Below are 72,089 nucleotides of genomic sequence, written 5' to 3'. Positions count from 1 at the left end.
GTTGATTTATTTAAAAAAAATTACATCGTTAGATAAAAAATTGAACGGCGAATTTAAAACTATATCAATATTGAAGATTGGTTAACATTTGACTGAGATATGAGCGTTTATAATGTTGGAACGTTTACATCGATAACTCGAAACAAATTACACCATTAGATAGGAAATTGAATGGCGAACAGGTTAGGTTTGGTTCGGTTTGGTTGGCTGACCTTTTTTTTTTTTTTTTTTTAGCCACCGTTACATACAAAATTACATCGTTAGATAGAAAATTGAACGGCGAATCTAAAACTATATCAATATTGAAGATTGGTTCACATTTGACTGAGATATGAGCGTTTATAATGTTGGAACGTTTACATCGATAACTCGAAACAAATTACACCATTAGATAGGAAATTGAATGGCGAACAGGTTAGGTTTGGTTCGGTTTGGTTGGCTGACCTTTTTTTTTTTTTTTTTTTAGCCACCGTTACATACAAAATTACATCGTTAGATAGAAAATTGAACGGCGAATTTAAAACTATATCAATATTGAAGATTGGTTAACATTTGACTGAGATATGAGCGTTTATAATGTTGGAACGTTTACATCGATAACTCGAAACAAATTACACCATTAGATAGGAAATTGAATGGCGAACAGGTTAGGTTTGGTTCGGTTTGGTTGGCTGACCTTTTTTTTTTTTTTTTTTTAGCCACCGTTACATACAAAATTACATCGTTAGATAGAAAATTGAACGGCGAATTTAAAACTATATCAATATTGAAGATTGGTTAACATTTGACTGAGATATGAGCGTTTATAATGTTGGAACGTTTACATCGATAACTCGAAACAAATTACACCATTAGATAGGAAATTGAATGGCGAACAGGTTAGGTTTGGTTCGGTTTGGTTGGCTGACCTTTTTTTTTTTTTTTTTTTAGCCACCGTTACATACAAAATTACATCGTTAGATAGAAAATTGAACGGCGAATCTAAAACTATATCAATATTGCAGATTGGTTAACATTTGACTGAGATATGAGCGTTTATAATGTTGGAACGTTTACATCGATAACTCGAAACAAATTACACCATTAGATAGGAAATTGAATGGCGAACAGGTTAGGTTTGGTTCGGTTTGGTTGGCTGACCTTTTTTTTTTTTTTTTTTTAGCCACCGTTACATACAAAATTACATCGTTAGATAGAAAATTGAACGGCGAATCTAAAACTATATCAATATTGAAGATTGGTTCACATTTGACTGACATATGAGCATTTATAATGTTGGAACGTTTACATCGATTTCTCAAAAACTAGTTGATTTATTTAAAAAAAATTACATCGTTACATAGAAAATTAAACGGCGAATTTAAAACTATATCAATATTGAAGATTGGTTAACATTTGACTGAGATATGGGCGTTTATAATGTTGGAACGTTTACATCGATTACTCAAAAACTAGTCGATTTATTTAAAAAAAATTACATCCTTAGATAGAAAATTGAACGGCGAATCTAAAACTATATCAATATTGAAGATTGGTTCACATTTGACTGACATATGAGCATTTATAATGTTGGAACGTTTACATCGATTTCTCAAAAACTAGTTGATTTATTTAAAAAAAATTACATCGTTAGATAAAAAATTGAACGGCGAATTTAAAACTATATCAATATTGAAGATTGGTTAACATTTGACTGAGATATGAGCGTTTATAATGTTGGAACGTTTACATCGATAACTCGAAACAAATTACACCATTAGATAGGAAATTGAATGGCGAACAGGTTAGGTTTGGTTCGGTTTGGTTGGCTGACCTTTTTTTTTTTTTTTTTTTAGCCACCGTTACATACAAAATTACATCGTTAGATAGAAAATTGAACGGCGAATCTAAAACTATATCAATATTGAAGATTGGTTCACATTTGACTGAGATATGAGCGTTTATAATGTTGGAACGTTTACATCGATAACTCGAAACAAATTACACCATTAGATAGGAAATTGAATGGCGAACAGGTTAGGTTTGGTTCGGTTTGGTTGGCTGACCTTTTTTTTTTTTTTTTTTTAGCCACCGTTACATACAAAATTACATCGTTAGATAGAAAATTGAACGGCGAATTTAAAACTATATCAATATTGAAGATTGGTTAACATTTGACTGAGATATGAGCGTTTATAATGTTGGAACGTTTACATCGATAACTCGAAACAAATTACACCATTAGATAGGAAATTGAATGGCGAACAGGTTAGGTTTGGTTCGGTTTGGTTGGCTGACCTTTTTTTTTTTTTTTTTTTAGCCACCGTTACATACAAAATTACATCGTTAGATAGAAAATTGAACGGCGAATTTAAAACTATATCAATATTGAAGATTGGTTAACATTTGACTGAGATATGAGCGTTTATAATGTTGGAACGTTTACATCGATAACTCGAAACAAATTACACCATTAGATAGGAAATTGAATGGCGAACAGGTTAGGGTTGGTTCGGTTTGGTTGGCTGACCTTTTTTTTTTTTTTTTTTTAGCCACCGTTACATACAAAATTACATCGTTAGATAGAAAATTGAACGGCGAATCTAAAACTATATCAATATTGCAGATTGGTTAACATTTGACTGAGATATGAGCGTTTATAATGTTGGAACGTTTACATCGATAACTCGAAACAAATTACACCATTAGATAGGAAATTGAATGGCGAACAGGTTAGGTTTGGTTCGGTTTGGTTGGCTGACCTTTTTTTTTTTTTTTTTTTAGCCACCGTTACATACAAAATTACATCGTTAGATAGAAAATTGAACGGCGAATCTAAAACTATATCAATATTGAAGATTGGTTCACATTTGACTGACATATGAGCATTTATAATGTTGGAACGTTTACATCGATTTCTCAAAAACTAGTTGATTTATTTAAAAAAAATTACATCGTTACATAGAAAATTAAACGGCGAATTTAAAACTATATCAATATTGAAGATTGGTTAACATTTGACTGAGATATGGGCGTTTATAATGTTGGAACGTTTACATCGATTACTCAAAAACTAGTCGATTTATTTAAAAAAAATTACATCCTTAGATAGAAAATTGAACGGCGAATCTAAAACTATATCAATATTGAAGATTGGTTCACATTTGACTGACATATGAGCATTTATAATGTTGGAACGTTTACATCGATTTCTCAAAAACTAGTTGATTTATTTAAAAAAAATTACATCGTTAGATAAAAAATTGAACGGCGAATTTAAAACTATATCAATATTGAAGATTGGTTAACATTTGACTGAGATATGAGCGTTTATAATGTTGGAACGTTTACATCGATAACTCGAAACAAATTACACCATTAGATAGGAAATTGAATGGCGAACAGGTTAGGTTTGGTTCGGTTTGGTTGGCTGACCTTTTTTTTTTTTTTTTTTTAGCCACCGTTACATACAAAATTACATCGTTAGATAGAAAATTGAACGGCGAATCTAAAACTATATCAATATTGAAGATTGGTTCACATTTGACTGAGATATGAGCGTTTATAATGTTGGAACGTTTACATCGATAACTCGAAACAAATTACACCATTAGATAGGAAATTGAATGGCGAACAGGTTAGGTTTGGTTCGGTTTGGTTGGCTGACCTTTTTTTTTTTTTTTTTTTTAGCCACCGTTACATACAAAATTACATCGTTAGATAGAAAATTGAACGGCGAATTTAAAACTATATCAATATTGAAGATTGGTTAACATTTGACTGAGATATGAGCGTTTATAATGTTGGAACGTTTACATCGATAACTCGAAACAAATTACACCATTAGATAGGAAATTGAATGGCGAACAGGTTAGGTTTGGTTCAGTTTGGTTGGCTGACCTTTTTTTTTTTTTTTTTTTAGCCACCGTTACATACAAAATTACATCGTTAGATAGAAAATTGAACGGCGAATCTAAAACTATATCAATATTGAAGATTGGTTAACATTTGACCGAGATATGAGCGTTTATAATGTTGGAACGTTTACATCGATTACTCAAAAACTAGTCGATTTATTTAAAAAAAATTACATCGTTAGATAGAAAATTGAACGGCGAATCTAAAACTATATCAATATTGCAGATTGGTTAACATTTGACTGAGATATGAGCGTTTATAATGTTGGAACGTTTACATCGATAACTCGAAACAAATTACACCATTAGATAGGAAATTGAATGGCGAACAGGTTAGGTTTGGTTCGGTTTGGTTGGCTGACCTTTTTTTTTTTTTTTTTTTAGCCACCGTTACATACAAAATTACATCGTTAGATAGAAAATTGAACGGCGAATCTAAAACTATATCAATATTGAAGATTGGTTCACATTTGACTGACATATGAGCATTTATAATGTTGGAACGTTTACATCGATTTCTCAAAAACTAGTTGATTTATTTAAAAAAAATTACATCGTTACATAGAAAATTAAACGGCGAATTTAAAACTATATCAATATTGAAGATTGGTTAACATTTGACTGAGATATGAGCGTTTATAATGTTGGAACGTTTACATCGATTACTCAAAAACTAGTCGATTTATTTCAAAAAAATTACACCGTTAGATAGAAAATTGAACGGCGAATCTAAAACTATATCAATATTGAAGATTGGTTAACATTTGACTGAGATATGAGCGTTTATAGTGCTGGAACGTTTACATCGATTTCTCAAAAACTAGTCGATTTATTTTAAAAAAATTACACCGTTAGATAGAAAATTGAACGGCGAATCTAAAACTATATCAATATTGAAGATTGGTTAACATTTGACTGAGATATGAGCGTTTATAATGTTGGAACGTTTACATCGATAACTCGAAACAAATTACACCATTAGATAGGAAATTGAATGGCGAACAGGTTAGGTTTGGTTCGGTTTGGTTGGCTGACCTTTTTTTTTTTTTTTTTTTAGCCACCGTTACATACAAAATTACATCGTTAGATAGAAAATTGAACGGCGAATTTAAAACTATATCAATATTGAAGATTGGTTAACATTTGACTGAGATATGAGCGTTTATAATGTTGGAACGTTTACATCGATTACTCAAAAACTAGTCGATTTATTTAAAAAAAATTACATCGTTAGATAGAAAATTGAACGGCGAATTTAAAACTATATCAATATTGAAGATTGGTTAACATTTGACTGAGATATGAGCGTTTATAATGTTGGAACGTTTACATCGATAACTCGAAACAAATTACACCATTAGATAGGAAATTGAATGGCGAACAGGTTAGGTTTGGTTCGGTTTGGTTGGCTGACCTTTTTTTTTTTTTTTTTTTAGCCACCGTTACATACAAAATTACATCGTTAGATAGAAAATTGAACGGCGAATCTAAAACTATATCAATATTGAAGATTGGTTAACATTTGACCGAGATATGAGCGTTTATAATGTTGGAACGTTTACATCGATTACTCAAAAACTAGTCGATTTATTTAAAAAAAATTACATCGTTAGATAGAAAATTGAACGGCGAATCTAAAACTATATCAATATTGAAGATTGGTTAACATTTGACTGAGATATGAGCGTTTATAATGTTGGAACGTTTACATCGATTACTCAAAAACTAGTCGATTTATTTCAAAAAAATTACATCCTTAGATAGAAAATTGAACGGCGAATTTAAAACTATATCAATATTGAAGATTGGTTCACATTTGACTGAGATATGAGCGTTTATAATGTTGGAACGTTTACATCGATAACTCGAAACAAATTACACCATTAGATAGGAAATTGAATGGCGAACAGGTTAGGTTTGGTTCGGTTTGGTTGGCTGACCTTTTTTTTTTTTTTTTTTTAGCCACCGTTACATACAAAATTACATCGTTAGATAGAAAATTGAACGGCGAATCTAAAACTATATCAATATTGAAGATTGGTTCACATTTGACTGACATATGAGCATTTATAATGTTGGAACGTTTACATCGATTTCTCAAAAACTAGTTGATTTATTTAAAAAAAATTACATCGTTAGATAAAAAATTGAACGGCGAATTTAAAACTATATCAATATTGAAGATTGGTTAACATTTGACTGAGATATGAGCGTTTATAATGTTGGAACGTTTACATCGATTACTCAAAAACTAGTCAATTTATTTAAAAAAAATTACATCGTTACATACAAAATTACACCGTTAGATAGAAAATTGAACGGCGAATCTAAAACTATATCAATATTGAAGATTGGTTCACATTTGACTGACATATGAGCATTTATAATGTTGGAACGTTTACATCGATTTCTCAAAAACTAGTTGATTTATTTAAAAAAAATTACATCGTTAGATAAAAAATTGAACGGCGAATTTAAAACTATATCAATATTGAAGATTGGTTAACATTTGACTGAGATATGAGCGTTTATAATGTTGGAACGTTTACATCGATTACTCAAAAACTAGTCGATTTATTTAAAAAAAATTACATCGTTAGATAGAAAATTGAACGGCGAATTTAAAACTATATCAATATTGAAGATTGGTTAACATTTGACTGAGATATGAGCGTTTATAGTGCTGGAACGTTTACATCGATAACTCTTTAACTAGAAGCTCGATTTGAAAAATAATGACACCATTAGATAGAGAATTGAAAGGCGATTCTAAAAATGTATGAATTTCGAAGATTGGTTAACATTTGACTGAGATATGAGCGTTTATAATGTTGGAACGTTTACATCGATAACTCGAAACAAATTACACCATTAGATAGGAAATTGAATGGCGAACAGGTTAGGTTTGGTTCGGTTTGGTTGGCTGACCTTTTTTTTTTTTTTTTTTTAGCCACCGTTACATACAAAATTACATCGTTAGATAGAAAATTGAACGGCGAATCTAAAACTATATCAATATTGAAGATTGGTTCACATTTGACTGAGATATGAGCGTTTATAATGTTGGAACGTTTACATCGATAACTCGAAACAAATTACACCATTAGATAGGAAATTGAATGGCGAACAGGTTAGGTTTGGTTCGGTTTGGTTGGCTGACCTTTTTTTTTTTTTTTTTTTAGCCACCGTTACATACAAAATTACATCGTTAGATAGAAAATTGAACGGCGAATTTAAAACTATATCAATATTGAAGATTGGTTAACATTTGACTGAGATATGAGCGTTTATAATGTTGGAACGTTTACATCGATAACTCGAAACAAATTACACCATTAGATAGGAAATTGAATGGCGAACAGGTTAGGTTTGGTTCGGTTTGGTTGGCTGACCTTTTTTTTTTTTTTTTTTTAGCCACCGTTACATACAAAATTACATCGTTAGATAGAAAATTGAACGGCGAATCTAAAACTATATCAATATTGAAGATTGGTTCACATTTGACTGAGATATGAGCGTTTATAATGTTGGAACGTTTACATCGATAACTCGAAACAAATTACACCATTAGATAGGAAATTGAATGGCGAACAGGTTAGGTTTGGTTCGGTTTGGTTGGCTGACCTTTTTTTTTTTTTTTTTTTAGCCACCGTTACATACAAAATTACATCGTTAGATAGAAAATTGAACGGCGAATTTAAAACTATATCAATATTGAAGATTGGTTAACATTTGACTGAGATATGAGCGTTTATAATGTTGGAACGTTTACATCGATAACTCGAAACAAATTACACCATTAGATAGGAAATTGAATGGCGAACAGGTTAGGTTTGGTTCGGTTTGGTTGGCTGACCTTTTTTTTTTTTTTTTTTTAGCCACCGTTACATACAAAATTACATCGTTAGATAGAAAATTGAACGGCGAATCTAAAACTATATCAATATTGAAGATTGGTTAACATTTGACCGAGATATGAGCGTTTATAATGTTGGAACGTTTACATCGATTACTCAAAAACTAGTCGATTTATTTAAAAAAAATTACATCGTTAGATAGAAAATTAAACGGCGAATCTAAAACTATATCAATATTGAAGATTGGTTAACATTTGACTGAGATATGAGCGTTTATAATGGTGGAACGTTTACATCGATTACTCAAAAACTAGTCGATTTATTTAAAAAAAATTACATCGTTAGATAGAAAATTGAACGGCGAATTTAAAACTATATCAATATTGAAGATTGGTTAACATTTGACTGAGATATGAGCGTTTATAATGTTGGAACGTTTACATCGATAACTCGAAACAAATTACACCATTAGATAGGAAATTGAATGGCGAACAGGTTAGGTTTGGTTCGGTTTGGTTGGCTGACCTTTTTTTTTTTTTTTTTTTAGCCACCGTTACATACAAAATTACATCGTTAGATAGAAAATTGAACGGCGAATCTAAAACTATATCAATATTGAAGATTGGTTCACATTTGACTGAGATATGAGCGTTTATAATGTTGGAACGTTTACATCGATAACTCGAAACAAATTACACCATTAGATAGGAAATTGAATGGCGAACAGGTTAGGTTTGGTTCGGTTTGGTTGGCTGACCTTTTTTTTTTTTTTTTTTTAGCCACCGTTACATACAAAATTACATCGTTAGATAGAAAATTGAACGGCGAATTTAAAACTATATCAATATTGAAGATTGGTTAACATTTGACTGAGATATGAGCGTTTATAATGTTGGAACGTTTACATCGATAACTCGAAACAAATTACACCATTAGATAGGAAATTGAATGGCGAACAGGTTAGGTTTGGTTCAGTTTGGTTGGCTGACCTTTTTTTTTTTTTTTTTTTAGCCACCGTTACATACAAAATTACATCGTTAGATAGAAAATTGAACGGCGAATCTAAAACTATATCAATATTGAAGATTGGTTAACATTTGACCGAGATATGAGCGTTTATAATGTTGGAACGTTTACATCGATTACTCAAAAACTAGTCGATTTATTTAAAAAAAATTACATCGTTAGATAGAAAATTGAACGGCGAATCTAAAACTATATCAATATTGCAGATTGGTTAACATTTGACTGAGATATGAGCGTTTATAATGTTGGAACGTTTACATCGATAACTCGAAACAAATTACACCATTAGATAGGAAATTGAATGGCGAACAGGTTAGGTTTGGTTCGGTTTGGTTGGCTGACCTTTTTTTTTTTTTTTTTTTAGCCACCGTTACATACAAAATTACATCGTTAGATAGAAAATTGAACGGCGAATCTAAAACTATATCAATATTGAAGATTGGTTCACATTTGACTGACATATGAGCATTTATAATGTTGGAACGTTTACATCGATTTCTCAAAAACTAGTTGATTTATTTAAAAAAAATTACATCGTTACATAGAAAATTAAACGGCGAATCTAAAACTATATCAATATTGAAGATTGGTTAACATTTGACTGAGATATGAGCGTTTATAATGTTGGAACGTTTACATCGATAACTCAAAAACTAGTCGATTTATTTCAAAAAAATTACACCGTTAGATAGAAAATTGAACGGCGAATCTAAAACTATATCAATATTGAAGATTGGTTAACATTTGACTGAGATATGAGCGTTTATAGTGCTGGAACGTTTACATCGATTTCTCAAAAACTAGTCGATTTATTTTAAAAAAATTACACCGTTAGATAGAAAATTGAACGGCGAATCTAAAACTATATCAATATTGAAGATTGGTTAACATTTGACTGAGATATGAGCGTTTATAATGTTGGAACGTTTACATCGATAACTCGAAACAAATTACACCATTAGATAGGAAATTGAATGGCGAACAGGTTAGGTTTGGTTCGGTTTGGTTGGCTGACCTTTTTTTTTTTTTTTTTTTAGCCACCGTTACATACAAAATTACATCGTTAGATAGAAAATTGAACGGCGAATTTAAAACTATATCAATATTGAAGATTGGTTAACATTTGACTGAGATATGAGCGTTTATAATGTTGGAACGTTTACATCGATTACTCAAAAACTAGTCGATTTATTTAAAAAAAATTACATCGTTAGATAGAAAATTGAACGGCGAATTTAAAACTATATCAATATTGAAGATTGGTTAACATTTGACTGAGATATGAGCGTTTATAATGTTGGAACGTTTACATCGATAACTCGAAACAAATTACACCATTAGATAGGAAATTGAATGGCGAACAGGTTAGGTTTGGTTCGGTTTGGTTGGCTGACCTTTTTTTTTTTTTTTTTTTAGCCACCGTTACATACAAAATTACATCGTTAGATAGAAAATTGAACGGCGAATCTAAAACTATATCAATATTGAAGATTGGTTAACATTTGACCGAGATATGAGCGTTTATAATGTTGGAACGTTTACATCGATTACTCAAAAACTAGTCGATTTATTTAAAAAAAATTACATCGTTAGATAGAAAATTGAACGGCGAATCTAAAACTATATCAATATTGAAGATTGGTTAACATTTGACTGAGATATGAGCGTTTATAATGTTGGAACGTTTACATCGATTACTCAAAAACTAGTCGATTTATTTCAAAAAAATTACATCCTTAGATAGAAAATTGAACGGCGAATTTAAAACTATATCAATATTGAAGATTGGTTCACATTTGACTGAGATATGAGCGTTTATAATGTTGGAACGTTTACATCGATAACTCGAAACAAATTACACCATTAGATAGGAAATTGAATGGCGAACAGGTTAGGTTTGGTTCGGTTTGGTTGGCTGACCTTTTTTTTTTTTTTTTTTTAGCCACCGTTACATACAAAATTACATCGTTAGATAGAAAATTGAACGGCGAATCTAAAACTATATCAATATTGAAGATTGGTTCACATTTGACTGACATATGAGCATTTATAATGTTGGAACGTTTACATCGATTTCTCAAAAACTAGTTGATTTATTTAAAAAAAATTACATCGTTAGATAAAAAATTGAACGGCGAATTTAAAACTATATCAATATTGAAGATTGGTTAACATTTGACTGAGATATGAGCGTTTATAATGTTGGAACGTTTACATCGATTACTCAAAAACTAGTCAATTTATTTAAAAAAAATTACATCGTTACATACAAAATTACACCGTTAGATAGAAAATTGAACGGCGAATCTAAAACTATATCAATATTGAAGATTGGTTCACATTTGACTGACATATGAGCATTTATAATGTTGGAACGTTTACATCGATTTCTCAAAAACTAGTTGATTTATTTAAAAAAAATTACATCGTTAGATAAAAAATTGAACGGCGAATTTAAAACTATATCAATATTGAAGATTGGTTAACATTTGACTGAGATATGAGCGTTTATAATGTTGGAACGTTTACATCGATTACTCAAAAACTAGTCGATTTATTTAAAAAAAATTACATCGTTAGATAGAAAATTGAACGGCGAATTTAAAACTATATCAATATTGAAGATTGGTTAACATTTGACTGAGATATGAGCGTTTATAGTGCTGGAACGTTTACATCGATAACTCTTTAACTAGAAGCTCGATTTGAAAAATAATGACACCATTAGATAGAGAATTGAAAGGCGATTCTAAAAATGTATGAATTTCGAAGATTGGTTAACATTTGACTGAGATATGAGCGTTTATAATGTTGGAACGTTTACATCGATAACTCGAAACAAATTACACCATTAGATAGGAAATTGAATGGCGAACAGGTTAGGTTTGGTTCGGTTTGGTTGGCTGACCTTTTTTTTTTTTTTTTTTTAGCCACCGTTACATACAAAATTACATCGTTAGATAGAAAATTGAACGGCGAATCTAAAACTATATCAATATTGAAGATTGGTTCACATTTGACTGAGATATGAGCGTTTATAATGTTGGAACGTTTACATCGATAACTCGAAACAAATTACACCATTAGATAGGAAATTGAATGGCGAACAGGTTAGGTTTGGTTCGGTTTGGTTGGCTGACCTTTTTTTTTTTTTTTTTTTAGCCACCGTTACATACAAAATTACATCGTTAGATAGAAAATTGAACGGCGAATTTAAAACTATATCAATATTGAAGATTGGTTAACATTTGACTGAGATATGAGCGTTTATAATGTTGGAACGTTTACATCGATAACTCGAAACAAATTACACCATTAGATAGGAAATTGAATGGCGAACAGGTTAGGTTTGGTTCGGTTTGGTTGGCTGACCTTTTTTTTTTTTTTTTTTTAGCCACCGTTACATACAAAATTACATCGTTAGATAGAAAATTGAACGGCGAATCTAAAACTATATCAATATTGAAGATTGGTTCACATTTGACTGAGATATGAGCGTTTATAATGTTGGAACGTTTACATCGATAACTCGAAACAAATTACACCATTAGATAGGAAATTGAATGGCGAACAGGTTAGGTTTGGTTCGGTTTGGTTGGCTGACCTTTTTTTTTTTTTTTTTTTAGCCACCGTTACATACAAAATTACATCGTTAGATAGAAAATTGAACGGCGAATTTAAAACTATATCAATATTGAAGATTGGTTAACATTTGACTGAGATATGAGCGTTTATAATGTTGGAACGTTTACATCGATAACTCGAAACAAATTACACCATTAGATAGGAAATTGAATGGCGAACAGGTTAGGTTTGGTTCGGTTTGGTTGGCTGACCTTTTTTTTTTTTTTTTTTTAGCCACCGTTACATACAAAATTACATCGTTAGATAGAAAATTGAACGGCGAATCTAAAACTATATCAATATTGAAGATTGGTTAACATTTGACCGAGATATGAGCGTTTATAATGTTGGAACGTTTACATCGATTACTCAAAAACTAGTCGATTTATTTAAAAAAAATTACATCGTTAGATAGAAAATTAAACGGCGAATCTAAAACTATATCAATATTGAAGATTGGTTAACATTTGACTGAGATATGAGCGTTTATAATGGTGGAACGTTTACATCGATTACTCAAAAACTAGTCGATTTATTTAAAAAAAATTACATCGTTAGATAGAAAATTGAACGGCGAATTTAAAACTATATCAATATTGAAGATTGGTTAACATTTGACTGAGATATGAGCGTTTATAATGTTGGAACGTTTACATCGATAACTCGAAACAAATTACACCATTAGATAGGAAATTGAATGGCGAACAGGTTAGGTTTGGTTCGGTTTGGTTGGCTGACCTTTTTTTTTTTTTTTTTTTAGCCACCGTTACATACAAAATTACATCGTTAGATAGAAAATTGAACGGCGAATCTAAAACTATATCAATATTGAAGATTGGTTAACATTTGACTGAGATATGAGCGTTTATAATGTTGGAACGTTTACATCGATAACTCGAAACAAATTACACCATTAGATAGGAAATTGAATGGCGAACAGGTTAGGTTTGGTTCGGTTTGGTTGGCTGACCTTTTTTTTTTTTTTTTTTTAGCCACCGTTACATACAAAATTACATCGTTAGATAGAAAATTGAACGGCGAATCTAAAACTATATCAATATTGAAGATTGGTTCACATTTGACTGAGATATGAGCGTTTATAATGTTGGAACGTTTACATCGATAACTCGAAACAAATTACACCATTAGATAGGAAATTGAATGGCGAACAGGTTAGGTTTGGTTCGGTTTGGTTGGCTGACCTTTTTTTTTTTTTTTTTTTAGCCACCGTTACATACAAAATTACATCGTTAGATAGAAAATTGAACGGCGAATTTAAAACTATATCAATATTGAAGATTGGTTAACATTTGACTGAGATATGAGCGTTTATAATGTTGGAACGTTTACATCGATAACTCGAAACAAATTACACCATTAGATAGGAAATTGAATGGCGAACAGGTTAGGTTTGGTTCGGTTTGGTTGGCTGACCTTTTTTTTTTTTTTTTTTTAGCCACCGTTACATACAAAATTACATCGTTAGATAGAAAATTGAACGGCGAATCTAAAACTATATCAATATTGAAGATTGGTTAACATTTGACCGAGATATGAGCGTTTATAATGTTGGAACGTTTACATCGATTACTCAAAAACTAGTCGATTTATTTAAAAAAAATTACATCGTTAGATAGAAAATTAAACGGCGAATCTAAAACTATATCAATATTGAAGATTGGTTAACATTTGACTGAGATATGAGCGTTTATAATGGTGGAACGTTTACATCGATTACTCAAAAACTAGTCGATTTATTTAAAAAAAATTACATCGTTAGATAGAAAATTGAACGGCGAATTTAAAACTATATCAATATTGAAGATTGGTTAACATTTGACTGAGATATGAGCGTTTATAATGTTGGAACGTTTACATCGATAACTCGAAACAAATTACACCATTAGATAGGAAATTGAATGGCGAACAGGTTAGGTTTGGTTCGGTTTGGTTGGCTGACCTTTTTTTTTTTTTTTTTTTAGCCACCGTTACATACAAAATTACATCGTTAGATAGAAAATTGAACGGCGAATCTAAAACTATATCAATATTGAAGATTGGTTAACATTTGACCGAGATATGAGCGTTTATAATGTTGGAACGTTTACATCGATTACTCAAAAACTAGTCGATTTATTTAAAAAAAATTACATCGTTAGATAGAAAATTAAACGGCGAATCTAAAACTATATCAATATTGAAGATTGGTTAACATTTGACTGAGATATGAGCGTTTATAATGGTGGAACGTTTACATCGATTACTCAAAAACTAGTCGATTTATTTAAAAAAAATTACATCGTTAGATAGAAAATTAAACGGCGAATCTAAAACTATATCAATATTGAAGATTGGTTAACATTTGACTGAGATATGAGCGTTTATAATGGTGGAACGTTTACATCGATTACTCAAAAACTAGTCGATTTATTTAAAAAAAATTACATCGTTAGATAGAAAATTGAACGGCGAATCTAAAACTATATCAATATTGAAGATTGGTTCACATTTGACTGAGATATGAGCGTTTATAATGTTGGAACGTTTACATCGATAACTCGAAACAAATTACACCATTAGATAGGAAATTGAATGGCGAACAGGTTAGGTTTGGTTCGGTTTGGTTGGCTGACCTTTTTTTTTTTTTTTTTTTAGCCACCGTTACATACAAAATTACATCGTTAGATAGAAAATTGAACGGCGAATTTAAAACTATATCAATATTGAAGATTGGTTAACATTTGACTGAGATATGAGCGTTTATAATGTTGGAACGTTTACATCGATAACTCGAAACAAATTACACCATTAGATAGGAAATTGAATGGCGAACAGGTTAGGTTTGGTTCGGTTTGGTTGGCTGACCTTTTTTTTTTTTTTTTTTTAGCCACCGTTACATACAAAATTACATCGTTAGATAGAAAATTGAACGGCGAATCTAAAACTATATCAATATTGAAGATTGGTTAACATTTGACCGAGATATGAGCGTTTATAATGTTGGAACGTTTACATCGATTACTCAAAAACTAGTCGATTTATTTAAAAAAAATTACATCGTTAGATAGAAAATTAAACGGCGAATCTAAAACTATATCAATATTGAAGATTGGTTAACATTTGACTGAGATATGAGCGTTTATAATGGTGGAACGTTTACATCGATTACTCAAAAACTAGTCGATTTATTTAAAAAAAATTACATCGTTAGATAGAAAATTGAACGGCGAATTTAAAACTATATCAATATTGAAGATTGGTTAACATTTGACTGAGATATGAGCGTTTATAATGTTGGAACGTTTACATCGATAACTCGAAACAAATTACACCATTAGATAGGAAATTGAATGGCGAACAGGTTAGGTTTGGTTCGGTTTGGTTGGCTGACCTTTTTTTTTTTTTTTTTTTAGCCACCGTTACATACAAAATTACATCGTTAGATAGAAAATTGAACGGCGAATCTAAAACTATATCAATATTGAAGATTGGTTAACATTTGACCGAGATATGAGCGTTTATAATGTTGGAACGTTTACATCGATTACTCAAAAACTAGTCGATTTATTTAAAAAAAATTACATCGTTAGATAGAAAATTAAACGGCGAATCTAAAACTATATCAATATTGAAGATTGGTTAACATTTGACTGAGATATGAGCGTTTATAATGGTGGAACGTTTACATCGATTACTCAAAAACTAGTCGATTTATTTAAAAAAAATTACATCGTTAGATAGAAAATTGAACGGCGAATTTAAAACTATATCAATATTGAAGATTGGTTAACATTTGACTGAGATATGAGCGTTTATAGTGCTGGAACGTTTACATCGATAACTCTTTAACTAGAAGCTCGATTTGAAAAATAATGACACCATTAGATAGAGAATTGAAAGGCGATTCTAAAAATGTATGAATTTCGAAGATTGGTTAACATTTGACTGAGATATGAGCGTTTATAATGTTGGAACGTTTACATCGATAACTCGAAACAAATTACACCATTAGATAGGAAATTGAATGGCGAACAGGTTAGGTTTGGTTCGGTTTGGTTGGCTGACCTTTTTTTTTTTTTTTTTTTAGCCACCGTTACATACAAAATTACATCGTTAGATAGAAAATTGAACGGCGAATCTAAAACTATATCAATATTGAAGATTGGTTCACATTTGACTGAGATATGAGCGTTTATAATGTTGGAACGTTTACATCGATAACTCGAAACAAATTACACCATTAGATAGGAAATTGAATGGCGAACAGGTTAGGTTTGGTTCGGTTTGGTTGGCTGACCTTTTTTTTTTTTTTTTTTTAGCCACCGTTACATACAAAATTACATCGTTAGATAGAAAATTGAACGGCGAATTTAAAACTATATCAATATTGAAGATTGGTTAACATTTGACTGAGATATGAGCGTTTATAATGTTGGAACGTTTACATCGATAACTCGAAACAAATTACACCATTAGATAGGAAATTGAATGGCGAACAGGTTAGGTTTGGTTCGGTTTGGTTGGCTGACCTTTTTTTTTTTTTTTTTTTAGCCACCGTTACATACAAAATTACATCGTTAGATAGAAAATTGAACGGCGAATTTAAAACTATATCAATATTGAAGATTGGTTAACATTTGACTGAGATATGAGCGTTTATAATGTTGGAACGTTTACATCGATAACTCGAAACAAATTACACCATTAGATAGGAAATTGAATGGCGAACAGGTTAGGTTTGGTTCGGTTTGGTTGGCTGACCTTTTTTTTTTTTTTTTTTTAGCCACCGTTACATACAAAATTACATCGTTAGATAGAAAATTGAACGGCGAATCTAAAACTATATCAATATTGCAGATTGGTTAACATTTGACTGAGATATGAGCGTTTATAATGTTGGAACGTTTACATCGATAACTCGAAACAAATTACACCATTAGATAGGAAATTGAATGGCGAACAGGTTAGGTTTGGTTCGGTTTGGTTGGCTGACCTTTTTTTTTTTTTTTTTTTAGCCACCGTTACATACAAAATTACATCGTTAGATAGAAAATTGAACGGCGAATTTAAAACTATATCAATATTGAAGATTGGTTCACATTTGACTGAGATATGAGCGTTTATAATGTTGGAACGTTTACATCGATAACTCGAAACAAATTACACCATTAGATAGGAAATTGAATGGCGAACAGGTTAGGTTTGGTTCGGTTTGGTTGGCTGACCTTTTTTTTTTTTTTTTTTTAGCCACCGTTACATACAAAATTACATCGTTAGATAGAAAATTGAACGGCGAATTTAAAACTATATCAATATTGAAGATTGGTTAACATTTGACTGAGATATGAGCGTTTATAATGTTGGAACGTTTACATCGATAACTCGAAACAAATTACACCATTAGATAGGAAATTGAATGGCGAACAGGTTAGGTTTGGTTCGGTTTGGTTGGCTGACCTTTTTTTTTTTTTTTTTTTAGCCACCGTTACATACAAAATTACATCGTTAGATAGAAAATTGAACGGCGAATCTAAAACTATATCAATATTGAAGATTGGTTAACATTTGACCGAGATATGAGCGTTTATAATGTTGGAACGTTTACATCGATTACTCAAAAACTAGTCGATTTATTTAAAAAAAATTACATCGTTAGATAGAAAATTAAACGGCGAATCTAAAACTATATCAATATTGAAGATTGGTTAACATTTGACTGAGATATGAGCGTTTATAATGGTGGAACGTTTACATCGATTACTCAAAAACTAGTCGATTTATTTAAAAAAAATTACATCGTTAGATAGAAAATTGAACGGCGAATTTAAAACTATATCAATATTGAAGATTGGTTAACATTTGACTGAGATATGAGCGTTTATAATGTTGGAACGTTTACATCGATAACTCGAAACAAATTACACCATTAGATAGGAAATTGAATGGCGAACAGGTTAGGTTTGGTTCGGTTTGGTTGGCTGACCTTTTTTTTTTTTTTTTTTTAGCCACCGTTACATACAAAATTACATCGTTAGATAGAAAATTGAACGGCGAATCTAAAACTATATCAATATTGAAGATTGGTTAACATTTGACTGAGATATGAGCGTTTATAATGTTGGAACGTTTACATCGATAACTCGAAACAAATTACACCATTAGATAGGAAATTGAATGGCGAACAGGTTAGGTTTGGTTCGGTTTGGTTGGCTGACCTTTTTTTTTTTTTTTTTTTAGCCACCGTTACATACAAAATTACATCGTTAGATAGAAAATTGAACGGCGAATCTAAAACTATATCAATATTGAAGATTGGTTCACATTTGACTGAGATATGAGCGTTTATAATGTTGGAACGTTTACATCGATAACTCGAAACAAATTACACCATTAGATAGGAAATTGAATGGCGAACAGGTTAGGTTTGGTTCGGTTTGGTTGGCTGACCTTTTTTTTTTTTTTTTTTTAGCCACCGTTACATACAAAATTACATCGTTAGATAGAAAATTGAACGGCGAATTTAAAACTATATCAATATTGAAGATTGGTTAACATTTGACTGAGATATGAGCGTTTATAATGTTGGAACGTTTACATCGATAACTCGAAACAAATTACACCATTAGATAGGAAATTGAATGGCGAACAGGTTAGGTTTGGTTCGGTTTGGTTGGCTGACCTTTTTTTTTTTTTTTTTTTAGCCACCGTTACATACAAAATTACATCGTTAGATAGAAAATTGAACGGCGAATCTAAAACTATATCAATATTGAAGATTGGTTAACATTTGACCGAGATATGAGCGTTTATAATGTTGGAACGTTTACATCGATTACTCAAAAACTAGTCGATTTATTTAAAAAAAATTACATCGTTAGATAGAAAATTAAACGGCGAATCTAAAACTATATCAATATTGAAGATTGGTTAACATTTGACTGAGATATGAGCGTTTATAATGGTGGAACGTTTACATCGATTACTCAAAAACTAGTCGATTTATTTAAAAAAAATTACATCGTTAGATAGAAAATTGAACGGCGAATTTAAAACTATATCAATATTGAAGATTGGTTAACATTTGACTGAGATATGAGCGTTTATAATGTTGGAACGTTTACATCGATAACTCGAAACAAATTACACCATTAGATAGGAAATTGAATGGCGAACAGGTTAGGTTTGGTTCGGTTTGGTTGGCTGACCTTTTTTTTTTTTTTTTTTTAGCCACCGTTACATACAAAATTACATCGTTAGATAGAAAATTGAACGGCGAATCTAAAACTATATCAATATTGAAGATTGGTTAACATTTGACCGAGATATGAGCGTTTATAATGTTGGAACGTTTACATCGATTACTCAAAAACTAGTCGATTTATTTAAAAAAAATTACATCGTTAGATAGAAAATTAAACGGCGAATCTAAAACTATATCAATATTGAAGATTGGTTAACATTTGACTGAGATATGAGCGTTTATAATGGTGGAACGTTTACATCGATTACTCAAAAACTAGTCGATTTATTTAAAAAAAATTACATCGTTAGATAGAAAATTAAACGGCGAATCTAAAACTATATCAATATTGAAGATTGGTTAACATTTGACTGAGATATGAGCGTTTATAATGGTGGAACGTTTACATCGATTACTCAAAAACTAGTCGATTTATTTAAAAAAAATTACATCGTTAGATAGAAAATTGAACGGCGAATTTAAAACTATATCAATATTGAAGATTGGTTAACATTTGACTGAGATATGAGCGTTTATAATGTTGGAACGTTTACATCGATAACTCGAAACAAATTACACCATTAGATAGGAAATTGAATGGCGAACAGGTTAGGTTTGGTTCGGTTTGGTTGGCTGACCTTTTTTTTTTTTTTTTTTTAGCCACCGTTACATACAAAATTACATCGTTAGATAGAAAATTGAACGGCGAATCTAAAACTATATCAATATTGAAGATTGGTTAACATTTGACCGAGATATGAGCGTTTATAATGTTGGAACGTTTACATCGATTACTCAAAAACTAGTCGATTTATTTAAAAAAAATTACATCGTTAGATAGAAAATTAAACGGCGAATCTAAAACTATATCAATATTGAAGATTGGTTAACATTTGACTGAGATATGAGCGTTTATAATGGTGGAACGTTTACATCGATTACTCAAAAACTAGTCGATTTATTTAAAAAAAATTACATCGTTAGATAGAAAATTGAACGGCGAATTTAAAACTATATCAATATTGAAGATTGGTTAACATTTGACTGAGATATGAGCGTTTATAGTGCTGGAACGTTTACATCGATAACTCTTTAACTAGAAGCTCGATTTGAAAAATAATGACACCATTAGATAGAGAATTGAAAGGCGATTCTAAAAATGTATGAATTTCGAAGATTGGTTAACATTTGACTGAGATATGAGCGTTTATAATGTTGGAACGTTTACATCGATAACTCGAAACAAATTACACCATTAGATAGGAAATTGAATGGCGAACAGGTTAGGTTTGGTTCGGTTTGGTTGGCTGACCTTTTTTTTTTTTTTTTTTTAGCCACCGTTACATACAAAATTACATCGTTAGATAGAAAATTGAACGGCGAATCTAAAACTATATCAATATTGAAGATTGGTTAACATTTGACTGAGATATGAGCGTTTATAATGTTGGAACGTTTACATCGATAACTCGAAACAAATTACACCATTAGATAGGAAATTGAATGGCGAACAGGTTAGGTTTGGTTCGGTTTGGTTGGCTGACCTTTTTTTTTTTTTTTTTTTAGCCACCGTTACATACAAAATTACATCGTTAGATAGAAAATTGAACGGCGAATTTAAAACTATATCAATATTGAAGATTGGTTAACATTTGACTGAGATATGAGCGTTTATAATGTTGGAACGTTTACATCGATAACTCGAAACAAATTACACCATTAGATAGGAAATTGAATGGCGAACAGGTTAGGTTTGGTTCGGTTTGGTTGGCTGACCTTTTTTTTTTTTTTTTTTTAGCCACCGTTACATACAAAATTACATCGTTAGATAGAAAATTGAACGGCGAATTTAAAACTATATCAATATTGAAGATTGGTTAACATTTGACTGAGATATGAGCGTTTATAATGTTGGAACGTTTACATCGATAACTCGAAACAAATTACACCATTAGATAGGAAATTGAATGGCGAACAGGTTAGGTTTGGTTCGGTTTGGTTGGCTGACCTTTTTTTTTTTTTTTTTTTAGCCACCGTTACATACAAAATTACATCGTTAGATAGAAAATTGAACGGCGAATCTAAAACTATATCAATATTGCAGATTGGTTAACATTTGACTGAGATATGAGCGTTTATAATGTTGGAACGTTTACATCGATAACTCGAAACAAATTACACCATTAGATAGGAAATTGAATGGCGAACAGGTTAGGTTTGGTTCGGTTTGGTTGGCTGACCTTTTTTTTTTTTTTTTTTTAGCCACCGTTACATACAAAATTACATCGTTAGATAGAAAATTGAACGGCGAATCTAAAACTATATCAATATTGAAGATTGGTTAACATTTGACTGAGATATGAGCGTTTATAATGTTGGAACGTTTACATCGATAACTCGAAACAAATTACACCATTAGATAGGAAATTGAATGGCGAACAGGTTAGGTTTGGTTCGGTTTGGTTGGCTGACCTTTTTTTTTTTTTTTTTTTAGCCACCGTTACATACAAAATTACATCGTTAGATAGAAAATTGAACGGCGAATCTAAAACTATATCAATATTGAAGATTGGTTCACATTTGACTGAGATATGAGCGTTTATAATGTTGGAACGTTTACATCGATAACTCGAAACAAATTACACCATTAGATAGGAAATTGAATGGCGAACAGGTTAGGTTTGGTTCGGTTTGGTTGGCTGACCTTTTTTTTTTTTTTTTTTTAGCCACCGTTACATACAAAATTACATCGTTAGATAGAAAATTGAACGGCGAATTTAAAACTATATCAATATTGAAGATTGGTTAACATTTGACTGAGATATGAGCGTTTATAATGTTGGAACGTTTACATCGATAACTCGAAACAAATTACACCATTAGATAGGAAATTGAATGGCGAACAGGTTAGGTTTGGTTCGGTTTGGTTGGCTGACCTTTTTTTTTTTTTTTTTTTAGCCACCGTTACATACAAAATTACATCGTTAGATAGAAAATTGAACGGCGAATTTAAAACTATATCAATATTGAAGATTGGTTAACATTTGACTGAGATATGAGCGTTTATAATGTTGGAACGTTTACATCGATAACTCGAAACAAATTACACCATTAGATAGGAAATTGAATGGCGAACAGGTTAGGTTTGGTTCGGTTTGGTTGGCTGACCTTTTTTTTTTTTTTTTTTTAGCCACCGTTACATACAAAATTACATCGTTAGATAGAAAATTGAACGGCGAATCTAAAACTATATCAATATTGCAGATTGGTTAACATTTGACTGAGATATGAGCGTTTATAATGTTGGAACGTTTACATCGATAACTCGAAACAAATTACACCATTAGATAGGAAATTGAATGGCGAACAGGTTAGGTTTGGTTCGGTTTGGTTGGCTGACCTTTTTTTTTTTTTTTTTTTAGCCACCGTTACATACAAAATTACATCGTTAGATAGAAAATTGAACGGCGAATCTAAAACTATATCAATATTGAAGATTGGTTCACATTTGACTGACATATGAGCATTTATAATGTTGGAACGTTTACATCGATTTCTCAAAAACTAGTTGATTTATTTAAAAAAAATTACATCGTTACATAGAAAATTAAACGGCGAATTTAAAACTATATCAATATTGAAGATTGGTTAACATTTGACTGAGATATGGGCGTTTATAATGTTGGAACGTTTACATCGATTACTCAAAAACTAGTCGATTTATTTAAAAAAAATTACATCCTTAGATAGAAAATTGAACGGCGAATCTAAAACTATATCAATATTGAAGATTGGTTCACATTTGACTGACATATGAGCATTTATAATGTTGGAACGTTTACATCGATTTCTCAAAAACTAGTTGATTTATTTAAAAAAAATTACATCGTTAGATAAAAAATTGAACGGCGAATTTAAAACTATATCAATATTGAAGATTGGTTAACATTTGACTGAGATATGAGCGTTTATAATGTTGGAACGTTTACATCGATAACTCGAAACAAATTACACCATTAGATAGGAAATTGAATGGCGAACAGGTTAGGTTTGGTTCGGTTTGGTTGGCTGACCTTTTTTTTTTTTTTTTTTTAGCCACCGTTACATACAAAATTACATCGTTAGATAGAAAATTGAACGGCGAATCTAAAACTATATCAATATTGAAGATTGGTTCACATTTGACTGAGATATGAGCGTTTATAATGTTGGAACGTTTACATCGATAACTCGAAACAAATTACACCATTAGATAGGAAATTGAATGGCGAACAGGTTAGGTTTGGTTCGGTTTGGTTGGCTGACCTTTTTTTTTTTTTTTTTTTAGCCACCGTTACATACAAAATTACATCGTTAGATAGAAAATTGAACGGCGAATTTAAAACTATATCAATATTGAAGATTGGTTAACATTTGACTGAGATATGAGCGTTTATAATGTTGGAACGTTTACATCGATAACTCGAAACAAATTACACCATTAGATAGGAAATTGAATGGCGAACAGGTTAGGTTTGGTTCAGTTTGGTTGGCTGACCTTTTTTTTTTTTTTTTTTTAGCCACCGTTACATACAAAATTACATCGTTAGATAGAAAATTGAACGGCGAATCTAAAACTATATCAATATTGAAGATTGGTTAACATTTGACCGAGATATGAGCGTTTATAATGTTGGAACGTTTACATCGATTACTCAAAAACTAGTCGATTTATTTAAAAAAAATTACATCGTTAGATAGAAAATTAAACGGCGAATCTAAAACTATATCAATATTGAAGATTGGTTAACATTTGACTGAGATATGAGCGTTTATAATGGTGGAACGTTTACATCGATTACTCAAAAACTAGTCGATTTATTTAAAAAAAATTACATCGTTAGATAGAAAATTGAACGGCGAATTTAAAACTATATCAATATTGAAGATTGGTTAACATTTGACTGAGATATGAGCGTTTATAATGTTGGAACGTTTACATCGATAACTCGAAACAAATTACACCATTAGATAGGAAATTGAATGGCGAACAGGTTAGGTTTGGTTCGGTTTGGTTGGCTGACCTTTTTTTTTTTTTTTTTTTAGCCACCGTTACATACAAAATTACATCGTTAGATAGAAAATTGAACGGCGAATCTAAAACTATATCAATATTGAAGATTGGTTAACATTTGACCGAGATATGAGCGTTTATAATGTTGGAACGTTTACATCGATTACTCAAAAACTAGTCGATTTATTTAAAAAAAATTACATCGTTAGATAGAAAATTAAACGGCGAATCTAAAACTATATCAATATTGAAGATTGGTTAACATTTGACTGAGATATGAGCGTTTATAATGGTGGAACGTTTACATCGATTACTCAAAAACTAGTCGATTTATTTAAAAAAAATTACATCGTTAGATAGAAAATTGAACGGCGAATTTAAAACTATATCAATATTGAAGATTGGTTAACATTTGACTGAGATATGAGCGTTTATAGTGCTGGAACGTTTACATCGATAACTCTTTAACTAGAAGCTCGATTTGAAAAATAATGACACCATTAGATAGAGAATTGAAAGGCGATTCTAAAAATGTATGAATTTCGAAGATTGGTTAACATTTGACTGAGATATGAGCGTTTATAATGTTGGAACGTTTACATCGATAACTCGAAACAAATTACACCATTAGATAGGAAATTGAATGGCGAACAGGTTAGGTTTGGTTCGGTTTGGTTGGCTGACCTTTTTTTTTTTTTTTTTTTAGCCACCGTTACATACAAAATTACATCGTTAGATAGAAAATTGAACGGCGAATCTAAAACTATATCAATATTGAAGATTGGTTCACATTTGACTGAGATATGAGCGTTTATAATGTTGGAACGTTTACATCGATAACTCGAAACAAATTACACCATTAGATAGGAAATTGAATGGCGAACAGGTTAGGTTTGGTTCGGTTTGGTTGGCTGACCTTTTTTTTTTTTTTTTTTTAGCCACCGTTACATACAAAATTACATCGTTAGATAGAAAATTGAACGGCGAATTTAAAACTATATCAATATTGAAGATTGGTTAACATTTGACTGAGATATGAGCGTTTATAATGTTGGAACGTTTACATCGATAACTCGAAACAAATTACACCATTAGATAGGAAATTGAATGGCGAACAGGTTAGGTTTGGTTCGGTTTGGTTGGCTGACCTTTTTTTTTTTTTTTTTTTAGCCACCGTTACATACAAAATTACATCGTTAGATAGAAAATTGAACGGCGAATTTAAAACTATATCAATATTGAAGATTGGTTAACATTTGACTGAGATATGAGCGTTTATAATGTTGGAACGTTTACATCGATAACTCGAAACAAATTACACCATTAGATAGGAAATTGAATGGCGAACAGGTTAGGTTTGGTTCGGTTTGGTTGGCTGACCTTTTTTTTTTTTTTTTTTTAGCCACCGTTACATACAAAATTACATCGTTAGATAGAAAATTGAACGGCGAATCTAAAACTATATCAATATTGCAGATTGGTTAACATTTGACTGAGATATGAGCGTTTATAATGTTGGAACGTTTACATCGATAACTCGAAACAAATTACACCATTAGATAGGAAATTGAATGGCGAACAGGTTAGGTTTGGTTCGGTTTGGTTGGCTGACCTTTTTTTTTTTTTTTTTTTAGCCACCGTTACATACAAAATTACATCGTTAGATAGAAAATTGAACGGCGAATCTAAAACTATATCAATATTGAAGATTGGTTCACATTTGACTGACATATGAGCATTTATAATGTTGGAACGTTTACATCGATTTCTCAAAAACTAGTTGATTTATTTAAAAAAAATTACATCGTTACATAGAAAATTAAACGGCGAATTTAAAACTATATCAATATTGAAGATTGGTTAACATTTGACTGAGATATGGGCGTTTATAATGTTGGAACGTTTACATCGATTACTCAAAAACTAGTCGATTTATTTAAAAAAAATTACATCCTTAGATAGAAAATTGAACGGCGAATCTAAAACTATATCAATATTGAAGATTGGTTCACATTTGACTGACATATGAGCATTTATAATGTTGGAACGTTTACATCGATTTCTCAAAAACTAGTTGATTTATTTAAAAAAAATTACATCGTTAGATAAAAAATTGAACGGCGAATTTAAAACTATATCAATATTGAAGATTGGTTAACATTTGACTGAGATATGAGCGTTTATAATGTTGGAACGTTTACATCGATAACTCGAAACAAATTACACCATTAGATAGGAAATTGAATGGCGAACAGGTTAGGTTTGGTTCGGTTTGGTTGGCTGACCTTTTTTTTTTTTTTTTTTTAGCCACCGTTACATACAAAATTACATCGTTAGATAGAAAATTGAACGGCGAATCTAAAACTATATCAATATTGAAGATTGGTTCACATTTGACTGAGATATGAGCGTTTATAATGTTGGAACGTTTACATCGATAACTCGAAACAAATTACACCATTAGATAGGAAATTGAATGGCGAACAGGTTAGGTTTGGTTCGGTTTGGTTGGCTGACCTTTTTTTTTTTTTTTTTTTAGCCACCGTTACATACAAAATTACATCGTTAGATAGAAAATTGAACGGCGAATTTAAAACTATATCAATATTGAAGATTGGTTAACATTTGACTGAGATATGAGCGTTTATAATGTTGGAACGTTTACATCGATAACTCGAAACAAATTACACCATTAGATAGGAAATTGAATGGCGAACAGGTTAGGTTTGGTTCAGTTTGGTTGGCTGACCTTTTTTTTTTTTTTTTTTTAGCCACCGTTACATACAAAATTACATCGTTAGATAGAAAATTGAACGGCGAATCTAAAACTATATCAATATTGAAGATTGGTTAACATTTGACCGAGATATGAGCGTTTATAATGTTGGAACGTTTACATCGATTACTCAAAAACTAGTCGATTTATTTAAAAAAAATTACATCGTTAGATAGAAAATTAAACGGCGAATCTAAAACTATATCAATATTGAAGATTGGTTAACATTTGACTGAGATATGAGCGTTTATAATGGTGGAACGTTTACATCGATTACTCAAAAACTAGTCGATTTATTTAAAAAAAATTACATCGTTAGATAGAAAATTGAACGGCGAATTTAAAACTATATCAATATTGAAGATTGGTTAACATTTGACTGAGATATGAGCGTTTATAATGTTGGAACGTTTACATCGATAACTCGAAACAAATTACACCATTAGATAGGAAATTGAATGGCGAACAGGTTAGGTTTGGTTCGGTTTGGTTGGCTGACCTTTTTTTTTTTTTTTTTTTAGCCACCGTTACATACAAAATTACATCGTTAGATAGAAAATTGAACGGCGAATCTAAAACTATATCAATATTGAAGATTGGTTAACATTTGACCGAGATATGAGCGTTTATAATGTTGGAACGTTTACATCGATTACTCAAAAACTAGTCGATTTATTTAAAAAAAATTACATCGTTAGATAGAAAATTAAACGGCGAATCTAAAACTATATCAATATTGAAGATTGGTTAACATTTGACTGAGATATGAGCGTTTATAATGGTGGAACGTTTACATCGATTACTCAAAAACTAGTCGATTTATTTAAAAAAAATTACATCGTTAGATAGAAAATTGAACGGCGAATTTAAAACTATATCAATATTGAAGATTGGTTAACATTTGACTGAGATATGAGCGTTTATAGTGCTGGAACGTTTACATCGATAACTCTTTAACTAGAAGCTCGATTTGAAAAATAATGACACCATTAGATAGAGAATTGAAAGGCGATTCTAAAAATGTATGAATTTCGAAGATTGGTTAACATTTGACTGAGATATGAGCGTTTATAATGTTGGAACATTTACATCGATAACTCGAAACAAATTACACCATTAGATAGGAAATTGAATGGCGAACAGGTTAGGTTTGGTTCGGTTTGGTTGGCTGACCTTTTTTTTTTTTTTTTTTTAGCCACCGTTACATACAAAATTACATCGTTAGATAGAAAATTGAACGGCGAATCTAAAACTATATCAATATTGAAGATTGGTTCACATTTGACTGAGATATGAGCGTTTATAATGTTGGAACGTTTACATCGATAACTCGAAACAAATTACACCATTAGATAGGAAATTGAATGGCGAACAGGTTAGGTTTGGTTCGGTTTGGTTGGCTGACCTTTTTTTTTTTTTTTTTTTAGCCACCGTTACATACAAAATTACATCGTTAGATAGAAAATTGAACGGCGAATTTAAAACTATATCAATATTGAAGATTGGTTAACATTTGACTGAGATATGAGCGTTTATAATGTTGGAACGTTTACATCGATAACTCGAAACAAATTACACCATTAGATAGGAAATTGAATGGCGAACAGGTTAGGTTTGGTTCGGTTTGGTTGGCTGACCTTTTTTTTTTTTTTTTTTTAGCCACCGTTACATACAAAATTACACCGTTAGATAGAAAATTGAACGGCGAATTTAAAACTATATCAATATTGAAGATTGGTTAACATTTGACTGAGATATGAGCGTTTATAATGTTGGAACGTTTACATCGATAACTCGAAACAAATTACACCATTAGATAGGAAATTGAATGGCGAACAGGTTAGGTTTGGTTCGGTTTGGTTGGCTGACCTTTTTTTTTTTTTTTTTTTAGCCACCGTTACATACAAAATTACATCGTTAGATAGAAAATTGAACGGCGAATCTAAAACTATATCAATATTGCAGATTGGTTAACATTTGACTGAGATATGAGCGTTTATAATGTTGGAACGTTTACATCGATAACTCGAAACAAATTACACCATTAGATAGGAAATTGAATGGCGAACAGGTTAGGTTTGGTTCGGTTTGGTTGGCTGACCTTTTTTTTTTTTTTTTTTTAGCCACCGTTACATACAAAATTACATCGTTAGATAGAAAATTGAACGGCGAATCTAAAACTATATCAATATTGAAGATTGGTTCACATTTGACTGACATATGAGCATTTATAATGTTGGAACGTTTACATCGATTTCTCAAAAACTAGTTGATTTATTTAAAAAAAATTACATCGTTACATAGAAAATTAAACGGCGAATTTAAAACTATATCAATATTGAAGATTGGTTAACATTTGACTGAGATATGGGCGTTTATAATGTTGGAACGTTTACATCGATTACTCAAAAACTAGTCGATTTATTTAAAAAAAATTACATCCTTAGATAGAAAATTGAACGGCGAATCTAAAACTATATCAATATTGAAGATTGGTTCACATTTGACTGACATATGAGCATTTATAATGTTGGAACGTTTACATCGATTTCTCAAAAACTAGTTGATTTATTTAAAAAAAATTACATCGTTAGATAAAAAATTGAACGGCGAATTTAAAACTATATCAATATTGAAGATTGGTTAACATTTGACTGAGATATGAGCGTTTATAATGTTGGAACGTTTACATCGATAACTCGAAACAAATTACACCATTAGATAGGAAATTGAATGGCGAACAGGTTAGGTTTGGTTCGGTTTGGTTGGCTGACCTTTTTTTTTTTTTTTTTTTAGCCACCGTTACATACAAAATTACATCGTTAGATAGAAAATTGAACGGCGAATCTAAAACTATATCAATATTGAAGATTGGTTCACATTTGACTGAGATATGAGCGTTTATAATGTTGGAACGTTTACATCGATAACTCGAAACAAATTACACCATTAGATAGGAAATTGAATGGCGAACAGGTTAGGTTTGGTTCGGTTTGGTTGGCTGACCTTTTTTTTTTTTTTTTTTTAGCCACCGTTACATACAAAATTACATCGTTAGATAGAAAATTGAACGGCGAATTTAAAACTATATCAATATTGAAGATTGGTTAACATTTGACTGAGATATGAGCGTTTATAATGTTGGAACGTTTACATCGATAACTCGAAACAAATTACACCATTAGATAGGAAATTGAATGGCGAACAGGTTAGGTTTGGTTCAGTTTGGTTGGCTGACCTTTTTTTTTTTTTTTTTTTTAGCCACCGTTACATACAAAATTACATCGTTAGATAGAAAATTGAACGGCGAATCTAAAACTATATCAATATTGAAGATTGGTTAACATTTGACCGAGATATGAGCGTTTATAATGTTGGAACGTTTACATCGATTACTCAAAAACTAGTCGATTTATTTAAAAAAAATTACATCGTTAGATAGAAAATTAAACGGCGAATCTAAAACTATATCAATATTGAAGATTGGTTAACATTTGACTGAGATATGAGCGTTTATAATGGTGGAACGTTTACATCGATTACTCAAAAACTAGTCGATTTATTTAAAAAAAATTACATCGTTAGATAGAAAATTGAACGGCGAATTTAAAACTATATCAATATTGAAGATTGGTTAACATTTGACTGAGATATGAGCGTTTATAATGTTGGAACGTTTACATCGATAACTCGAAACAAATTACACCATTAGATAGGAAATTGAATGGCGAACAGGTTAGGTTTGGTTCGGTTTGGTTGGCTGACCTTTTTTTTTTTTTTTTTTTAGCCACCGTTACATACAAAATTACATCGTTAGATAGAAAATTGAACGGCGAATCTAAAACTATATCAATATTGAAGATTGGTTAACATTTGACCGAGATATGAGCGTTTATAATGTTGGAACGTTTACATCGATTACTCAAAAACTAGTCGATTTATTTAAAAAAAATTACATCGTTAGATAGAAAATTAAACGGCGAATCTAAAACTATATCAATATTGAAGATTGGTTAACATTTGACTGAGATATGAGCGTTTATAATGGTGGAACGTTTACATCGATTACTCAAAAACTAGTCGATTTATTTAAAAAAAATTACATCGTTAGATAGAAAATTGAACGGCGAATTTAAAACTATATCAATATTGAAGATTGGTTAACATTTGACTGAGATATGAGCGTTTATAGTGCTGGAACGTTTACATCGATAACTCTTTAACTAGAAGCTCGATTTGAAAAATAATGACACCATTAGATAGAGAATTGAAAGGCGATTCTAAAAATGTATGAATTTCGAAGATTGGTTAACATTTGACTGAGATATGAGCGTTTATAATGTTGGAACGTTTACATCGATAACTCGAAACAAATTACACCATTAGATAGGAAATTGAATGGCGAACAGGTTAGGTTTGGTTCGGTTTGGTTGGCTGACCTTTTTTTTTTTTTTTTTTTAGCCACCGTTACATACAAAATTACATCGTTAGATAGAAAATTGAACGGCGAATCTAAAACTATATCAATATTGAAGATTGGTTCACATTTGACTGAGATATGAGCGTTTATAATGTTGGAACGTTTACATCGATAACTCGAAACAAATTACACCATTAGATAGGAAATTGAATGGCGAACAGGTTAGGTTTGGTTCGGTTTGGTTGGCTGACCTTTTTTTTTTTTTTTTTTTAGCCACCGTTACATACAAAATTACATCGTTAGATAGAAAATTGAACGGCGAATTTAAAACTATATCAATATTGAAGATTGGTTAACATTTGACTGAGATATGAGCGTTTATAATGTTGGAACGTTTACATCGATAACTCGAAACAAATTACACCATTAGATAGGAAATTGAATGGCGAACAGGTTAGGTTTGGTTCGGTTTGGTTGGCTGACCTTTTTTTTTTTTTTTTTTTAGCCACCGTTACATACAAAATTACATCGTTAGATAGAAAATTGAACGGCGAATTTAAAACTATATCAATATTGAAGATTGGTTAACATTTGACTGAGATATGAGCGTTTATAATGTTGGAACGTTTACATCGATAACTCGAAACAAATTACACCATTAGATAGGAAATTGAATGGCGAACAGGTTAGGTTTGGTTCGGTTTGGTTGGCTGACCTTTTTTTTTTTTTTTTTTTAGCCACCGTTACATACAAAATTACATCGTTAGATAGAAAATTGAACGGCGAATCTAAAACTATATCAATATTGCAGATTGGTTAACATTTGACTGAGATATGAGCGTTTATAATGTTGGAACGTTTACATCGATAACTCGAAACAAATTACACCATTAGATAGGAAATTGAATGGCGAACAGGTTAGGTTTGGTTCGGTTTGGTTGGCTGACCTTTTTTTTTTTTTTTTTTTAGCCACCGTTACATACAAAATTACATCGTTAGATAGAAAATTGAACGGCGAATCTAAAACTATATCAATATTGAAGATTGGTTCACATTTGACTGACATATGAGCATTTATAATGTTGGAACGTTTACATCGATTTCTCAAAAACTAGTTGATTTATTTAAAAAAAATTACATCGTTACATAGAAAATTAAACGGCGAATTTAAAACTATATCAATATTGAAGATTGGTTAACATTTGACTGAGATATGGGCGTTTATAATGTTGGAACGTTTACATCGATTACTCAAAAACTAGTCGATTTATTTAAAAAAAATTACATCCTTAGATAGAAAATTGAACGGCGAATCTAAAACTATATCAATATTGAAGATTGGTTCACATTTGACTGACATATGAGCATTTATAATGTTGGAACGTTTACATCGATTTCTCAAAAACTAGTTGATTTATTTAAAAAAAATTACATCGTTAGATAAAAAATTGAACGGCGAATTTAAAACTATATCAATATTGAAGATTGGTTAACATTTGACTGAGATATGAGCGTTTATAATGTTGGAACGTTTACATCGATAACTCGAAACAAATTACACCATTAGATAGGAAATTGAATGGCGAACAGGTTAGGTTTGGTTCGGTTTGGTTGGCTGACCTTTTTTTTTTTTTTTTTTTAGCCACCGTTACATACAAAATTACATCGTTAGATAGAAAATTGAACGGCGAATCTAAAACTATATCAATATTGAAGATTGGTTCACATTTGACTGAGATATGAGCGTTTATAATGTTGGAACGTTTACATCGATAACTCGAAACAAATTACACCATTAGATAGGAAATTGAATGGCGAACAGGTTAGGTTTGGTTCGGTTTGGTTGGCTGACCTTTTTTTTTTTTTTTTTTTAGCCACCGTTACATACAAAATTACATCGTTAGATAGAAAATTGAACGGCGAATTTAAAACTATATCAATATTGAAGATTGGTTAACATTTGACTGAGATATGAGCGTTTATAATGTTGGAACGTTTACATCGATAACTCGAAACAAATTACACCATTAGATAGGAAATTGAATGGCGAACAGGTTAGGTTTGGTTCGGTTTGGTTGGCTGACCTTTTTTTTTTTTTTTTTTTAGCCACCGTTACATACAAAATTACATCGTTAGATAGAAAATTGAACGGCGAATTTAAAACTATATCAATATTGAAGATTGGTTAACATTTGACTGAGATATGAGCGTTTATAATGTTGGAACGTTTACATCGATAACTCGAAACAAATTACACCATTAGATAGGAAATTGAATGGCGAACAGGTTAGGTTTGGTTCGGTTTGGTTGGCTGACCTTTTTTTTTTTTTTTTTTTAGCCACCGTTACATACAAAATTACATCGTTAGATAGAAAATTGAACGGCGAATCTAAAACTATATCAATATTGCAGATTGGTTAACATTTGACTGAGATATGAGCGTTTATAATGTTGGAACGTTTACATCGATAACTCGAAACAAATTACACCATTAGATAGGAAATTGAATGGCGAACAGGTTAGGTTTGGTTCGGTTTGGTTGGCTGACCTTTTTTTTTTTTTTTTTTTAGCCACCGTTACATACAAAATTACATCGTTAGATAGAAAATTGAACGGCGAATCTAAAACTATATCAATATTGAAGATTGGTTCACATTTGACTGACATATGAGCATTTATAATGTTGGAACGTTTACATCGATTTCTCAAAAACTAGTTGATTTATTTAAAAAAAATTACATCGTTACATAGAAAATTAAACGGCGAATTTAAAACTATATCAATATTGAAGATTGGTTAACATTTGACTGAGATATGGGCGTTTATAATGTTGGAACGTTTACATCGATTACTCAAAAACTAGTCGATTTATTTAAAAAAAATTACATCCTTAGATAGAAAATTGAACGGCGAATCTAAAACTATATCAATATTGAAGATTGGTTCACATTTGACTGACATATGAGCATTTATAATGTTGGAACGTTTACATCGATTTCTCAAAAACTAGTTGATTTATTTAAAAAAAATTACATCGTTAGATAAAAAATTGAACGGCGAATTTAAAACTATATCAATATTGAAGATTGGTTAACATTTGACTGAGATATGAGCGTTTATAATGTTGGAACGTTTACATCGATAACTCGAAACAAATTACACCATTAGATAGGAAATTGAATGGCGAACAGGTTAGGTTTGGTTCGGTTTGGTTGGCTGACCTTTTTTTTTTTTTTTTTTTAGCCACCGTTACATACAAAATTACATCGTTAGATAGAAAATTGAACGGCGAATCTAAAACTATATCAATATTGAAGATTGGTTCACATTTGACTGAGATATGAGCGTTTATAATGTTGGAACGTTTACATCGATAACTCGAAACAAATTACACCATTAGATAGGAAATTGAATGGCGAACAGGTTAGGTTTGGTTCGGTTTGGTTGGCTGACCTTTTTTTTTTTTTTTTTTTAGCCACCGTTACATACAAAATTACATCGTTAGATAGAAAATTGAACGGCGAATTTAAAACTATATCAATATTGAAGATTGGTTAACATTTGACTGAGATATGAGCGTTTATAATGTTGGAACGTTTACATCGATAACTCGAAACAAATTACACCATTAGATAGGAAATTGAATGGCGAACAGGTTAGGTTTGGTTCGGTTTGGTTGGCTGACCTTTTTTTTTTTTTTTTTTTAGCCACCGTTACATACAAAATTACATCGTTAGATAGAAAATTGAACGGCGAATCTAAAACTATATCAATATTGAAGATTGGTTAACATTTGACCGAGATATGAGCGTTTATAATGTTGGAACGTTTACATCGATTACTCAAAAACTAGTCGATTTATTTAAAAAAAATTACATCGTTAGATAGAAAATTAAACGGCGAATCTAAAACTATATCAATATTGAAGATTGGTTAACATTTGACTGAGATATGAGCGTTTATAATGGTGGAACGTTTACATCGATTACTCAAAAACTAGTCGATTTATTTAAAAAAAATTACATCGTTAGATAGAAAATTGAACGGCGAATTTAAAACTATATCAATATTGAAGATTGGTTAACATTTGACTGAGATATGAGCGTTTATAATGTTGGAACGTTTACATCGATTACTCAAAAACTAGTCGATTTATTTAAAAAAAATTACATCCTTAGATAGAAAATTGAACGGCGAATTTAAAACTATATCAATATTGAAGATTGGTTCACATTTGACTGAGATATGAGCGTTTATAATGTTGGAACGTTTACATCGATAACTCGAAACAAATTACACCATTAGATAGGAAATTGAATGGCGAACAGGTTAGGTTTGGTTCGGTTTGGTTGGCTGACCTTTTTTTTTTTTTTTTTTTAGCCACCGTTACATACAAAATTACATCGTTAGATAGAAAATTGAACGGCGAATCTAAAACTATATCAATATTGCAGATTGGTTAACATTTGACTGAGATATGAGCGTTTATAATGTTGGAACGTTTACATCGATAACTCGAAACAAATTACACCATTAGATAGGAAATTGAATGGCGAACAGGTTAGGTTTGGTTCGGTTTGGTTGGCTGACCTTTTTTTTTTTTTTTTTTTAGCCACCGTTACATACAAAATTACATCGTTAGATAGAAAATTGAACGGCGAATCTAAAACTATATCAATATTGAAGATTGGTTCACATTTGACTGACATATGAGCATTTATAATGTTGGAACGTTTACATCGATTTCTCAAAAACTAGTTGATTTATTTAAAAAAAATTACATCGTTACATAGAAAATTAAACGGCGAATTTAAAACTATATCAATATTGAAGATTGGTTAACATTTGACTGAGATATGGGCGTTTATAATGTTGGAACGTTTACATCGATAACTCGAAACAAATTACACCATTAGATAGGAAATTGAATGGCGAACAGGTTAGGTTTGGTTCGGTTTGGTTGGCTGACCTTTTTTTTTTTTTTTTTTTAGCCACCGTTACATACAAAATTACATCGTTAGATAGAAAATTGAACGGCGAATCTAAAACTATATCAATATTGAAGATTGGTTCACATTTGACTGACATATGAGCATTTATAATGTTGGAACGTTTACATCGATTTCTCAAAAACTAGTTGATTTATTTAAAAAAAATTACATCGTTACATAGAAAATTAAACGGCGAATTTAAAACTATATCAATATTGAAGATTGGTTAACATTTGACTGAGATATGAGCGTTTATAATGTTGGAACGTTTACATCGATTACTCAAAAACTAGTCGATTTATTTCAAAAAAATTACACCGTTAGATAGAAAATTGAACGGCGAATCTAAAACTATATCAATATTGAAGATTGGTTAACATTTGACTGAGATATGAGCGTTTATAGTGCTGGAACGTTTACATCGATTTCTCAAAAACTAGTCGATTTATTTTAAAAAAATTACACCGTTAGATAGAAAATTGAACGGCGAATCTAAAACTATATCAATATTGCAGATTGGTTAACATTTGACTGAGATATGAGCGTTTATAATGTTGGAACGTTTACATCGATAACTCGAAACAAATTACACCATTAGATAGGAAATTGAATGGCGAACAGGTTAGGTTTGGTTCGGTTTGGTTGGCTGACCTTTTTTTTTTTTTTTTTTTAGCCACCGTTACATACAAAATTACATCGTTAGATAGAAAATTGAACGGCGAATCTAAAACTATATCAATATTGAAGATTGGTTCACATTTGACTGACATATGAGCATTTATAATGTTGGAACGTTTACATCGATTTCTCAAAAACTAGTTGATTTATTTAAAAAAAATTACATCGTTACATAGAAAATTAAACGGCGAATTTAAAACTATATCAATATTGAAGATTGGTTAACATTTGACTGAGATATGAGCGTTTATAATGTTGGAACGTTTACATCGATTACTCAAAAACTAGTCGATTTATTTCAAAAAAATTACACCGTTAGATAGAAAATTGAACGGCGAATCTAAAACTATATCAATATTGAAGATTGGTTAACATTTGACTGAGATATGAGCGTTTATAGTGCTGGAACGTTTACATCGATTTCTCAAAAACTAGTCGATTTATTTTAAAAAAATTACACCGTTAGATAGAAAATTGAACGGCGAATCTAAAACTATATCAATATTGAAGATTGGTTAACATTTGACTGAGATATGAGCGTTTATAATGTTGGAACGTTTACATCGATAACTCGAAACAAATTACACCATTAGATAGGAAATTGAATGGCGAACAGGTTAGGTTTGGTTCGGTTTGGTTGGCTGACCTTTTTTTTTTTTTTTTTTTAGCCACCGTTACATACAAAATTACATCGTTAGATAGAAAATTGAACGGCGAATTTAAAACTATATCAATATTGAAGATTGGTTAACATTTGACTGAGATATGAGCGTTTATAATGTTGGAACGTTTACATCGATTACTCAAAAACTAGTCGATTTATTTAAAAAAAATTACATCGTTAGATAGAAAATTGAACGGCGAATTTAAAACTATATCAATATTGAAGATTGGTTAACATTTGACTGAGATATGAGCGTTTATAATGTTGGAACGTTTACATCGATAACTCGAAACAAATTACACCATTAGATAGGAAATTGAATGGCGAACAGGTTAGGTTTGGTTCGGTTTGGTTGGCTGACCTTTTTTTTTTTTTTTTTTTAGCCACCGTTACATACAAAATTACATCGTTAGATAGAAAATTGAACGGCGAATCTAAAACTATATCAATATTGAAGATTGGTTAACATTTGACCGAGATATGAGCGTTTATAATGTTGGAACGTTTACATCGATTACTCAAAAACTAGTCGATTTATTTAAAAAAAATTACATCGTTAGATAGAAAATTGAACGGCGAATCTAAAACTATATCAATATTGAAGATTGGTTAACATTTGACTGAGATATGAGCGTTTATAATGTTGGAACGTTTACATCGATTACTCAAAAACTAGTCGATTTATTTCAAAAAAATTACATCCTTAGATAGAAAATTGAACGGCGAATTTAAAACTATATCAATATTGAAGATTGGTTCACATTTGACTGAGATATGAGCGTTTATAATGTTGGAACGTTTACATCGATAACTCGAAACAAATTACACCATTAGATAGGAAATTGAATGGCGAACAGGTTAGGTTTGGTTCGGTTTGGTTGGCTGACCTTTTTTTTTTTTTTTTTTTAGCCACCGTTACATACAAAATTACATCGTTAGATAGAAAATTGAACGGCGAATCTAAAACTATATCAATATTGAAGATTGGTTCACATTTGACTGACATATGAGCATTTATAATGTTGGAACGTTTACATCGATTTCTCAAAAACTAGTTGATTTATTTAAAAAAAATTACATCGTTAGATAAAAAATTGAACGGCGAATTTAAAACTATATCAATATTGAAGATTGGTTAACATTTGACTGAGATATGAGCGTTTATAATGTTGGAACGTTTACATCGATTACTCAAAAACTAGTCAATTTATTTAAAAAAAATTACATCGTTACATACAAAATTACACCGTTAGATAGAAAATTGAACGGCGAATCTAAAACTATATCAATATTGAAGATTGGTTCACATTTGACTGACATATGAGCATTTATAATGTTGGAACGTTTACATCGATTTCTCAAAAACTAGTTGATTTATTTAAAAAAAATTACATCGTTAGATAAAAAATTGAACGGCGAATTTAAAACTATATCAATATTGAAGATTGGTTAACATTTGACTGAGATATGAGCGTTTATAATGTTGGAACGTTTACATCGATTACTCAAAAACTAGTCGATTTATTTAAAAAAAATTACATCGTTAGATAGAAAATTGAACGGCGAATTTAAAACTATATCAATATTGAAGATTGGTTAACATTTGACTGAGATATGAGCGTTTATAGTGCTGGAACGTTTACATCGATAACTCTTTAACTAGAAGCTCGATTTGAAAAATAATGACACCATTAGATAGAGAATTGAAAGGCGATTCTAAAAATGTATGAATTTCGAAGATTGGTTAACATTTGACTGAGATATGAGCGTTTATAATGTTGGAACGTTTACATCGATAACTCGAAACAAATTACACCATTAGATAGGAAATTGAATGGCGAACAGGTTAGGTTTGGTTCGGTTTGGTTGGCTGACCTTTTTTTTTTTTTTTTTTTAGCCACCGTTACATACAAAATTACATCGTTAGATAGAAAATTGAACGGCGAATCTAAAACTATATCAATATTGAAGATTGGTTCACATTTGACTGAGATATGAGCGTTTATAATGTTGGAACGTTTACATCGATAACTCGAAACAAATTACACCATTAGATAGGAAATTGAATGGCGAACAGGTTAGGTTTGGTTCGGTTTGGTTGGCTGACCTTTTTTTTTTTTTTTTTTTAGCCACCGTTACATACAAAATTACATCGTTAGATAGAAAATTGAACGGCGAATTTAAAACTATATCAATATTGAAGATTGGTTAACATTTGACTGAGATATGAGCGTTTATAATGTTGGAACGTTTACATCGATAACTCGAAACAAATTACACCATTAGATAGGAAATTGAATGGCGAACAGGTTAGGTTTGGTTCGGTTTGGTTGGCTGACCTTTTTTTTTTTTTTTTTTTAGCCACCGTTACATACAAAATTACATCGTTAGATAGAAAATTGAACGGCGAATCTAAAACTATATCAATATTGAAGATTGGTTAACATTTGACCGAGATATGAGCGTTTATAATGTTGGAACGTTTACATCGATTACTCAAAAACTAGTCGATTTATTTAAAAAAAATTACATCGTTAGATAGAAAATTAAACGGCGAATCTAAAACTATATCAATATTGAAGATTGGTTAACATTTGACTGAGATATGAGCGTTTATAATGGTGGAACGTTTACATCGATTACTCAAAAACTAGTCGATTTATTTAAAAAAAATTACATCGTTAGATAGAAAATTGAACGGCGAATTTAAAACTATATCAATATTGAAGATTGGTTAACATTTGACTGAGATATGAGCGTTTATAATGTTGGAACGTTTACATCGATAACTCGAAACAAATTACACCATTAGATAGGAAATTGAATGGCGAACAGGTTAGGTTTGGTTCGGTTTGGTTGGCTGACCTTTTTTTTTTTTTTTTTTTAGCCACCGTTACATACAAAATTACATCGTTAGATAGAAAATTGAACGGCGAATCTAAAACTATATCAATATTGAAGATTGGTTCACATTTGACTGACATATGAGCATTTATAATGTTGGAACGTTTACATCGATTTCTCAAAAACTAGTTGATTTATTTAAAAAAAATTACATCGTTACATAGAAAATTAAACGGCGAATTTAAAACTATATCAATATTGAAGATTGGTTAACATTTGACTGAGATATGGGCGTTTATAATGTTGGAACGTTTACATCGATTACTCAAAAACTAGTCGATTTATTTAAAAAAAATTACATCCTTAGATAGAAAATTGAACGGCGAATCTAAAACTATATCAATATTGAAGATTGGTTCACATTTGACTGACATATGAGCATTTATAATGTTGGAACGTTTACATCGATTTCTCAAAAACTAGTTGATTTATTTAAAAAAAATTACATCGTTAGATAAAAAATTGAACGGCGAATTTAAAACTATATCAATATTGAAGATTGGTTAACATTTGACTGAGATATGAGCGTTTATAATGTTGGAACGTTTACATCGATAACTCGAAACAAATTACACCATTAGATAGGAAATTGAATGGCGAACAGGTTAGGTTTGGTTCGGTTTGGTTGGCTGACCTTTTTTTTTTTTTTTTTTTAGCCACCGTTACATACAAAATTACATCGTTAGATAGAAAATTGAACGGCGAATCTAAAACTATATCAATATTGAAGATTGGTTCACATTTGACTGAGATATGAGCGTTTATAATGTTGGAACGTTTACATCGATAACTCGAAACAAATTACACCATTAGATAGGAAATTGAATGGCGAACAGGTTAGGTTTGGTTCGGTTTGGTTGGCTGACCTTTTTTTTTTTTTTTTTTTAGCCACCGTTACATACAAAATTACATCGTTAGATAGAAAATTGAACGGCGAATTTAAAACTATATCAATATTGAAGATTGGTTAACATTTGACTGAGATATGAGCGTTTATAATGTTGGAACGTTTACATCGATAACTCGAAACAAATTACACCATTAGATAGGAAATTGAATGGCGAACAGGTTAGGTTTGGTTCGGTTTGGTTGGCTGACCTTTTTTTTTTTTTTTTTTTAGCCACCGTTACATACAAAATTACATCGTTAGATAGAAAATTGAACGGCGAATCTAAAACTATATCAATATTGAAGATTGGTTAACATTTGACCGAGATATGAGCGTTTATAATGTTGGAACGTTTACATCGATTACTCAAAAACTAGTCGATTTATTTAAAAAAAATTACATCGTTAGATAGAAAATTAAACGGCGAATCTAAAACTATATCAATATTGAAGATTGGTTAACATTTGACTGAGATATGAGCGTTTATAATGGTGGAACGTTTACATCGATTACTCAAAAACTAGTCGATTTATTTAAAAAAAATTACATCGTTAGATAGAAAATTGAACGGCGAATTTAAAACTATATCAATATTGAAGATTGGTTAACATTTGACTGAGATATGAGCGTTTATAATGTTGGAACGTTTACATCGATTACTCAAAAACTAGTCGATTTATTTAAAAAAAATTACATCCTTAGATAGAAAATTGAACGGCGAATTTAAAACTATATCAATATTGAAGATTGGTTCACATTTGACTGAGATATGAGCGTTTATAATGTTGGAACGTTTACATCGATAACTCGAAACAAATTACACCATTAGATAGGAAATTGAATGGCGAACAGGTTAGGTTTGGTTCGGTTTGGTTGGCTGACCTTTTTTTTTTTTTTTTTTTAGCCACCGTTACATACAAAATTACATCGTTAGATAGAAAATTGAACGGCGAATCTAAAACTATATCAATATTGCAGATTGGTTAACATTTGACTGAGATATGAGCGTTTATAATGTTGGAACGTTTACATCGATAACTCGAAACAAATTACACCATTAGATAGGAAATTGAATGGCGAACAGGTTAGGTTTGGTTCGGTTTGGTTGGCTGACCTTTTTTTTTTTTTTTTTTTAGCCACCGTTACATACAAAATTACATCGTTAGATAGAAAATTGAACGGCGAATCTAAAACTATATCAATATTGAAGATTGGTTCACATTTGACTGACATATGAGCATTTATAATGTTGGAACGTTTACATCGATTTCTCAAAAACTAGTTGATTTATTTAAAAAAAATTACATCGTTACATAGAAAATTAAACGGCGAATTTAAAACTATATCAATATTGAAGATTGGTTAACATTTGACTGAGATATGGGCGTTTATAATGTTGGAACGTTTACATCGATAACTCGAAACAAATTACACCATTAGATAGGAAATTGAATGGCGAACAGGTTAGGTTTGGTTCGGTTTGGTTGGCTGACCTTTTTTTTTTTTTTTTTTTAGCCACCGTTACATACAAAATTACATCGTTAGATAGAAAATTGAACGGCGAATCTAAAACTATATCAATATTGAAGATTGGTTCACATTTGACTGACATATGAGCATTTATAATGTTGGAACGTTTACATCGATTTCTCAAAAACTAGTTGATTTATTTAAAAAAAATTACATCGTTACATAGAAAATTAAACGGCGAATTTAAAACTATATCAATATTGAAGATTGGTTAACATTTGACTGAGATATGAGCGTTTATAATGTTGGAACGTTTACATCGATTACTCAAAAACTAGTCGATTTATTTCAAAAAAATTACACCGTTAGATAGAAAATTGAACGGCGAATCTAAAACTATATCAATATTGAAGATTGGTTAACATTTGACTGAGATATGAGCGTTTATAGTGCTGGAACGTTTACATCGATTTCTCAAAAACTAGTCGATTTATTTTAAAAAAATTACACCGTTAGATAGAAAATTGAACGCCGAATCTAAAACTATATCAATATTGCAGATTGGTTAACATTTGACTGAGATATGAGCGTTTATAATGTTGGAACGTTTACATCGATAACTCGAAACAAATTACACCATTAGATAGGAAATTGAATGGCGAACAGGTTAGGTTTGGTTCGGTTTGGTTGGCTGACCTTTTTTTTTTTTTTTTTTTAGCCACCGTTACATACAAAATTACATCGTTAGATAGAAAATTGAACGGCGAATCTAAAACTATATCAATATTGAAGATTGGTTCACATTTGACTGACATATGAGCATTTATAATGTTGGAACGTTTACATCGATTTCTCAAAAACTAGTTGATTTATTTAAAAAAAATTACATCGTTACATAGAAAATTAAACGGCGAATTTAAAACTATATCAATATTGAAGATTGGTTAACATTTGACTGAGATATGAGCGTTTATAATGTTGGAACGTTTACATCGATTACTCAAAAACTAGTCGATTTATTTCAAAAAAATTACACCGTTAGATAGAAAATTGAACGGCGAATCTAAAACTATATCAATATTGAAGATTGGTTAACATTTGACTGAGATATGAGCGTTTATAGTGCTGGAACGTTTACATCGATTTCTCAAAAACTAGTCGATTTATTTTAAAAAAATTACACCGTTAGATAGAAAATTGAACGGCGAATCTAAAACTATATCAATATTGAAGATTGGTTAACATTTGACTGAGATATGAGCGTTTATAATGTTGGAACGTTTACATCGATAACTCGAAACAAATTACACCATTAGATAGGAAATTGAATGGCGAACAGGTTAGGTTTGGTTCGGTTTGGTTGGCTGACCTTTTTTTTTTTTTTTTTTTAGCCACCGTTACATACAAAATTACATCGTTAGATAGAAAATTGAACGGCGAATTTAAAATTATATCAATATTGAAGATTGGTTAACATTTGACTGAGATATGAGCGTTTATAATGTTGGAACGTTTACATCGATTACTCAAAAACTAGTCGATTTATTTAAAAAAAATTACATCGTTAGATAGAAAATTGAACGGCGAATTTAAAACTATATCAATATTGAAGATTGGTTAACATTTGACTGAGATATGAGCGTTTATAATGTTGGAACGTTTACATCGATAACTCGAAACAAATTACACCATTAGATAGGAAATTGAATGGCGAACAGGTTAGGTTTGGTTCGGTTTGGTTGGCTGACCTTTTTTTTTTTTTTTTTTTAGCCACCGTTACATACAAAATTACATCGTTAGATAGAAAATTGAACGGCGAATCTAAAACTATATCAATATTGAAGATTGGTTAACATTTGACCGAGATATGAGCGTTTATAATGTTGGAACGTTTACATCGATTACTCAAAAACTAGTCGATTTATTTAAAAAAAATTACATCGTTAGATAGAAAATTGAACGGCGAATCTAAAACTATATCAATATTGAAGATTGGTTAACATTTGACTGAGATATGAGCGTTTATAATGTTGGAACGTTTACATCGATTACTCAAAAACTAGTCGATTTATTTCAAAAAAATTACATCCTTAGATAGAAAATTGAACGGCGAATTTAAAACTATATCAATATTGAAGATTGGTTCACATTTGACTGAGATATGAGCGTTTATAATGTTGGAACGTTTACATCGATAACTCGAAACAAATTACACCATTAGATAGGAAATTGAATGGCGAACAGGTTAGGTTTGGTTCGGTTTGGTTGGCTGACCTTTTTTTTTTTTTTTTTTTAGCCACCGTTACATACAAAATTACATCGTTAGATAGAAAATTGAACGGCGAATCTAAAACTATATCAATATTGAAGATTGGTTCACATTTGACTGACATATGAGCATTTATAATGTTGGAACGTTTACATCGATTTCTCAAAAACTAGTTGATTTATTTAAAAAAAATTACATCGTTAGATAAAAAATTGAACGGCGAATTTAAAACTATATCAATATTGAAGATTGGTTAACATTTGACTGAGATATGAGCGTTTATAATGTTGGAACGTTTACATCGATTACTCAAAAACTAGTCAATTTATTTAAAAAAAATTACATCGTTACATACAAAATTACACCGTTAGATAGAAAATTGAACGGCGAATCTAAAACTATATCAATATTGAAGATTGGTTCACATTTGACTGACATATGAGCATTTATAATGTTGGAACGTTTACATCGATTTCTCAAAAACTAGTTGATTTATTTAAAAAAAATTACATCGTTAGATAAAAAATTGAACGGCGAATTTAAAACTATATCAATATTGAAGATTGGTTAACATTTGACTGAGATATGAGCGTTTATAATGTTGGAACGTTTACATCGATTACTCAAAAACTAGTCGATTTATTTAAAAAAAATTACATCGTTAGATAGAAAATTGAACGGCGAATTTAAAACTATATCAATATTGAAGATTGGTTAACATTTGACTGAGATATGAGCGTTTATAATGTTGGAACGTTTACATCGATTACTCAAAAACTAGTCGATTTATTTAAAAAAAATTACATCCTTAGATAGAAAATTGAACGGCGAATTTAAAACTATATCAATATTGAAGATTGGTTCACATTTGACTGAGATATGAGCGTTTATAATGTTGGAACGTTTACATCGATAACTCGAAACAAATTACACCATTAGATAGGAAATTGAATGGCGAACAGGTTAGGTTTGGTTCGGTTTGGTTGGCTGACCTTTTTTTTTTTTTTTTTTTAGCCACCGTTACATACAAAATTACATCGTTAGATAGAAAATTGAACGGCGAATCTAAAACTATATCAATATTGCAGATTGGTTAACATTTGACTGAGATATGAGCGTTTATAATGTTGGAACGTTTACATCGATAACTCGAAACAAATTACACCATTAGATAGGAAATTGAATGGCGAACAGGTTAGGTTTGGTTCGGTTTGGTTGGCTGACCTTTTTTTTTTTTTTTTTTAGCCACCGTTACATACAAAATTACATCGTTAGATAGAAAATTGAACGGCGAATCTAAAACTATATCAATATTGAAGATTGGTTCACATTTGACTGACATATGAGCATTTATAATGTTGGAACGTTTACATCGATTTCTCAAAAACTAGTTGATTTATTTAAAAAAAATTACATCGTTACATAGAAAATTAAACGGCGAATTTAAAACTATATCAATATTGAAGATTGGTTAACATTTGACTGAGATATGGGCGTTTATAATGTTGGAACGTTTACATCGATTACTCAAAAACTAGTCGATTTATTTAAAAAAAATTACATCCTTAGATAGAAAATTGAACGGCGAATCTAAAACTATATCAATATTGAAGATTGGTTCACATTTGACTGACATATGAGCATTTATAATGTTGGAACGTTTACATCGATTTCTCAAAAACTAGTTGATTTATTTAAAAAAAATTACATCGTTAGATAAAAAATTGAACGGCGAATTTAAAACTATATCAATATTGAAGATTGGTTAACATTTGACTGAGATATGAGCGTTTATAATGTTGGAACGTTTACATCGATAACTCGAAACAAATTACACCATTAGATAGGAAATTGAATGGCGAACAGGTTAGGTTTGGTTCGGTTTGGTTGGCTGACCTTTTTTTTTTTTTTTTTTTAGCCACCGTTACATACAAAATTACATCGTTAGATAGAAAATTGAACGGCGAATCTAAAACTATATCAATATTGAAGATTGGTTCACATTTGACTGAGATATGAGCGTTTATAATGTTGGAACGTTTACATCGATAACTCGAAACAAATTACACCATTAGATAGGAAATTGAATGGCGAACAGGTTAGGTTTGGTTCGGTTTGGTTGGCTGACCTTTTTTTTTTTTTTTTTTTAGCCACCGTTACATACAAAATTACATCGTTAGATAGAAAATTGAACGGCGAATTTAAAACTATATCAATATTGAAGATTGGTTAACATTTGACTGAGATATGAGCGTTTATAATGTTGGAACGTTTACATCGATAACTCGAAACAAATTACACCATTAGATAGGAAATTGAATGGCGAACAGGTTAGGTTTGGTTCGGTTTGGTTGGCTGACCTTTTTTTTTTTTTTTTTTTAGCCACCGTTACATACAAAATTACATCGTTAGATAGAAAATTGAACGGCGAATCTAAAACTATATCAATATTGAAGATTGGTTAACATTTGACCGAGATATGAGCGTTTATAATGTTGGAACGTTTACATCGATTACTCAAAAACTAGTCGATTTATTTAAAAAAAATTACATCGTTAGATAGAAAATTAAACGGCGAATCTAAAACTATATCAATATTGAAGATTGGTTAACATTTGACTGAGATATGAGCGTTTATAATGGTGGAACGTTTACATCGATTACTCAAAAACTAGTCGATTTATTTAAAAAAAATTACATCGTTAGATAGAAAATTGAACGGCGAATTTAAAACTATATCAATATTGAAGATTGGTTAACATTTGACTGAGATATGAGCGTTTATAATGTTGGAACGTTTACATCGATTACTCAAAAACTAGTCGATTTATTTAAAAAAAATTACATCCTTAGATAGAAAATTGAACGGCGAATTTAAAACTATATCAATATTGAAGATTGGTTCACATTTGACTGAGATATGAGCGTTTATAATGTTGGAACGTTTACATCGATAACTCGAAACAAATTACACCATTAGATAGGAAATTGAATGGCGAACAGGTTAGGTTTGGTTCGGTTTGGTTGGCTGACCTTTTTTTTTTTTTTTTTTTAGCCACCGTTACATACAAAATTACATCGTTAGATAGAAAATTGAACGGCGAATCTAAAACTATATCAATATTGCAGATTGGTTAACATTTGACTGAGATATGAGCGTTTATAATGTTGGAACGTTTACATCGATAACTCGAAACAAATTACACCATTAGATAGGAAATTGAATGGCGAACAGGTTAGGTTTGGTTCGGTTTGGTTGGCTGACCTTTTTTTTTTTTTTTTTTAGCCACCGTTACATACAAAATTACATCGTTAGATAGAAAATTGAACGGCGAATCTAAAACTATATCAATATTGAAGATTGGTTCACATTTGACTGACATATGAGCATTTATAATGTTGGAACGTTTACATCGATTTCTCAAAAACTAGTTGATTTATTTAAAAAAAATTACATCGTTAGATAAAAAATTGAACGGCGAATTTAAAACTATATCAATATTGAAGATTGGTTAACATTTGACTGAGATATGAGCGTTTATAATGTTGGAACGTTTACATCGATAACTCGAAACAAATTACACCATTAGATAGGAAATTGAATGGCGAACAGGTTAGGTTTGGTTCGGTTTGGTTGGCTGACCTTTTTTTTTTTTTTTTTTTAGCCACCGTTACATACAAAATTACATCGTTAGATAGAAAATTGAACGGCGAATCTAAAACTATATCAATATTGAAGATTGGTTCACATTTGACTGAGATATGAGCGTTTATAATGTTGGAACGTTTACATCGATAACTCGAAACAAATTACACCATTAGATAGGAAATTGAATGGCGAACAGGTTAGGTTTGGTTCGGTTTGGTTGGCTGACCTTTTTTTTTTTTTTTTTTTAGCCACCGTTACATACAAAATTACATCGTTAGATAGAAAATTGAACGGCGAATTTAAAACTATATCAATATTGAAGATTGGTTAACATTTGACTGAGATATGAGCGTTTATAATGTTGGAACGTTTACATCGATAACTCGAAACAAATTACACCATTAGATAGGAAATTGAATGGCGAACAGGTTAGGTTTGGTTCGGTTTGGTTGGCTGACCTTTTTTTTTTTTTTTTTTTAGCCACCGTTACATACAAAATTACATCGTTAGATAGAAAATTGAACGGCGAATCTAAAACTATATCAATATTGAAGATTGGTTAACATTTGACCGAGATATGAGCGTTTATAATGTTGGAACGTTTACATCGATTACTCAAAAACTAGTCGATTTATTTAAAAAAAATTACATCGTTAGATAGAAAATTGAACGGCGAATCTAAAACTATATCAATATTGAAGATTGGTTAACATTTGACTGAGATATGAGCGTTTATAATGGTGGAACGTTTACATCGATTACTCAAAAACTAGTCGATTTATTTAAAAAAAATTACATCGTTAGATAGAAAATTGAACGGCGAATTTAAAACTATATCAATATTGAAGATTGGTTAACATTTGACTGAGATATGAGCGTTTATAATGTTGGAACGTTTACATCGATTACTCAAAAACTAGTCGATTTATTTAAAAAAAATTACATCCTTAGATAGAAAATTGAACGGCGAATTTAAAACTATATCAATATTGAAGATTGGTTCACATTTGACTGAGATATGAGCGTTTATAATGTTGGAACGTTTACATCGATAACTCGAAACAAATTACACCATTAGATAGGAAATTGAATGGCGAACAGGTTAGGTTTGGTTCGGTTTGGTTGGCTGACCTTTTTTTTTTTTTTTTTTTAGCCACCGTTACATACAAAATTACATCGTTAGATAGAAAATTGAACGGCGAATCTAAAACTATATCAATATTGCAGATTGGTTAACATTTGACTGAGATATGAGCGTTTATAATGTTGGAACGTTTACATCGATAACTCGAAACAAATTACACCATTAGATAGGAAATTGAATGGCGAACAGGTTAGGTTTGGTTCGGTTTGGTTGGCTGACCTTTTTTTTTTTTTTTTTTTAGCCACCGTTACATACAAAATTACATCGTTAGATAGAAAATTGAACGGCGAATCTAAAACTATATCAATATTGAAGATTGGTTCACATTTGACTGACATATGAGCATTTATAATGTTGGAACGTTTACATCGATTTCTCAAAAACTAGTTGATTTATTTAAAAAAAATTACATCGTTACATAGAAAATTAAACGGCGAATTTAAAACTATATCAATATTGAAGATTGGTTAACATTTGACTGAGATATGGGCGTTTATAATGTTGGAACGTTTACATCGATAACTCGAAACAAATTACACCATTAGATAGGAAATTGAATGGCGAACAGGTTAGGTTTGGTTCGGTTTGGTTGGCTGACCTTTTTTTTTTTTTTTTTTTAGCCACCGTTACATACAAAATTACATCGTTAGATAGAAAATTGAACGGCGAATCTAAAACTATATCAATATTGAAGATTGGTTCACATTTGACTGACATATGAGCATTTATAATGTTGGAACGTTTACATCGATTTCTCAAAAACTAGTTGATTTATTTAAAAAAAATTACATCGTTACATAGAAAATTAAACGGCGAATTTAAAACTATATCAATATTGAAGATTGGTTAACATTTGACTGAGATATGAGCGTTTATAATGTTGGAACGTTTACATCGATTACTCAAAAACTAGTCGATTTATTTCAAAAAAATTACACCGTTAGATAGAAAATTGAACGGCGAATTTAAAACTATATCAATATTGAAGATTGGTTAACATTTGACTGAGATATGAGCGTTTATAATGTTGGAACGTTTACATCGATTACTCAAAAACTAGTCGATTTATTTCAAAAAAATTACACCGTTAGATAGAAAATTGAACGGCGAATCTAAAACTATATCAATATTGAAGATTGGTTAACATTTGACTGAGATATGAGCGTTTATAGTGCTGGAACGTTTACATCGATTTCTCAAAAACTAGTCGATTTATTTTAAAAAAATTACACCGTTAGATAGAAAATTGAACGGCGAATCTAAAACTATATCAATATTGCAGATTGGTTAACATTTGACTGAGATATGAGCGTTTATAATGTTGGAACGTTTACATCGATAACTCGAAACAAATTACACCATTAGATAGGAAATTGAATGGCGAACAGGTTAGGTTTGGTTCGGTTTGGTTGGCTGACCTTTTTTTTTTTTTTTTTTTAGCCACCGTTACATACAAAATTACATCGTTAGATAGAAAATTGAACGGCGAATCTAAAACTATATCAATATTGAAGATTGGTTCACATTTGACTGACATATGAGCGTTTATAATGTTGGAACGTTTACATCGATTTCTCAAAAACTAGTTGATTTATTTAAAAAAAATTACATCGTTACATAGAAAATTAAACGGCGAATTTAAAACTATATCAATATTGAAGATTGGTTAACATTTGACTGAGATATGAGCGTTTATAATGTTGGAACGTTTACATCGATTACTCAAAAACTAGTCGATTTATTTCAAAAAAATTACACCGTTAGATAGAAAATTGAACGGCGAATCTAAAACTATATCAATATTGAAGATTGGTTAACATTTGACTGAGATATGAGCGTTTATAGTGCTGGAACGTTTACATCGATTTCTCAAAAACTAGTCGATTTATTTTAAAAAAATTACACCGTTAGATAGAAAATTGAACGGCGAATCTAAAACTATATCAATATTGAAGATTGGTTAACATTTGACTGAGATATGAGCGTTTATAATGTTGGAACGTTTACATCGATAACTCGAAACAAATTACACCATTAGATAGGAAATTGAATGGCGAACAGGTTAGGTTTGGTTCGGTTTGGTTGGCTGACCTTTTTTTTTTTTTTTTTTTAGCCACCGTTACATACAAAATTACATCGTTAGATAGAAAATTGAACGGCGAATTTAAAACTATATCAATATTGAAGATTGGTTAACATTTGACTGAGATATGAGCGTTTATAATGTTGGAACGTTTACATCGATTACTCAAAAACTAGTCGATTTATTTAAAAAAAATTACATCGTTAGATAGAAAATTGAACGGCGAATTTAAAACTATATCAATATTGAAGATTGGTTAACATTTGACTGAGATATGAGCGTTTATAATGTTGGAACGTTTACATCGATAACTCGAAACAAATTACACCATTAGATAGGAAATTGAATGGCGAACAGGTTAGGTTTGGTTCGGTTTGGTTGGCTGACCTTTTTTTTTTTTTTTTTTTAGCCACCGTTACATACAAAATTACATCGTTAGATAGAAAATTGAACGGCGAATCTAAAACTATATCAATATTGAAGATTGGTTAACATTTGACCGAGATATGAGCGTTTATAATGTTGGAACGTTTACATCGATTACTCAAAAACTAGTCGATTTATTTAAAAAAAATTACATCGTTAGATAGAAAATTGAACGGCGAATCTAAAACTATATCAATATTGAAGATTGGTTAACATTTGACTGAGATATGAGCGTTTATAATGTTGGAACGTTTACATCGATTACTCAAAAACTAGTCGATTTATTTCAAAAAAATTACATCCTTAGATAGAAAATTGAACGGCGAATTTAAAACTATATCAATATTGAAGATTGGTTCACATTTGACTGAGATATGAGCGTTTATAATGTTGGAACGTTTACATCGATAACTCGAAACAAATTACACCATTAGATAGGAAATTGAATGGCGAACAGGTTAGGTTTGGTTCGGTTTGGTTGGCTGACCTTTTTTTTTTTTTTTTTTTTAGCCACCGTTACATACAAAATTACATCGTTAGATAGAAAATTGAACGGCGAATCTAAAACTATATCAATATTGAAGATTGGTTCACATTTGACTGACATATGAGCATTTATAATGTTGGAAGGTTTACATCGATTTCTCAAAAACTAGTTGATTTATTTAAAAAAAATTACATCGTTAGATAAAAAATTGAACGGCGAATTTAAAACTATATCAATATTGAAGATTGGTTAACATTTGACTGAGATATGAGCGTTTATAATGTTGGAACGTTTACATCGATTACTCAAAAACTAGTCAATTTATTTAAAAAAAATTACATCGTTACATACAAAATTACACCGTTAGATAGAAAATTGAACGGCGAATCTAAAACTATATCAATATTGAAGATTGGTTCACATTTGACTGACATATGAGCATTTATAATGTTGGAACGTTTACATCGATTTCTCAAAAACTAGTTGATTTATTTAAAAAAAATTACATCGTTAGATAAAAAATTGAACGGCGAATTTAAAACTATATCAATATTGAAGATTGGTTAACATTTGACTGAGATATGAGCGTTTATAATGTTGGAACGTTTACATCGATTACTCAAAAACTAGTCGATTTATTTAAAAAAAATTACATCGTTAGATAGAAAATTGAACGGCGAATTTAAAACTATATCAATATTGAAGATTGGTTAACATTTGACTGAGATATGAGCGTTTATAGTGCTGGAACGTTTACATCGATAACTCTTTAACTAGAAGCTCGATTTGAAAAATAATGACACCATTAGATAGGAAATTGAATGGCGAACAGGTTAGGTTTGGTTCGGTTTGGTTGGCTGACCTTTTTTTTTTTTTTTTTTTAGCCACCGTTACATACAAAATTACATCGTTAGATAGAAAATTGAACGGCGAATCTAAAACTATATCAATATTGAAGATTGGTTCACATTTGACTGACATATGAGCATTTATAATGTTGGAACGTTTACATCGATTTCTCAAAAACTAGTTGATTTATTTAAAAAAAATTACATCGTTACATAGAAAATTAAACGGCGAATTTAAAACTATATCAATATTGAAGATTGGTTAACATTTGACTGAGATATGGGCGTTTATAATGTTGGAACGTTTACATCGATAACTCGAAACAAATTACACCATTAGATAGGAAATTGAATGGCGAACAGGTTAGGTTTGGTTCGGTTTGGTTGGCTGACCTTTTTTTTTTTTTTTTTTTAGCCACCGTTACATACAAAATTACATCGTTAGATAGAAAATTGAACGGCGAATCTAAAACTATATCAATATTGAAGATTGGTTCACATTTGACTGACATATGAGCATTTATAATGTTGGAACGTTTACATCGATTTCTCAAAAACTAGTTGATTTATTTAAAAAAAATTACATCGTTACATAGAAAATTAAACGGCGAATTTAAAACTATATCAATATTGAAGATTGGTTAACATTTGACTGAGATATGAGCGTTTATAATGTTGGAACGTTTACATCGATTACTCAAAAACTAGTCGATTTATTTCAAAAAAATTACACCGTTAGATAGAAAATTGAACGGCGAATTTAAAACTATATCAATATTGAAGATTGGTTAACATTTGACTGAGATATGAGCGTTTATAATGTTGGAACGTTTACATCGATTACTCAAAAACTAGTCGATTTATTTCAAAAAAATTACACCGTTAGATAGAAAATTGAACGGCGAATCTAAAACTATATCAATATTGAAGATTGGTTAACATTTGACTGAGATATGAGCGTTTATAGTGCTGGAACGTTTACATCGATTTCTCAAAAACTAGTCGATTTATTTTAAAAAAATTACACCGTTAGATAGAAAATTGAACGGCGAATCTAAAACTATATCAATATTGCAGATTGGTTAACATTTGACTGAGATATGAGCGTTTATAATGTTGGAACGTTTACATCGATAACTCGAAACAAATTACACCATTAGATAGGAAATTGAATGGCGAACAGGTTAGGTTTGGTTCGGTTTGGTTGGCTGACCTTTTTTTTTTTTTTTTTTTAGCCACCGTTACATACAAAATTACATCGTTAGATAGAAAATTGAACGGCGAATCTAAAACTATATCAATATTGAAGATTGGTTAACATTTGACTGACATATGAGCATTTATAATGTTGGAACGTTTACATCGATTTCTCAAAAACTAGTTGATTTATTTAAAAAAAATTACATCGTTACATAGAAAATTAAACGGCGAATTTAAAACTATATCAATATTGAAGATTGGTTAACATTTGACTGAGATATGAGCGTTTATAATGTTGGAACGTTTACATCGATTACTCAAAAACTAGTCGATTTATTTAAAAAAAATTACACCGTTAGATAGAAAATTGAACGGCGAATCTAAAACTATATCAATATTGAAGATTGGTTAACATTTGACTGAGATATGAGCGTTTATAGTGCTGGAACGTTTACATCGATTTCTCAAAAACTAGTCGATTTATTTTAAAAAAATTACACCGTTAGATAGAAAATTGAACGGCGAATCTAAAACTATATCAATATTGAAGATTGGTTAACATTTGACTGAGATATGAGCGTTTATAATGTTGGAACGTTTACATCGATAACTCGAAACAAATTACACCATTAGATAGGAAATTGAATGGCGAACAGGTTAGGTTTGGTTCGGTTTGGTTGGCTGACCTTTTTTTTTTTTTTTTTTTAGCCACCGTTACATACAAAATTACATCGTTAGATAGAAAATTGAACGGCGAATTTAAAACTATATCAATATTGAAGATTGGTTAACATTTGACTGAGATATGAGCGTTTATAATGTTGGAACGTTTACATCGATTACTCAAAAACTAGTCGATTTATTTAAAAAAAATTACATCGTTAGATAGAAAATTGAACGGCGAATTTAAAACTATATCAATATTGAAGATTGGTTAACATTTGACTGAGATATGAGCGTTTATAATGTTGGAACGTTTACATCGATAACTCGAAACAAATTACACCATTAGATAGGAAATTGAATGGCGAACAGGTTAGGTTTGGTTCGGTTTGGTTGGCTGACCTTTTTTTTTTTTTTTTTTTAGCCACCGTTACATACAAAATTACATCGTTAGATAGAAAATTGAACGGCGAATCTAAAACTATATCAATATTGAAGATTGGTTAACATTTGACCGAGATATGAGCGTTTATAATGTTGGAACGTTTACATCGATTACTCAAAAACTAGTCGATTTATTTAAAAAAAATTACATCGTTAGATAGAAAATTGAACGGCGAATCTAAAACTATATCAATATTGAAGATTGGTTAACATTTGACTGAGATATGAGCGTTTATAATGTTGGAACGTTTACATCGATTACTCAAAAACTAGTCGATTTATTTCAAAAAAATTACATCCTTAGATAGAAAATTGAACGGCGAATTTAAAACTATATCAATATTGAAGATTGGTTCACATTTGACTGAGATATGAGCGTTTATAATGTTGGAACGTTTACATCGATAACTCGAAACAAATTACACCATTAGATAGGAAATTGAATGGCGAACAGGTTAGGTTTGGTTCGGTTTGGTTGGCTGACCTTTTTTTTTTTTTTTTTTTAGCCACCGTTACATAAAAAATTACATCGTTAGATAGAAAATTGAACGGCGAATCTAAAACTATATCAATATTGAAGATTGGTTCACATTTGACTGACATATGAGCATTTATAATGTTGGAACGTTTACATCGATTTCTCAAAAACTAGTTGATTTATTTAAAAAAAATTACATCGTTAGATAAAAAATTGAACGGCGAATTTAAAACTATATCAATATTGAAGATTGGTTAACATTTGACTGAGATATGAGCGTTTATAATGTTGGAACGTTTACATCGATTACTCAAAAACTAGTCAATTTATTTAAAAAAAATTACATCGTTACATACAAAATTACACCGTTAGATAGAAAATTGAACGGCGAATCTAAAACTATATCAATATTGAAGATTGGTTCACATTTGACTGACATATGAGCATTTATAATGTTGGAACGTTTACATCGATTTCTCAAAAACTAGTTGATTTATTTAAAAAAAATTACATCGTTAGATAAAAAATTGAACGGCGAATTTAAAACTATATCAATATTGAAGATTGGTTAACATTTGACTGAGATATGAGCGTTTATAATGTTGGAACGTTTACATCGATTACTCAAAAACTAGTCGATTTATTTAAAAAAAATTACATCGTTAGATAGAAAATTGAACGGCGAATTTAAAACTATATCAATATTGAAGATTGGTTAACATTTGACTGAGATATGAGCGTTTATAGTGCTGGAACGTTTACATCGATAACTCTTTAACTAGAAGCTCGATTTGAAAAATAATGACACCATTAGATAGAGAATTGAAAGGCGATTCTAAAAATGTATGAATTTCGAAGATTGGTTAACATTTGACTGAGATATGAGCGTTTATAATGTTGGAACGTTTACATCGATAACTCGAAACAAATTACACCATTAGATAGGAAATTGAATGGCGAACAGGTTAGGTTTGGTTCGGTTTGGTTGGCTGACCTTTTTTTTTTTTTTTTTTTAGCCACCGTTACATACAAAATTACATCGTTAGATAGAAAATTGAACGGCGAATCTAAAACTATATCAATATTGAAGATTGGTTCACATTTGACTGAGATATGAGCGTTTATAATGTTGGAACGTGTACATCGATAACTCGAAACAAATTACACCATTAGATAGGAAATTGAATGGCGAACAGGTTAGGTTTGGTTCGGTTTGGTTGGCTGACCTTTTTTTTTTTTTTTTTTTAGCCACCGTTACATACAAAATTACATCGTTAGATAGAAAATTGAACGGCGAATTTAAAACTATATCAATATTGAAGATTGGTTAACATTTGACTGAGATATGAGCGTTTATAATGTTGGAACGTTTACATCGATAACTCGAAACAAATTACACCATTAGATAGGAAATTGAATGGCGAACAGGTTAGGTTTGGTTCGGTTTGGTTGGCTGACCTTTTTTTTTTTTTTTTTTTAGCCACCGTTACATACAAAATTACATCGTTAGATAGAAAATTGAACGGCGAATTTAAAACTATATCAATATTGAAGATTGGTTAACATTTGACCGAGATATGAGCGTTTATAATGTTGGAACGTTTACATCGATTACTCAAAAACTAGTCGATTTATTTAAAAAAAATTACATCGTTAGATAGAAAATTGAACGGCGAATTTAAAACTATATCAATATTGAAGATTGGTTAACATTTGACTGAGATATGAGCGTTTATAATGTTGGAACGTTTACATCGATAACTCGAAACAAATTACACCATTAGATAGGAAATTGAATGGCGAACAGGTTAGGTTTGGTTCGGTTTGGTTGGCTGACCTTTTTTTTTTTTTTTTTTTAGCCACCGTTACATACAAAATTACATCGTTAGATAGAAAATTGAACGGCGAATCTAAAACTATATCAATATTGAAGATTGGTTAACATTTGACCGAGATATGAGCGTTTATAATGTTGGAACGTTTACATCGATTACTCAAAAACTAGTCGATTTATTTAAAAAAAATTACATCGTTAGATAGAAAATTGAACGGCGAATCTAAAACTATATCAATATTGAAGATTGGTTAACATTTGACTGAGATATGAGCGTTTATAATGTTGGAACGTTTACATCGATTACTCAAAAACTAGTCGATTTATTTCAAAAAAATTACATCCTTAGATAGAAAATTGAACGGCGAATTTAAAACTATATCAATATTGAAGATTGGTTCACATTTGACTGAGATATGAGCGTTTATAATGTTGGAACGTTTACATCGATAACTCGAAACAAATTACACCATTAGATAGGAAATTGAATGGCGAACAGGTTAGGTTTGGTTCGGTTTGGTTGGCTGACCTTTTTTTTTTTTTTTTTTTAGCCACCGTTACATACAAAATTACATCGTTAGATAGAAAATTGAACGGCGAATCTAAAACTATATCAATATTGAAGATTGGTTCACATTTGACTGACATATGAGCATTTATAATGTTGGAACGTTTACATCGATTTCTCAAAAACTAGTTGATTTATTTAAAAAAAATTACATCGTTAGATAAAAAATTGAACGGCGAATTTAAAACTATATCAATATTGAAGATTGGTTAACATTTGACTGAGATATGAGCGTTTATAATGTTGGAACGTTTACATCGATTACTCAAAAACTAGTCAATTTATTTAAAAAAAATTACATCGTTACATACAAAATTACACCGTTAGATAGAAAATTGAACGGCGAATCTAAAACTATATCAATATTGAAGATTGGTTCACATTTGACTGACATATGAGCATTTATAATGTTGGAACGTTTACATCGATTTCTCAAAAACTAGTTGATTTATTTAAAAAAAATTACATCGTTAGATAAAAAATTGAACGGCGAATTTAAAACTATATCAATATTGAAGATTGGTTAACATTTGACTGAGATATGAGCGTTTATAATGTTGGAACGTTTACATCGATTACTCAAAAACTAGTCGATTTATTTAAAAAAAATTACATCGTTAGATAGAAAATTGAACGGCGAATTTAAAACTATATCAATATTGAAGATTGGTTAACATTTGACTGAGATATGAGCGTTTATAGTGCTGGAACGTTTACATCGATAACTCTTTAACTAGAAGCTCGATTTGAAAAATAATGACACCATTAGATAGAGAATTGAAAGGCGATTCTAAAAATGTATGAATTTCGAAGATTGGTTAACATTTGACTGAGATATGAGCGTTTATAATGTTGGAACGTTTACATCGATAACTCGAAACAAATTACACCATTAGATAGGAAATTGAATGGCGAACAGGTTAGGTTTGGTTCGGTTTGGTTGGCTGACCTTTTTTTTTTTTTTTTTTTAGCCACCGTTACATACAAAATTACATCGTTAGATAGAAAATTGAACGGCGAATCTAAAACTATATCAATATTGAAGATTGGTTCACATTTGACTGAGATATGAGCGTTTATAATGTTGGAACGTTTACATCGATAACTCGAAACAAATTACACCATTAGATAGGAAATTGAATGGCGAACAGGTTAGGTTTGGTTCGGTTTGGTTGGCTGACCTTTTTTTTTTTTTTTTTTTAGCCACCGTTACATACAAAATTACATCGTTAGATAGAAAATTGAACGGCGAATTTAAAACTATATCAATATTGAAGATTGGTTAACATTTGACTGAGATATGAGCGTTTATAATGTTGGAACGTTTACATCGATAACTCGAAACAAATTACACCATTAGATAGGAAATTGAATGGCGAACAGGTTAGGTTTGGTTCGGTTTGGTTGGCTGACCTTTTTTTTTTTTTTTTTTTAGCCACCGTTACATACAAAATTACATCGTTAGATAGAAAATTGAACGGCGAATCTAAAACTATATCAATATTGAAGATTGGTTAACATTTGACCGAGATATGAGCGTTTATAATGTTGGAACGTTTACATCGATTACTCAAAAACTAGTCGATTTATTTAAAAAAAATTACATCGTTAGATAGAAAATTAAACGGCGAATCTAAAACTATATCAATATTGAAGATTGGTTAACATTTGACTGAGATATGAGCGTTTATAGTGGTGGAACGTTTACATCGATTACTCAAAAACTAGTCGATTTATTTAAAAAAAATTACATCGTTAGATAGAAAATTGAACGGCGAATTTAAAACTATATCAATATTGAAGATTGGTTAACATTTGACTGAGATATGAGCGTTTATAATGTTGGAACGTTTACATCGATAACTCGAAACAAATTACACCATTAGATAGGAAATTGAATGGCGAACAGGTTAGGTTTGGTTCGGTTTGGTTGGCTGACCTTTTTTTTTTTTTTTAGCCACCGTTACATACAAAATTACATCGTTAGATAGAAAATTGAACGGCGAATCTAAAACTATATCAATATTGAAGATTGGTTAACATTTGACTGAGATATGAGCGTTTATAGTGCTGGAACGTTTACATCGATTTCTCAAAAACTAGTCGATTTATTTTAAAAAAATTACACCGTTAGATAGAAAATTGAACGGCGAATCTAAAACTATATCAATATTGAAGATTGGTTAACATTTGACTGAGATATGAGCGTTTATAATGTTGGAACGTTTACATCGATAACTCGAAACAAATTACACCATTAGATAGGAAATTGAATGGCGAACAGGTTAGGTTTGGTTCGGTTTGGTTGGCTGACCTTTTTTTTTTTTTTTTTTTAGCCACCGTTACATACAAAATTACATCGTTAGATAGAAAATTTAACGGCGAATTTAAAACTATATCAATATTGAAGATTGGTTAACATTTGACTGAGATATGAGCGTTTATAATGTTGGAACGTTTACATCGATTACTCAAAAACTAGTCGATTTATTTAAAAAAAATTACATCGTTAGATAGAAAATTGAACGGCGAATTTAAAACTATATCAATATTGAAGATTGGTTAACATTTGACTGAGATATGAGCGTTTATAATGTTGGAACGTTTACATCGATAACTCGAAACAAATTACACCATTAGATAGGAAATTGAATGGCGAACAGGTTAGGTTTGGTTCGGTTTGGTTGGCTGACCTTTTTTTTTTTTTTTTTTTAGCCACCGTTACATACAAAATTACATCGTTAGATAGAAAATTGAACGGCGAATCTAAAACTATATCAATATTGAAGATTGGTTAACATTTGACCGAGATATGAGCGTTTATAATGTTGGAACGTTTACATCGATTACTCAAAAACTAGTCGATTTATTTAAAAAAAATTACATCGTTAGATAGAAAATTGAACGGCGAATCTAAAACTATATCAATATTGAAGATTGGTTAACATTTGACTGAGATATGAGCGTTTATAATGGTGGAACGTTTACATCGATTACTCAAAAACTAGTCGATTTATTTAAAAAAAATTACATCGTTAGATAGAAAATTGAACGGCGAATTTAAAACTATATCAATATTGAAGATTGGTTAACATTTGACTGAGATATGAGCGTTTATAATGTTGGAACGTTTACATCGATTACTCAAAAACTAGTCGATTTATTTCAAAAAAATTACATCCTTAGATAGAAAATTGAACGGCGAATTTAAAACTATATCAATATTGAAGATTGGTTCACATTTGACTGAGATATGAGCGTTTATAATGTTGGAACGTTTACATCGATAACTCGAAACAAATTACACCATTAGATAGGAAATTGAATGGCGAACAGGTTAGGTTTGGTTCGGTTTGGTTGGCTGACCTTTTTTTTTTTTTTTTTTTAGCCACCGTTACATACAAAATTACATCGTTAGAAAGAAAATTGAACGGCGAATCTAAAACTATATCAATATTGAAGATTGGTTCACATTTGACTGACATATGAGCATTTATAATGTTGGAACGTTTACATCGATTTCTCAAAAACTAGTTGATTTATTTAAAAAAAATTACATCGTTACATAGAAAATTAAACGGCGAATTTAAAACTATATCAATATTGAAGATTGGTTAACATTTGACTGAGATATGAGCGTTTATAATGTTGGAACGTTTACATCGATTACTCAAAAACTAGTCAATTTATTTAAAAAAAATTACATCGTTACATACAAAATTACACCGTTAGATAGAAAATTGAACGGCGAATCTAAAACTATATCAATATTGAAGATTGGTTAACATTTGACTGAGATATGAGCGTTTATAGTGCTGGAACGTTTACATCGATTTCTCAAAAACTAGTCGATTTATTTTAAAAAAATTACACCGTTAGATAGAAAATTGAACGGCGATTCTAAAAATGTATGAATTTCGAAGATTGGTTAACATTTGACTGAGATATGAGCGTTTATAATGTTGGAACGTTTACATCGATTACTCAAAAACTAGTCGATTTATTTAAAAAAAATTACATCGTTAGATAGAAAATTGAACGGCGAATTTAAAACTATATCAATATTGAAGATTGGTTAACATTTGACTGAGATATGAGCGTTTATAATGTTGGAACGTTTACATCGATTACTCAAAAACTAGTCGATTTATTTAAAAAAAATTACATCGTTAGATAGAAAATTGAACGGCGAATTTAAAACTATATCAATATTGAAGATTGGTTAACATTTGACTGAGATATGAGCGTTTATAATGTTGGAACGTTTACATCGATAACTCGAAACAAATTACACCATTAGATAGGAAATTGAATGGCGAACAGGTTAGGTTTGGTTCGGTTTGGTTGGCTGACCTTTTTTTTTTTTTTTTTTAGCCACCGTTACATACAAAATTACATCGTTAGATAGAAAATTGAACGGCGAATCTAAAACTATATCAATATTGAAGATTGGTTCACATTTGACTGACATATGAGCATTTATAATGTTGGAACGTTTACATCGATTTCTCAAAAACTAGTTGATTTATTTAAAAAAAATTACACCGTTAGATAGAAAATTGAACGGCGAATCTAAAACTATATCAATATTGAAGATTGGTTAACATTTGACCGAGATATGAGCGTTTATAATGTTGGAACGTTTACATCGATTACTCAAAAACTAGTCGATTTATTTAAAAAAAATTACATCGTTAGATAGAAAATTAAACGGCGAATCTAAAACTATATCAATATTGAAGATTGGTTAACATTTGACTGAGATATGAGCGTTTATAATGGTGGAACGTTTACATCGATTACTCAAAAACTAGTCGATTTATTTAAAAAAAATTACATCGTTAGATAGAAAATTGAACGGCGAATCTAAAACTATATCAATATTGAAGATTGGTTCACATTTGACTGAGATATGAGCGTTTATAATGTTGGAACGTTTACATCGATAACTCGAAACAAATTACACCATTAGATAGGAAATTGAATGGCGAACAGGTTAGGTTTGGTTCGGTTTGGTTGGCTGACCTTTTTTTTTTTTTTTTTTTAGCCACCGTTACATACAAAATTACATCGTTAGATAGAAAATTGAACGGCGAATCTAAAACTATATCAATATTGAAGATTGGTTAACATTTGACCGAGATATGAGCGTTTATAATGTTGGAACGTTTACATCGATTACTCAAAAACTAGTCGATTTATTTAAAAAAAATTACATCGTTAGATAGAAAATTAAACGGCGAATCTAAAACTATATCAATATTGAAGATTGGTTAACATTTGACTGAGATATGAGCGTTTATAATGGTGGAACGTTTACATCGATTACTCAAAAACTAGTCGATTTATTTAAAAAAAATTACATCGTTAGATAGAAAATTGAACGGCGAATTTAAAACTATATCAATATTGAAGATTGGTTAACATTTGACTGAGATATGAGCGTTTATAATGTTGGAACGTTTACATCGATAACTCGAAACAAATTACACCATTAGATAGGAAATTGAATGGCGAACAGGTTAGGTTTGGTTCGGTTTGGTTGGCTGACCTTTTTTTTTTTTTTTAGCCACCGTTACATACAAAATTACATCGTTAGATAGAAAATTGAACGGCGAATCTAAAACTATATCAATATTGAAGATTGGTTAACATTTGACTGAGATATGAGCGTTTATAGTGCTGGAACGTTTACATCGATTTCTCAAAAACTAGTCGATTTATTTTAAAAAAATTACACCGTTAGATAGAAAATTGAACGGCGAATCTAAAACTATATCAATATTGAAGATTGGTTAACATTTGACTGAGATATGAGCGTTTATAATGTTGGAACGTTTACATCGATAACTCGAAACAAATTACACCATTAGATAGGAAATTGAATGGCGAACAGGTTAGGTTTGGTTCGGTTTGGTTGGCTGACCTTTTTTTTTTTTTTTTTTTAGCCACCGTTACATACAAAATTACATCGTTAGATAGAAAATTGAACGGCGAATTTAAAACTATATCAATATTGAAGATTGGTTAACATTTGACTGAGATATGAGCGTTTATAATGTTGGAACGTTTACATCGATTACTCAAAAACTAGTCGATTTATTTAAAAAAAATTACATCGTTAGATAGAAAATTGAACGGCGAATTTAAAACTATATCAATATTGAAGATTGGTTAACATTTGACTGAGATATGAGCGTTTATAATGTTGGAACGTTTACATCGATAACTCGAAACAAATTACACCATTAGATAGGAAATTGAATGGCGAACAGGTTAGGTTTGGTTCGGTTTGGTTGGCTGACCTTTTTTTTTTTTTTTTTTTAGCCACCGTTACATACAAAATTACATCGTTAGATAGAAAATTGAACGGCGAATCTAAAACTATATCAATATTGAAGATTGGTTAACATTTGACCGAGATATGAGCGTTTATAATGTTGGAACGTTTACATCGATTACTCAAAAACTAGTCGATTTATTTAAAAAAAATTACATCGTTAGATAGAAAATTGAACGGCGAATCTAAAACTATATCAATATTGAAGATTGGTTAACATTTGACTGAGATATGAGCGTTTATAATGGTGGAACGTTTACATCGATTACTCAAAAACTAGTCGATTTATTTAAAAAAAATTACATCGTTAGATAGAAAATTGAACGGCGAATTTAAAACTATATCAATATTGAAGATTGGTTAACATTTGACTGAGATATGAGCGTTTATAATGTTGGAACGTTTACATCGATTACTCAAAAACTAGTCGATTTATTTCAAAAAAATTACATCCTTAGATAGAAAATTGAACGGCGAATTTAAAACTATATCAATATTGAAGATTGGTTCACATTTGACTGAGATATGAGCGTTTATAATGTTGGAACGTTTACATCGATAACTCGAAACAAATTACACCATTAGATAGGAAATTGAATGGCGAACAGGTTAGGTTTGGTTCGGTTTGGTTGGCTGACCTTTTTTTTTTTTTTTTTTTAGCCACCGTTACATACAAAATTACATCGTTAGATAGAAAATTGAACGGCGAATCTAAAACTATATCAATATTGAAGATTGGTTCACATTTGACTGACATATGAGCATTTATAATGTTGGAACGTTTACATCGATTTCTCAAAAACTAGTTGATTTATTTAAAAAAAATTACATCGTTACATAGAAAATTAAACGGCGAATTTAAAACTATATCAATATTGAAGATTGGTTAACATTTGACTGAGATATGAGCGTTTATAATGTTGGAACGTTTACATCGATTACTCAAAAACTAGTCAATTTATTTAAAAAAAATTACATCGTTACATACAAAATTACACCGTTAGATAGAAAATTGAACGGCGAATCTAAAACTATATCAATATTGAAGATTGGTTAACATTTGACTGAGATATGAGCGTTTATAGTGCTGGAACGTTTACATCGATTTCTCAAAAACTAGTCGATTTATTTTAAAAAAATTACACCGTTAGATAGAAAATTGAACGGCGATTCTAAAAATGTATGAATTTCGAAGATTGGTTAACATTTGACTGAGATATGAGCGTTTATAATGTTGGAACGTTTACATCGATTACTCAAAAACTAGTCGATTTATTTAAAAAAAATTACATCGTTAGATAGAAAATTGAACGGCGAATTTAAAACTATATCAATATTGAAGATTGGTTAACATTTGACTGAGATATGAGCGTTTATAATGTTGGAACGTTTACATCGATTACTCAAAAACTAGTCGATTTATTTAAAAAAAATTACATCGTTAGATAGAAAATTGAACGGCAAATTTAAAACTATATCAATATTGAAGATTGGTTAACATTTGACTGAGATATGAGCGTTTATAATGTTGGAACGTTTACATCGATAACTCGAAACAAATTACACCATTAGATAGGAAATTGAATGGCGAACAGGTTAGGTTTGGTTCGGTTTGGTTGGCTGACCTTTTTTTTTTTTTTTTTTAGCCACCGTTACATACAAAATTACATCGTTAGATAGAAAATTGAACGGCGAATCTAAAACTATATCAATATTGAAGATTGGTTCACATTTGACTGACATATGAGCATTTATAATGTTGGAACGTTTACATCGATTTCTCAAAAACTAGTTGATTTATTTAAAAAAAATTACACCGTTAGATAGAAAATTGAACGGCGAATCTAAAACTATATCAATATTGAAGATTGGTTAACATTTGACCGAGATATGAGCGTTTATAATGTTGGAACGTTTACATCGATTACTCAAAAACTAGTCGATTTATTTAAAAAAAATTACATCGTTAGATAGAAAATTAAACGGCGAATCTAAAACTATATCAATATTGAAGATTGGTTAACATTTGACTGAGATATGAGCGTTTATAATGGTGGAACGTTTACATCGATTACTCAAAAACTAGTCGATTTATTTAAAAAAAATTACATCGTTAGATAGAAAATTGAACGGCGAATTTAAAACTATATCAATATTGAAGATTGGTTAACATTTGACTGAGATATGAGCGTTTATAATGTTGGAACGTTTACATCGATTACTCAAAAACTAGTCGATTTATTTAAAAAAAATTACATCCTTAGATAGAAAATTGAACGGCGAATTTAAAACTATATCAATATTGAAGATTGGTTCACATTTGACTGACATATGAGCGTTTATAATGTTGGAACGTTTACATCGATTACTCAAAAACTAGTGGATTTATTTAAAAAAAATTACATCGTTAGATAGAAAATTAAACGGCGAATCTAAAACTATATCAATATTGAAGATTGGTTAACATTTGACTGAGATATGATCGTTTATAATGTTGGAACGTTTACATCGATAACTCGAAACAAATTACACCATTAGATAGGAAGTTGATTGGCGAACAGGTTAAGTTTGTTTCGGTTTGGTTGGCTGACCTTTTTTTTTTTTTTTTAGACACCGTTACATACAAAATTACACCGTTAGATAGAAAATTGAACGGCGAATCTAAAACTATATCAATATTGAAGATTGGTTCACATTTGACTGACATATGAGCGTTTATAATGTTGGAACGTTTACATCGATTTCTCAAAAACTAGTTGATTTATTTAAAAAAAATTACACCGTTAGATAGAAAATTGAACGGCGAATCTAAAACTATATCAATATTGAAGATTGGTTAACATTTGACCGAGATATGAGCGTTTATAATGTTGGAACGTTTACATCGATTACTCAAAAACTAGTCGATTTATTTAAAAAAAATTACATCGTTAGATAGAAAATTGAACGGCGAATTTAAAACTATATCAATATTGAAGATTGGTTAACATTTGACTGAGATATGAGCGTTTATAATGTTGGAACGTTTACATCGATTTCTCAAAAACTAGTTGATTTATTTAAAAAAAATTACATCGTTACATAGAAAATTAAACGGCGAATTTAAAACTATATCAATATTGAAGATTGGTTAACATTTGACTGAGATATGAGCGTTTATAATGGTGGAACGTTTACATCGATTACTCAAAAACTAGTCGATTTATTTAAAAAAAATTACACCGTTAGATAGAAAATTGAACGGCGAATCTAAAACTATATCAATATTGAAGATTGGTTAACATTTGACCGAGATATGAGCGTTTATAATGTTGGAACGTTTACATCGATTTCTCAAAAACTAGTCAATTTATTTTAAAAAAATTACACCGTTAGATAGAAAATTGAACGGCGAATTTAAAACTATATCAATATTGAAGATTGGTTAACATTTGACTGAGATATGAGCGTTTATAATGTTGGAACGTTTACATCGATTACTCAAAAACTAGTCGATTTATTTAAAAAAAATTACATCCTTAGATAGAAAATTGAACGGCGAATTTAAAACTATATCAATATTGAAGATTGGTTCACATTTGACTGACATATGAGCGTTTATAATGTTGGAACGTTTACATCGATTACTCAAAAACTAGTGGATTTATTTAAAAAAAATTACATCGTTAGATAGAAAATTAAACGGCGAATCTAAAACTATATCAATATTGAAGATTGGTTAACATTTGACTGAGATATGATCGTTTATAATGTTGGAACGTTTACATCGATAACTCGAAACAAATTACACCATTAGATAGGAAGTTGATTGGCGAACAGGTTAAGTTTGTTTCGGTTTGGTTGGCTGACCTTTTTTTTTTTTTTTTAGACACCGTTACATACAAAATTACACCGTTAGATAGAAAATTGAACGGCGAATCTAAAACTATATCAATATTGAAGATTGGTTCACATTTGACTGACATATGAGCGTTTATAATGTTGGAACGTTTACATCGATTTCTCAAAAACTAGTTGATTTATTTAAAAAAAATTACACCGTTAGATAGAAAATTGAACGGCGAATCTAAAACTATATCAATATTGAAGATTGGTTAACATTTGACCGAGATATGAGCGTTTATAATGTTGGAACGTTTACATCGATTACTCAAAAACTAGTCGATTTATTTAAAAAAAATTACATCGTTAGATAGAAAATTGAACGGCGAATTTAAAACTATATCAATATTGAAGATTGGTTAACATTTGACTGAGATATGAGCGTTTATAATGTTGGAACGTTTACATCGATTTCTCAAAAACTAGTTGATTTATTTAAAAAAAATTACATCGTTACATAGAAAATTAAACGGCGAATTTAAAACTATATCAATATTGAAGATTGGTTAACATTTGACTGAGATATGAGCGTTTATAATGGTGGAACGTTTACATCGATTACTCAAAAACTAGTCGATTTATTTAAAAAAAATTACACCGTTAGATAGAAAATTGAACGGCGAATCTAAAACTATATCAATATTGAAGATTGGTTAACATTTGACCGAGATATGAGCGTTTATAATGTTGGAACGTTTACATCGATTTCTCAAAAACTAGTCAATTTATTTTAAAAAAATTACATCGTTAGATAGAAAATTGAACGGCGAATCTAAAACTATATCAATATTGAAGATTGGTTAACATTTGACTGAGATATGAGCGTTTATAATGTTGGAACGTTTACATCGATTACTCAAAAACTAGTCGATTTATTTAAAAAAAATTACATCGTTAGATAGAGAATTGAAAGGCGATTCTAAAAATGTATGAATTTCGAAGATTGGTTAACATTTGACTGAGATATGAGCGTTTATAATGTTGGAACGTTTACATCGATTACTCAAAAACTAGTCGATTTATTTAAAAAAAATTACATCGTTAGATAGAAAATTGAACGGCGAATTTAAAACTATATCAATATTGAAGATTGGTTAACATTTGACTGAGATATGAGCGTTTATAATGTTGGAACGTTTACATCGATTACTCAAAAACTAGTCGATTTATTTAAAAAAAATTACATCGTTAGATAGAAAATTGAACGGCGAATTTAAAACTATATCAATATTGAAGATTGGTTAACATTTGACTGAGATATGAGCGTTTATAATGTTGGAACGTTTACATCGATAACTCGAAACAAATTACACCATTAGATAGGAAATTGAATGGCGAACAGGTTAGGTTTGGTTCGGTTTGGTTGGCTGACCTTTTTTTTTTTTTTTTTTAGCCACCGTTACATACAAAATTAAACGGCGAATTTAAAACTATATCAATATTGAAGATTGGTTAACATTTGACTGAGATATGAGCGTTTATAATGGTGGAACGTTTACATCGATTACTCAAAAACTAGTCGATTTATTTAAAAAAAATTACACCGTTAGATAGAAAATTGAACGGCGAATCTAAAACTATATCAATATTGAAGATTGGTTAACATTTGACCGAGATATGAGCGTTTATAATGTTGGAACGTTTACATCGATTTCTCAAAAACTAGTCAATTTATTTTAAAAAAATTACACCGTTAGATAGAAAATTGAACGGCGAATTTAAAACTATATCAATATTGAAGATTGGTTAACATTTGACTGAGATATGAGCGTTTATAATGTTGGAACGTTTACATCGATTACTCAAAAACTAGTCGATTTATTTAAAAAAAATTACATCCTTAGATAGAAAATTGAACGGCGAATTTAAAACTATATCAATATTGAAGATTGGTTCACATTTGACTGACATATGAGCGTTTATAATGTTGGAACGTTTACATCGATTACTCAAAAACTAGTGGATTTATTTAAAAAAAATTACATCGTTAGATAGAAAATTAAACGGCGAATCTAAAACTATATCAATATTGAAGATTGGTTAACATTTGACTGAGATATGATCGTTTATAATGTTGGAACGTTTACATCGATAACTCGAAACAAATTACACCATTAGATAGGAAGTTGATTGGCGAACAGGTTAAGTTTGTTTCGGTTTGGTTGGCTGACCTTTTTTTTTTTTTTTTAGACACCGTTACATACAAAATTACACCGTTAGATAGAAAATTGAACGGCGAATCTAAAACTATATCAATATTGAAGATTGGTTAACATTTGACCGAGA

The sequence above is a fragment of the Pieris brassicae genome (genome assembly GCF_905147105.1).
Source record: "Pieris brassicae chromosome W unlocalized genomic scaffold, ilPieBrab1.1 SUPER_W_unloc_1, whole genome shotgun sequence".
NCBI lineage: Eukaryota > Metazoa > Arthropoda > Insecta > Lepidoptera > Pieridae > Pieris > Pieris brassicae.
Note: the sequence above shows the minus strand (reverse complement) of the source record.